At 49.3% G+C, this 60,948-nt stretch overlaps 2 protein-coding genes across 4 annotated transcripts; one reads left to right on the plus strand and one right to left on the minus strand.

Moving 5' to 3' along the window:
• Window positions 1–8,968: 8,968 nt before the first annotated feature.
• Window positions 8,969–32,696, plus strand: OGDHL (oxoglutarate dehydrogenase L). 3 transcript variants are annotated; one of them, XM_060033677.1, is made up of 22 exons: window positions 8,969–9,172; window positions 10,955–11,125; window positions 14,969–15,071; window positions 15,501–15,616; window positions 15,761–15,915; window positions 16,632–16,778; window positions 18,490–18,580; window positions 21,032–21,211; window positions 21,357–21,485; window positions 22,372–22,551; window positions 22,826–22,978; window positions 23,533–23,635; window positions 24,173–24,301; window positions 25,364–25,514; window positions 26,575–26,702; window positions 27,642–27,820; window positions 29,183–29,254; window positions 29,367–29,492; window positions 29,597–29,669; window positions 31,016–31,179; window positions 31,362–31,516; window positions 31,978–32,696. In XM_060033677.1, exons 1-22 carry the CDS (start codon window positions 8,969–8,971, stop codon window positions 32,099–32,101), a joined length of 3,033 nt encoding a protein of 1,010 aa, XP_059889660.1. In that variant the 3' UTR covers window positions 32,102–32,696. The 3 variants fall into 3 exon arrangements, with proteins under 3 accessions (XP_059889660.1, XP_059889661.1, XP_059889662.1); XM_060033678.1 differs by lacking the exon at window positions 22,372–22,551; XM_060033679.1 differs by lacking the exons at window positions 8,969–9,172; window positions 10,955–11,125; window positions 14,969–15,071 and having other exon boundaries at window positions 15,524–15,616; window positions 29,379–29,492.
• A 13,338-nt stretch (window positions 32,697–46,034) lies between these two features.
• C16H10orf53 (chromosome 16 C10orf53 homolog) lies at window positions 46,035–55,703 on the minus strand. The gene is given in 4 exon segments (XM_060033472.1): window positions 46,035–46,099; window positions 46,754–46,873; window positions 55,199–55,357; window positions 55,679–55,703. Coding segments are annotated over 4 exon segments (369 nt in total).
• Window positions 55,704–60,948: the final 5,245 nt, after the last annotated feature.

The following is a 60,948-nucleotide window of genomic DNA, read 5'->3' on the forward strand; positions in this document are numbered from 1 at the left end:
CTGTGACCCTGTGCAAATATCAGCACCTCCATCAGTGTTCAGCCTTTAGTTCCACTGAATGAGTGTTGGGACTGGAGCTGGGAGTCTCAGAGTTCTACACTGATATTTCTTTATTGATACAGAGTGTTACTCTGCCTCCATCTACATCTATAAGTGACCGCTGCAAGTGGCAGTTTCCTCATCTCTCAGTTGTTGGAAAGAATATATGGGATGGGGCTTCCCTGGTGGCACAGTGGTTAAGAATCCACCTGCCAATGCAGGGGACATGGGTTTGAGTCCTGGTCCAGGAAGATCCCACATGCCGCGGAGCAACTAAGCCCGTGAGCCACAGCTACTGAGCCCACATGCCTAGAGCCCATGCTCTGCAACAAGAGAAGCCACTGTAATGAGAAGCCCACGCACCACAACGAAGAGTAGCCCTCGCTCGCCGCAACTAGAGAAAGTCTGTGCTCAGAAACAAAGACCCAACACAGCCAAAAATAAATTAATTTAAAAAAAAAAGAATATATGGGATGACACCTGTTAAGTGCTTAGCACATAACCTGGCACTGTGGTGGGAGCAATAATCATGGTGGGAACAAAGCAAGCAGTGTGAAGTCTGGTCAGAGGCCACAGACAGAGAATGGCTTGTGTTGGAAAAAAAATCGTGCTAGAGGAAACATCCAAGAAAATATATCATTATATACTTGCAGTCATTAAAACCAGGTTTATAAATATTTTAAAACATGGGAAATGCTTAAGTTGTCCTGTTAAGTAAGTAACATATTATCTCAACTGTGTTTGTAAAAGATGTATTTTTAAAAGTGAAGATAAAATCTACCCCAAAGCTAAGAGTATTTGCCTCTGAGTGATGATCTGTCCTTTCGGTATCTCTCTTCAAAATAATAATACAATGAGATGGGAGAGGAAAGAACAAAAGAAATGTACTTGTCAACTGTAAGCAGACTTTAGCGAGGAGCTGTATGAGAGGGTAAAATGGGGCCATCCCTACCCCACCTGGGGATAGAAGGAACCCTGACCCAGGAGAAGCTGGAATTGAGGGAAAACCCTGGAGTCCTGAGTGGTTCTCAAATTAAGGAATGGAGCCTCCAAAAAGAGCACTGTATTCATTTCTAAGGCCACCGTAACAAAGTACCACAGACAGGGGGGCTTAAACAACAGAAATTAATTTTCTTACAGTTCTGGAGGCCAGAAGTCTAAGATCAAGGTGTCATCAGGGTTGGTTTTCTCTGAGGCCTCTCTCCTTGGCTTGCAGATGGCTACATTCTCCCTCAGTTTTCACATGGTCTTACCTCTGTGTGTAAAGATGTCTGTGTCCAAATTTCTTTTCTTATAAGTACCTATAATACCCACCCTAACTACCTCATTTTAACGTAATAAACTCATTTTAACTTAATTAAGATCTTTAAAGATCTTATCTCCAAATATGATTATTATGATTCTGAGGACTGGGCGTTAGAACTTCAGCATATGAATTTGGTGGTGGGAGACACAATTCAGCCCATGACAAGTGTTAATTACCATATGGCTAAAACATCTATAAACAAAGTTAAAAGACAAGTGACAGACTGGGGGAAATAAATATTTTCAGTATTTATGACATACCAAAGTATTCTTATCCAGAATATATACAGAGTTTAGATGAATCAATAAGATGAAAACAACCCAATAGAAAAATGCGCAAAGAAAATGATTAGGCAATTCACAGAAGGGGAATACAAAATAAACGTTAAAAGGTTCTCAACTGCACTTACCAGTTTTATACAAACTAAACAGTTGTTTTTCATCTATCATAGTGGCACAAATTAAAAAGACTGATAATAACAAGTCTTGGCAAGGATGTAAGAAAGTGGGAACTCTCAAATGTTAATGGGGACACATATTGGAATGGTCTTACTGAAGACAGTAGCTATTAAAAATTAAAACATCCATTTCCCTTAACCCAGTGTTACACTTCTTCTAGGAATCAGTATTGCCAAAATAGTTGCACACGTGCTAAAGGATATACGTGGAAGGACTTTTTTTTTTGCTGCAAATGTCTGTTCAATGCAAAAGAAGTTAAATATAATAATTACACACCCCTACAATGAATGCAATATACCCATTAAGAAATAGGTGATCCTACATGTACTGAAATTAAAATAAAGATCTTCAAGACAATTGAAAAAAGGAAGCAAATTGCAGAACTACAGTCTAGTGGATGCATTTTATGTTTTTATAAATGTGTATTTGTACAAGTAGACTTAAATAAATACATAGACAGTTTTGTAAAGATGTTCACCCAGCTGTGGCCAGTAATTTCTGGAGGGGGAGAAAGGTGAAGCTGAGGCAGGTGGAAGGGAGATTTTCACATTTTGCTTTGTATCCTTCTGTATTATTTAAATTCTAAAGTCTATACAACCAGAATAAATACAAACTTGCATGCATGTTCTGTCAGAGAGAAGAAAAGGAAGGTTTCTGCTTCTGAAGATCTTTCCAGAGCCCATAGCCATGCCTGGAGGCTTCTCAGTATTCTGAGAATGGCAGACATCCTCGTGGGAGTCTTAATTGCCCCAAATGTTTGCTTTAATCAATGTAATTAGCAGAGCATCAATTAGGCTAAAAGGCTCCTACAGCAGCTGCTTCCGTTCACTGCCCCGCCCAGCCCCTTCAGCGACTCAGCTTCCCTCCATGGTGTGAGTCTCTCTCCATGGCTCTGTGTTTCCTCTCGTGACTCTGAAGACCACTGTGGGCAAATGGGAGGTTCTGAAGCCTATTGATTTGCTAGGGTTTTGTTTCTGCCTGCTGTTCCATGTCATACTCTTCATCTTTCTTAAGTGGCTCATTGGTGGCTCCAACGTGTATACTTTTTCTGTTGTTCTTCCCAACCTGCATCTCCTGTTTTGCAGCTCACTGAGAGGTTCCACTGTCCCCACAGTCACTAAAGCCAGAAATCTGTGAGTTATCGTTGCGCCCACCACTCATGCCTGGTCAACCATTAAGCCCTATGGAACTGACTCCTAAATGTCTCTTAAATCTGTCCCTCACTCTCTACTTCTACTACCAGCCAGCGCATTATTGCCTCTCACCTGGATATATTTTTGCTCTCACCTTTTACTACTCCATCTTCCCTCCAGTTGCCACAGAAATCTTACTAAAAAGCAAATCTGACCATGCCCCTCACAGCTTAAAATCTTGCTGGTTTCCAATACCCTACTGAATAGAGTCCAAACCCCTTGACATGGTAGACAAAGCCCAGTGTCACCTGGCCTAGGCCACCAGTTCCCTGTGTGCATCCAGGCAGTTACCATTCCTCTGGCCCTTCATCCAACTCTGCTTTTACATATGGTGCTTTCCTGCTGGAGGTCTTCTGTGCACGTGTGCTGATTTGTTCTTTCCCAGCATCCACTCCTATTTCTTGTGCTACCTGCCTCCCGTAAACCATCTGCCTTTCTTCTCAATCCATGTGTGTTTCATATGGGTGGCTCCAGGTCCCCTCTTCCCCCCTTCAGGCCAAGCCAGCTCATTTAGCATCTCTCTTCTTGGAATTTGAATCTTGAACATCATAAGAGCCTTGAAGAGTCAGTCCATTTCTGGCTCAGCCCTGCTCCCTGAGACTAATTCTCCAGTTTTCCTGTGATTCTGAGTTGTCCTTTAGACAACATTCCCATCAATTCCTTTTTCTTAAGCCAGCCAGATAATTTTCTGGTGCTTTTAATCAAAGAACTCCCAATGAACCCAACCCTTCTGCATCAGAGAAACTCTTACTTATCCTTCAGGGTCCAAGTTAAGTGCCCACTTACTCCTTCATTTATTCATTCAACAAATATTTACTGAAAACATGCTATGAGTTGGGCACTATGCTAAGTGCTGGGGATACAATAGAAAACAGATATGGTCCTTGGCCATATGGACTTTAAAATATCTCTAAATAAACAATTCTTTTGGAGGGGGGGGCTTTAGGTGCAGGATAAAGTTAATTATATTAGTCCATTCTGGCATCCTACCAGTACTGGTATGGACAATCATTTAATTACCCCATATCTGCATCCCTCAATCCCCTCCCCTAGGCAACCATATTAATGTGTTTGATATATATTTGAATGTGTTCAATATGTATTTGAATGAGTTCTTGTGAAATGTATGTTGTAGTTGTATGGGCCAGTGCTTTTAATTAACGCCAAGAGTATTACATTACATATTTCTTTTAGTTTTCTGACTTTCTTCATGAAGCATGGTAGCACGCACGAGATATTTGAAATGAGATAATGAGCCTTAGAAGCAAATGTTAGGATTTTGCCTTTTACTTTGAGTGAAGTCATTTCAGGGTTTTGAGCAGAGGGGCAACATGATTTGAATTGGTGTTCTACAAGGAAAACTCTAGTGTGTTGAGATTAAAATTCAGGGGTGCAAGTGTGGAAGCAAGAAGGCCGGTTAGCGGCTGTTGCAGTAATCCATGGGAAAGTAGATGGCGGTTTGAACCTCGGATGTATATGTTCCTCTTCCAGGAACTCTTGTATATAAACAAGAGAAAAATGCAAGACAAGTGCAGCAGGAAGCCCCCCAAACTAACAAACAACATGAGATACAAATCATTGATAAGCAGAGAAACGTGGATTAAAACAATGATATGACATTGCATCTGTTATTCTGGCAAAAATTACATGACCAGACACTGCCAAGGGTTGGCTGGGATATGAAGATTTAAAAATTCTCTTGCACGGTTTATGGGAATGGAGAATCAAGAAGCAATGCAACACTGCTGAGTCAAGTTAAGTATACACAAACCCATGACCCAGCAATTCAGCAGCCTGTTATATATTCCAGAAAAATTTCCACATAGGTTCTTAAGGGAATGTATAGGAAGGTGTTCATTGCAGCAACAAGGAGGTAAAGGCAGCCTAGGTCTCCATAATTTGGACAATGAATGAGTAAAATGTGTATCAGGTTTTGTGATAAGCACTTAATATGCATTATCTCATCTTTTCTTCAAGATAGCCCTAAGACTGGGATTTTTAATAGTATCTGTAAATACTGTTTACCGTCTGTAAAACGGAAACTATCCTTCCAGACACACAAACGGCCGCTTTTTTTTTTTTTCTGGTTCACTCTCCTTAGTGTTTGGACGAGGACCCCGGGGTTCAGGGGCTCAGCAGCGTGCCAGGTTTCCCAGACAGACGGGGTCATCTCTCCTTGCGGTCTGCAGGATCTTCACTCTTCCAGGCCCGGGAACCCTCATCCCTGGGCCTTCAGCACCGCGGACAGCGCCAACGGGGCAGGGCTGGGCGGGGCGTCCTCAGAGACGTCACGGCGCGCGGAGTCTCCCCGGCGCTCGCTCGCTGGCTGCTGGCGCCGCCACGTCACGTGACCCAGATAATTGGTACAGCTAGTCGCGCACCAACTGCTCGCCTCCCCTGACCTGCAGCCTCTGGACCTCACTGCCGCGCCGACCCCCACTGGCCCGGTGAGCGCGGCGGCCCCTCCCTTCCGGGTCCCTGCGCCTCCTCCTCTCCAGCTGTGTCGCGGGAGGCCCTTCTGCTCCAGTCTCCTGGGTCCCGGGGCGCCGCAGCCCGCAGCCCTAAGCCTGGCCCGGGAGGTGGGAGGGGGAGTGAGCGTGACCTTGGCTTCGCCTTTGTTTGGCCGAGGCGTCCCCAAGGACCCTCAGCCCTTCGCGCGCATCCGACCCTGCGAGTGCAGTTCTTGTGAAGTGTTTTGCGTAAGGGAGCGAAGCTTTTAACGGTGGGGTTTCAGGCATCAGCGTGGGTTCTCCAGCCCAAAGACTACAGATTGTCCACGCCTTTCGTGGCCTGGGGAGGGGCCTGCTGCTCTTCGCCTTCTCAAGGAGCCCTGGCTGCGGAGGGCAGCGCTGGGGATGGGGATGGTCTAGCGTTATGTGCTTGGTGGGACAGGCAGGCAGCTTCGAAGTCTCAGGACCTCGTAGTGGGGGCAGGGGGCAGGGCCTTTACAGACGGTTTTAACCGGGTTTCCGCTCACAGATGGGGAGACTGAGGCCCTGAGGGAGGCAAGACTGACCTGAGGTGGCAGCCAGCCTGGGAAGTGCTTCTCCTTCCCTCAGGGAAATGTGCGGGGATGGGGTGACCCTGAGGTCCCAGCAGGGTGCCATGATGCCCCTCCACCATGGGCCCTAACCCATCCCTGCGCCCCCTGCCCATATATCCTGTAGCATATTGGAACAGGCCCCTTTCACCTTTGTGCTTTCCCCACCTCTGGCCTTTAGCTCAGACCCTCCATCTCTGCCAAGGAAATAAGCACACCCCCTCCCTACCCTGCTTCCTACCTCGGAGTCTGCTTCCGTGGCCGCCTCTTGGGTTCAGTAAACTAGAGGTGGGGTTTATTCCTGAGAAAAGCCCTCCCAGTTCCCAGAACGTGGGGCCATCGTAGGCCTGCAGGAGTGTGAGTCCAGGCTCTGCTGCTGCCCAGCTTCAAGGTCTCGGGATCTCTACAGTGGGTGTATTGCAGAGCAGCCCAGATAGGGCCTTGCATGTGGGAGGCTTAGTGGCCAGGGATGTCTGTCGTCGTTATGCTTCTGAGGGTGGCGGTGGGGATGGTACTGACTTTATCCGTAGAGGGGAGGCCACCAAGAGCTGCCCAGAGCAACCTGCCTGTTAGTCCAGGGTGGGCTGGGCTGGTCAGGGGGTGTGCACAGTGCCTGACCCTAACTCTTCCCTTTCACCTGTGTGGGCAGGACCTGGCAGGGCAGGCTTGGGCTTTGGCTCCAGATACTGAGGTTGACTCTGTCCCCAGCCCTCTAGGGCTCCTGAGTCCTCAGGCCCTGCTGGGATTGGGGCAGGGGTGGCTGGCTGGCTGTCCTTCTGTCAGGCCGGGTGAAGGCCACAGCAGTGTCCAGCGGCTGCCCAGATTATTCAGTGTTTGTGAAACACAGTGTTCCTGCACTGGGCCAGGCTGGACACAGCCAGGCTTGTCACTACCCCCCGAGCCATCCCATTCCCCTGCGGGGGTGGGTGCCAGCAGAGAGAGCAGCTCTGGCTGCAGCCGTTGGAAGGAGCGTTGGCATTAAGAGAAATCTGTGATTACATCATGACTCTGCAGTGAGGAGGGCACAGGCTCCGGAACCACAGAGCCCTGCCACTCACCAGCTTAGCCTCTCTGTGCCTCAGTTTCCCTATTTGTAAAATGGGGCTAATCCAAGTGCCCACCTCTTGAGATTGTTGAGAGGGTTAGGTGAGCACAGTGCCTGCCCCCGGATCAGTGCTGACTAATTGTGCTCCTGTTTTTATTCCCTCAGTGGATGATCTTGGTGTCTGCTTTCTTTGCCTTAGGATGGGGATATTAGAGTTTCCCCATTGGGTTGTTTAGATTCTTCTCACATTCCAGGCCAGTAGCTCCTGGGCCCTATGGCCATCTGGGCCGGGGCAGCAATCCTGTATTTGGCCAGGTCTCAGGGACCATCAGAGGGAGAGCAGGGGTTGGGACCCCGGCCCTCTGACCCCAGAGCTCAGGCCTTGAGTCCCCACCCAGCACCTGGAGAGGTGCCACTCCAGGAAGAGCCAGCCCCTAGCAGCCCTCAGTAGGGCCTGGTGTCACTGGCTGGCGGGACATGCAGCTGAGCATGTGGATAGGAAGCTTGGGGCACTTGAGGCTCAGGTTCCAGCTGAACCCACCTCCTTCCTCCCTGCAGTGCAGTATATTTTTGCTTTTTAATTTTCCTCTGTTCAGACTTGCTGCTGGTTGCCCTGAGGAGCCCACTGTCCCTCGCTCAAGGAGACCGCCTCCCTGCCCTTTGCCTCATGTAAGTTTGGAGGGAAAGACGGAGCACGCGGGCTAGGGGGGCTGTGCCATGCCCTGCCTTGGGGCCTGACCCCTTGTAGAATAGAAGGTCCAGCCAGCTGGTTCTGGTGACTTGTTTGAGCTGGGGCGGGGTGTGTGCCCTGTGAGCTGGGCACATCTGGCCCCAGGAGCATTGACTCAGGCCCAGGCCCAGGCCCAGGCATAAAGGCACACTTTCTGGGACTGAGTTATGTGGGGGGAAGCAGGCCCTCCTGCCTGCATGGCCCCTGGTGGGGTGGCCCTGGTGCTGCACCCTACTCACAGGCTGGGATTCTCTGGGCAGAAGGGTGTTAGCAAGTATTCAGGGGGAGCCGTGTGTGTCCAGGCAATGCTGGGGAAGAGGAGGGGGCTCTGCTTACAGTTGTGTTGGGGGGTGATGTAGAGGAACAGAGGTTCTAAGAGGAGCCTCTTATCCGAGAACCTCTGTCTTCTGGGGGGAAGAGGAAGCCCCTCCCCCCCCCACCTCTCCATATGTACACACGGATTCCTGAAAGCCCGTTGTTCGAGCATTTTCCCTGGGAAAGAGCAGATGAGATTGCGGGGGTGAGATGAGCTCCAGGTTCTTTTTCCTCTCCATCCTGAGTGGGCTTCCAGCCTGAATGTACCCCCTGAGCTGTTAGCTGTCCTGAGTGTAAGCTCTGGGCAGGGTATGGGAGCCAAAGAGGGCAGCTGCAACTGGGAGCTTGGCTGGGCAAGGCGCCTGCCTCTGGTCTGCCCTCCACTGTCCCCCAGTGCCCTTCCCTTCTCTGAGCCTCAGTCGTCCCCGATGTGAAGTGGGGCCATTGAGGCCCGTGTCATTGGCCTTCTGGCCTGGGAGGACATGCTGGGCCTATACTGCAGTCAGGGGAAGTCACTGGTCCCTTTTGGTCACAATGACTAGAGACCCAGCAGTGCCATGGGCCTCGAGATCGTGCAGCTCAGCCAGACGCCTTGCTTCCGGCCTTTTTCTGACCGGTCATGGAGCACCCAGTCCCTGGAGGACTCCGCTGCCTGAGTTCCGGGGTGTTCAGGAGGCCTGGCTGACTGTCCCTCTCACCTCTGTCTCGTCACTGCCTAGCCCAGGGCCACCTGCCCAGTAGGCCCAGCAAATGCCATATGAGTGGATGAGTGGCTGCCAGAGCCTCCTTCCTTCCATCCCAGTCCCGTGGTTTATGTCTCTCCCTTGTTGCCTGGGTCCAGAATGAGTCAGCTGAGGCTGCTGCCATCCCGGCTTGGGGCACAGGCCTCGAGGCTCCTGGCCGCACATGGCGTCCAAAGGTTCAGCTGGTACAGCAGGTCGTCTGGGCCACCGGCCACCTTCCCAAGCAGCAAAGTTGGAGGCGGCTCCAGTTACATGGAGGAGATGTACTTCGCCTGGTTGGAAAACCCCCAGAGTGTCCACAAGGTTGGCACCCCAACCCTGCCCTCTGTGCAGGAGAGAAGGTCCTGGGGCTGGGCTGTGGAGAGGGGAGTGGGGAGAAGCAACTTGCCTGCTGTGTGACCCCGGGCAGGTTTCTTTGTCTCTCAGGTCCTCCATCATCTTTGTGAAAGAGCTTGGTCCTCATATTGGGTGAGGAAAGTCCATCGCTGTCCTGTTGCTGGACCAGCCAGTGGGTGGTGGTCTGGCTTGAGAAGCTCTGATAATGCTGTGCTCAGTCACACCTGGTCTGAGGCCTGTCCCTGCCTCCTTTGTCATGCAGTGCCGTCTCCAGATGGCCTCTTGTTATCTAGTTAGGAGCATAAGTGTTTACATATATAGTAAGCTGATAAAATAAGTACCCACTGATGGTAAAAAAAAAAAAAAAAATCAAAATCAGATGCCAGGACAAAAGTGAAAAGCGTAGCTGCTCTCTCTCCTTCACTCACATGCCTCAGAGGAAGGTAATATGTTCACATGATCCAAAAACAAAAAGTATTAAGTTCTACAGTGAAAAACCTTCCTCCCATTCCATCCCATATCTGCTCAGCTCCTACCTGTCTGTTCCCCAGTCTATTCTTAATTTCTTCTGTATCCATTCAGATAAACTTATTGCAAACATAACTCTGGATTCTCCCCCTTTACACAAAAAGTAACATGTAACATCCACTCTTTTGCCCCAGGCTTTTTTCACTCAGCATACATCTCCAAGATTTTCCATGTCAGTACCTCAAGAGCCTCATTTTTCTTTTTCCCAGCTGTATAGTATTCCACTGTTTGGATGGATGTTCTACATTCATCCCCAGGGACAGGCATCTGCCTCATTTCCAGTCTCTGGCTGTCATGACGGGTGCTGTACTACATCATCTTGTACGTTCATCATCCTGCACGTGTGCAGCTAACTGTGGCATAAATTCCCCAAAGTGGAATTGTTGGGTTAGAGGGCATCTGTGTACATAATTTTGATGGGTGTTGCCAAATTGCTTTCCACACGGCTTGTACCACCTTATTCTCCTACCAGTACTGTATGAGAGGGCGTAGAAGAAAGCACTTTTGTATGTGTTCTGCTAGAACGTGGAGGTGCTGGTGCATGTGCCCATCTGCTTTTTGTTTCTGCACGAATAGTAGCAAAGCATACATCCTCTTCTGCTGTGTTCACTTTACAACATATCTTGGCAACATTCCACATCCACAATAATAAATGCGTCTTTTTAAAAAAGACTACATAATTTTCCGGAATCTAAATTTACCATCATTTATTTAACCAGTTTCCTATTGATCACTGCTTAGATTGTTTTTACGTTGTCATTTTTATAAAGTCTCCTGCAGGGAACATCCTTGTACATGTAGGCACACCTGTCCAAGTACATCTGTAGAATAAATTGCTGGCAGTGGAATTGCTGGTTCAAAAGATACATGCATTGGAAATGTTGAGGGCCTGCCTGCCCTTGCCCTCCACAGAGCTGCCTCCAACCCACAGTGTGTGAGGGCATGTTTTGCCTATGGATAGAAGCCCGTTTCATACATAAAGCCCCTTGATCACAGCTTATAACCTCCCCCACACACTACCAAGCTGGGTCCTGGAGAGATCCAGAATTTGGGTGGGGGCCCTGGGCTGATTGAGAAGGGTATTGTCGGCAGGGTCCTGGGAGGGCCCTGAGAGCTATGGTGGTGAAGGAAGACTGATGTCCCCTAGGGCCCCAGCCTGGGCCACCCCGCGCTACTCCCAGGCCCTAACCTGGCTGTTTTCTTTCTTCTGCCCCTGCCCAGTCCTGGGACAGCTTCTTCCGGAAAGCCAGTGAGGAAGCCTCTTATGGTCCGGCTCAGCCCCGGCCCCTTTCTGTTGTCCCTGAGAGCAGGCCGGCAGTGTTGAGCCGGACCAAGACCAGTAAGCTGGTGGAGGACCACCTGGCTGTGCAGTCTCTGATCCGGGCCTACCAGGTGAGCGGCTGGGAGGGTACAGGCTCCTGGGGTGTGGCCAGGTGCTGACGGCAAGAAGACTGGCTCAGCTCCAGCGTCACTTTAGGGAGCTTGGTGGCTCTGACCCCTCCTCCTGCTCTTTGTCACGTTACCATTCACATCACTTACCACCCCCTGTATTTCTTGTGCAAAGTGGATTGTTTGTGGTCTTTCTCATCTGTCGCCCACACCACTCTGCCCCAGAACCTGGAGAAGTACTTAGTGAGTGATCAGTTTCAGTGAGTGTTGAATGAAAGGTGAGTAGATTGCCGCTTGTTAATGTCTGTTTTCTCTTGGCTGAGCATTCCAAGAGGACAGGGGCTCATGTCCAGCAGGTGCTTAGTTAGTATTTGTGGAATGAATGACTAGTTCATTAAGCAGCTCTCCCCCATCAGCTGCTCTGTCCTGGAGACTTAGGCTCCCCTCTGCTGGGTTCCCAGGCTGGGCCCTTGCTATGTCAAAGAGTCCTGATGATGTTTCCTATTCTTGGTCTTGACCCAACAGGACTAACCGGAGGGCTGTACTGGGTGTTCACTCCATAAAAATGTAATCATTTGGGATCTGTCTGGGAATCAGTGGCAGGAGGTATTTCATAAGAGAAACTTGTCTTGAAGACATGCAGAAGGCAGGGTAGGGGCATCCTGCGGTCCTTGGTAGAGACTCCGTGGGAGGGTGCAGCCAGCCGCTGCAGGAACTCGGGGGAGAGGGAGGCCTTAGCAAATGGAAATGGCGCCTTGCCTCTGAACGATGCACTCTGTGTGGGATGGCAGCTGCCTGCCCAGGTGTGCTGGGGCGGAAGAGGAAAGGTGCACAGGACTGGGCTCCCTCACTGGCCTCAGGACCCATGGATCGTGGGCCACCTGCGAGGAAACAGCAGTGATTGTAATTATGTTTTTCTTGGTTGGCTGAAAGAGGCAGAAAGTGATCTGACTGTTGACTTTGAAAAAGGACAAGGAACAGAAAACTCTGTATGAAATGTGGGGTAGCATTCAGAGTACGGCCTGAGGGCCTTATCTTCTAAGTACAGTCCCAGCTCTGCAGCAGCTCTTTGTTCTTTCACTGGCCAAGACCAAAGCATCCTTCCAGCAGGATGGTCTCTGGATTCAGGAATGTTACTCCATACTTGCATGATAAAAATCTGCCTGGTAGTGAGCACCTACTGGGTGGGCTGTAGCCCCTCACAGGTCACTTGGGGGCTGAGCTCTGGTTTGACTCATCTGCACATAGTACTGAAAAAAAACCCAGGCTGCTTCTTAATGCATGTTTTCAAGCATATAATAGGTAGAAGAATTATGTAGTGAACCCCCATCAATACAGGGCCAGTCTTGATTCATCTTACCCATCTCCGGCTCCACCCATAGGCCACTGATTATTTTGAAGCAAATCCCAGACTTCATATCATTTCATTCATTGAACGTTTCAGCATGTATTTCCAGAGGTAAAGCCTCCTTTAAAAATATTCAAATATGGGCTTCCCTGGTGGCACAGTGGTTGAGAGTCCGCCTGCCGATGCAGGGGACACGGGTTCGTGCCCTGGTCCGGGAAGATCCCACGTGCCGCGGAGCAGCTGGGCCCGTGAGTGGTGGCCACTGAGCCTGCGTGTCCGGAGCCTGTGCTCTGCAATGGGAGAGGCCACAGCAGTGAGAGGCCCGCGTACTGCAAAAAAAAAAAAAAAAAAAAAGAATTCAAATATACCGTGATAGTATTATCACACCTAAAAATAGTAATAATCCTTAATGTCACCAAATACCCAGTTGGTATTCATGTTTGCCTGTTTGTCCTAGGATTTCTTTTTACTGCTTGTTTGAATCAGGATCCAAATAAAGCCACAGGTTGTGATATGTTGACATGGCTTTTCAAGTCTCTTGTACTCTACTCTGCGGGTTCCTCTCCATTTCTTTTTGTGTTTCTTGCTCTGTGTGTGTGTGTGTGTGTGTGTGTGTGTATAAGAAACCAGGTTGCTTGTCCTATAGCGTTTTCTCGAGTGTGGATTTTGCTGATTGCATCCTCATGGTGTCACTTCATCTGTCCCTTTGTCCCATGTAATTTCTGTAAATTGGTAGTTTCTGTAAGTTAGATCTAGATGCTTGATCCAACATAGATTTGATTTTTTCTGTTGTTGCAAAATCAGCTTCCTGGTGGTGATGGGCACTTCATCAGTTAGCATCTAAAGATAATTATTTTCTGGACACATTAAGTCATTGGGAGTGGTAAAAGTGGTGATATTCTAATTCTTTCTTTCTTTGTTTATTACCTGAAATACTTCTCTCATGAGAACCTTCCCTTTGTCAGCTCTGTTTATCCTGAGGTACAAATGGTATAGGGAGGGCAGGATCAGTGCTTGACTTTTCCTTTTGCTGATGGATTTTCAAAATTATGACATGGTTTCCTAGCATCCTCCAAAGATGGCCAATAAAGGTTTTTCTTCTTTTTCATAGTATGATATGAATGCATGAATTTAAACATATTTAATGAGTTTCAGTCTGCTATAGATATTATCCTTTTTGTTGCTCAAAATGTGTCCTTATTCCCAGCCCCAGTAGTGTTTGAGCACCCCTTTGCTATCTGGTAGGACAAGATGCTTTGAGCTCATCTCGCACATTTCTGTCCAGCCAGTTCTCCAGGGAGTGAGCGAGTATTTACTGCTATTGGTTTGGTCATGACTTCTGGGTTCTTTTGATGGTTAGAGCCAGGAAATATGTATTTTTTTAAAAGATACCATACTTTATGGGTTTATACTGATGCTTCTATATACATCAAATGTAGGACTTAGTGTTTGTCCTTGACCTCATCAGTCTTATGTCACCATCTCCTTTTAAAGATACCAAAAATAGAGGTTCTCAAAGACAGCAATACAATGACTTACTTGATTTTCCCACAATCCACACATGACAGTCCGAGAATACAATTCTAGTACTACCACTGCTGATTGGTACTGTAAACGAATTTATGATCTTTTTATTCCTGCAGTTCTGTTTGTCTTTGGGGAATATTCTATTAGTCAGTTGGCATAGTTCCCCTCTATGTAGTTATGCCACCAAATGGATGCATTAATTCATTTGTTTTGTCTTACTTTCAATTTTTAAAACTTAATTTTGTTTTATAGTGATATAAAATATTTATAAGATTCCAAAGTCAAATCGTCAATGCAAGATATATTCTTAAAAGTCTAGCTTCTAACCCTGCTGCTCTGCCCTATTTTGTCCTTTCCCTGTAGGTAATAATTTTCCTTATTTTATAGTTTTCTTATTTTACTGTATATTCTTCTAATGCATATATTTATTTGTAGACATGCAAATATATACAAATATATGCAAATGCATGTGTTTACTTTTCTCTTCCCTTTCTTAGATACTGGGTAGTTTACCACACACACTTTTCTGTAATTTGCTTTTTTGCTTAATAATATTTTGTGGAGACAACCTCATAGTAGCAGTTAGGAATTTTCCTCATTCCTTTTAGCAGCTCTGTAGTATCCCCTGTGTGGATTTCCCATATCCATTTGCCAGTCTCCTGTTGATGGACATTTGGGAAGTTTTTAGAATTTTGCAATTACTAATAGTACCGTAGTAACTACTTTTGTGTACGTGTTCTTTCCTGTTTTTGAAAGCTGCATGTTGTACTTTGAAACAGAATTGAGCTCCTGCCACCTTAGTGGCTATGGTGGGGTCTCCTAGGCAACTGTTCAGTGGCTGGGTGCTGGAGATATGTGGAAACTTGAAATTCTGAAGGGGGACTTGAGGGGCCAGGGCCCAGAATCTCAGTCTTGGTGAGGGTCTGTCCAGCTGCGTTCCAGCTCCGCCCCGACCTTTTCCCCTTCTCCAGATCCGTGGCCACCATGTGGCCCAACTGGACCCCCTGGGCATTCTGGATGCGGACCTGGACTCCTTTGTGCCCTCAGACTTAATCACCACCATTGATAAATTGGGTGAGTCGGTACCCTTTCCTGTTGCCCTGGCGACACCAGAGCCAGCTGGTGCCTGTGCCCAGTGAGGGGCTCTGAGCCTACAGTGCCTCTGGGTCCTGGGTTTCAGCAAGCAGCCTGGGAGGCTTTCTTCTGACCCTTGCCCAGCTATGCATGATGTCCCTGCAAGAGAGGCCTCCCCGTCTTCCCTAGCTGGTGTGCCACGCTCAGCAAGCTTGAGACATCTGTCCAGGCCCACCCTTATGGCGGCAAGCTAGGCTCTGACTCATGCCCTGTGCCCTGCAGACAGAGGGCCTTTGAGCTTTAGGCTAGACATGGCGGGAGGGTCCTGGGGGCACCGTTGGGAGGTCTGGGGATACAGCTGGGCCCCACCTGGGCCTGACCTCCCTCTCTCCTCTCTGCTGCCCGGGCTCTGCCATATGTGCCTCCTAGCCTTCTATGACCTACGGGAGGCTGACCTGGATAAGGAGTTCCAGCTGCCCACAACTACCTTTATTGGAGGCTCTGAAAACACCCTTTCTCTGCGGGAGATCATTCGGCGCCTGGAGGTGAGCACAGGCAGGTGTGTCGGGCACAGCTGATGAAGCTCTGGCGTGTGATAGAGGGAGGGAGGGCACTGCCTTTTCTGTTCCAGATCCCAAGGCGGTCGGTCTTCTTCTTGGCTCCTCGTGGAGCGCTTCCCTTTCCCCCAGAACACATACTGCCAGCACATCGGTCTGGAGTTCATGTTCATCAATGACGTGGAGCAGTGTCAGTGGATCCGGCAGAAGTTCGAGACCCCTGGCGTGATGCAGTTCTCCAGCGAGGAGAAGCGGACCCTGCTGGCCAGGCTGGTGCGCTCTATGAGGTCAGGCTCCCAGCACCACCCCGGGCAGCCTGAGTGGCTGGGGGGCCTGCTCCAGGGCTGTATGAAATGTCCCAGGCCCTGGCTAAGAAACTAGGAGGGTGCCCGGTAAGGGAAGGCAGGGCTGGATGGTGCTCCAGGAGAACATGACACCGAATGAGGGTGGAAGTGGCAGAAAGACGTCCCTGTGTGGAGTGAGTGTAGCAGCGCCTTCCTGCAGGTGGGGCACTGCCTGGTTCTGCCCGTGAACTTCTCTGAAGCTGGGTCTTCCCAGGGCTACGGGGGCCTGGAGGAGCCCCTGGACCAGCTGCTAGGAGTAAAGTGGCTCCCTGAGCAGTGACGTGTGGGCTGGAATTTGAGTTGAGCCGTGAGGCATCTTTGGGGCATGAGGAGAGCGCCCCAGGGCACGTGTGTGCTGGAGGGCAGTGGTCTGGGAGCAGGGGAATGGCTAGTTGGAGCAGTGTGACTGGAAGGGGAAGAGAGGGTGGTAACTGGGAATTGATGGAGCCAGAGGTCTGTTGAAGTTGGGAGGACCCTCAGCCTCCCCGCCGACCTATGCTGCTTGCTGGTAGGAGCATCATGGTGTCTGTGCCAGGTCCTGGACTGCGCAGCGGGAGGTGGCTTTGCAGCTTCCTGTGTCCTGGCATCCTGCTCCGAGCCCTCATCAACAGCCCCCAGGAGCCCAGCCTCTCCACCCTTCCCCATCTCTCCCCAAGCAGGTTCGAAGATTTCCTGGCCCGGAAGTGGTCCTCAGAGAAGCGGTTTGGCCTGGAGGGCTGTGAGGTCATGATTCCTGCCCTCAAGACCATCATCGACAAATCCAGCGAGATGGGGATCGAGAATGTCATCCTGGGGATGCCACACAGGTGGGCGCTTCTCCTCCAGGCCCAGCAAGCTGAGGTGGATAGGAGGCTTTGAAAATCAGAGCAGGGGTGTAGGTGGGACCTGAGGATAGAGGCAAAGTGGTCTAGAAAGTTATCAGAGTCCCTGGGCCCTGGGCTGCTCATCACAGAAAGCATGTGGCCAAAGCCACATGGAACCAGGCTCTCTTAAACTGTTTCTCTCTCACCATGTTGCTGTTGTCCCCAGGAGTATTGAGGTTACAGAAGAGGGGTATATCACGCTACTTGAGGTTCCTGTGGACAAGGGGATGTGGAGGGGCACATCCCAGGGAAGTGAGGGCGGAGCCTGGGCAGGTGGCCTCAGGTTCGCATCCCCTGGTGGGAGGTCTCTGGAGGTGAGCTGAGGGTCTCTTTCCCCGGCTGCAAGCTGGCCACACATTTCCTGTGGCTTTGATAAAGACTTGGAAGGCTGGTCTGGCCACTGGGCAGTTACCTCTGAGCTGGAGCCTGTGGGCTAATGAGGAATATGGCCAAGGTGGCCAGGGGTCCTGCTAAACGGGCTGGAAGAGGACTGCTGAGCAGTCTGGGGGGCAAAGCCCCTGCATTTCCTGTGCCTGTTTCCAGCTGCTCACAGGTGGGCCAGCCCCGGACTACATCTGCACCAGGGGCATCAGGATGCATTGTGAGGAGGGTCCCCACCCTGTGGGCTGGCCTCCCGGGAGCCCAAGCTTTGCCACACAGGCTCTGCGCTCTGGGGGCCCCAGAAATGCTTGGTGTCTGGTCAGAGGGTCGTGCAGAGCTGGCCCTGTGGTCCGAGGAGGCAGGGGCGTACGTGGCTTCAGTAGGACTGTGGGAGAGGATGGTGCTGGGCCGTCAGGCAGCTCTGGGGCTGGGTGGTGGTGCTGGCCAGGCTCCTGGCCTGAGGAGGGCTCCAGAGTCAAGGGCTGCCCTCGGCCAGGCCTCCGTGTTTGGGGAGGGGCCTTTGAGGCCGGAGGCTTTGCCCAGGGGGGCCGAGGGTTGTTCATACGGCTCCTGTGATCCCACAGCCCTGCCACCACCGCAGAGCAGGAGAGGGGCCCGCTGGAGGAGCGCTGCCCTTCTGTCACTGGGCCGTGCGGGGCTGGAGGTCAGGGTGTGAGCAGGCCTGGGGCCGGCATCCGCTGGTAGTCTATGGGGAGTGGGCTTGGAGTCATGTCCTGTGCCCCCATCAGGCTGGTGCCCACCCCTGAATAGGTTGCCCCCGATGGGAAGCTCAGGCTGGACTGGAGAATCCCTGGGCCTGGCTGCTTTCCTCCCCCCACCCCTCAGTCCTCACTCAGCTCCTCTGGACAGGGCCTCTGGTGACTCCTGATCTTAGGGGCAGTCCAGTCCCCTCTTCCCTATCCTTATCACTTCCATGTCACTGGGCTGGGCTGGGGAGCCATGTGTGAGCAGCTGTGATTCGCTAGCAGCTTGGGGTCAAGGTGCTGGGTTGGGCTCAACTTTTGGTTGGGGAGAGGGGTGAGTAGACACCCTGCCATGAGGCTGGGTGGCTCCCTGCTCGCGAGCGCCTCCTGAATCTGAGTTGTAGCGGGGGATGCCTGCCTGCTCAGGGGGGCCGGCCAGCTGGACCCGCTCACACACCTTGTAGATTGAGGCGGGATGAGAGGGTGGGGCCTTCCAGCCCCCATGCTAATTCTGATAGGTCCCAGGTGGGCAGGGAGCATGGTAAGAGCCCTGCCCCCTCTGGCTCCAGGGGCAGGCTGAACGTCCTGGCCAACGTCATCCGCAAAGACCTGGAGCAGATCTTCTGCCAGTTTGACCCCAAGCTGGAGGCGGCGGATGAGGTGGGTGCCAGGCCCAGGCCCCAGAGCCCCTGGAGAGCTGGGTATTTGGGACGTGGACTGGGGAGGGCCTGGGCCAGGAGCTTGCAGGCTCAGACAGACCTTGAGGTGCACGGACATGCAGAAGAGTGGGAGAGAGGCTGGGGGTGTCTGTGTGAGGCCCCTAAGGTGTTTTGGAGCCAAGTGCTATGATCTCCAACAGCTGGGAGAGCCCTCGGGTAATCTGGGCTAACCTCCCTGTTTCCAGCTGGGGGGACTGAGGCCCAGAGAGGTGTGCAGGGAAGTGCCTGAAGTTATTCAGTTCAGCTCATGTGGCCATACCTCTGTGCCCAGGGTCCTGCCTACCTTCCCCGAAGGGCTGCCTCACTCACTTGTTTGACCAGCACAGCATTGGGAGGTCAGGACGGTTTCCTGTGCCCACTGATGAGCAGAGAGAATATTTTTCTGCCCTCACCCCCTTCCTGGCACGTATACGTGTCATGTATGCCTCATACCCCACGCCTCTGCCCATGCTGGGCCCTCAGCCAGATGGCTTTCCTCTCTTCTGCTCTCTGCCTCTTTCCCAGCCCTACCCATCTCCTAGTGACTTTCCTGGTCCTCCAGGCAGCAATCCTGTCTCTCCCTCCTCTGTGCCTCCTTTCCCAGCAGGTCCGTCTCTACTCTGGCCTTCTCCATCACGTGCACGCACGTGCGTGCGTGCGTGTGTGTGTGTGTGTGTGTGTATGTGTCTGTTTTCCCTTCCAGGCTGGTAGCAGGGTGATGGCAGGGACCTCATTCCCGAAGCCCCAGCACTCAGCACAGGTGCATGGTTTGTTAAAATGAACCACATTAAATGACTGCTCCAAAATCATCCAGCACGTTAGGCCAGAGCAGGACTAGAATCCACATCTGCTGGCTCCCAATCCAGAATCTTCCCACCATCATGTTCATTTTGCTCAAGCACTTTCATCTCTCTGAGCCTCAGTTTGCTCTTCTGTAAAATGGGGATAAAAGTTCCTGCCCCCAGAATGGTTGTGAGGAATCAGAGACGACATGTGAGTAAACTGTAAAACCTGGCCAAAGGACACTTTAAACAAATTTACTTTTTTAATAGAAAAAGTAATGTGAGCGTCGTTTGAAGAAAAGATTACACAATGAGTGTGTTTCCCTTCTGAGACCCCTTTCCTGCTCCCCATAGGCTCTGCTGTGGTCAGTTTTTGTGTTAAAGTGTGTACTTCCAGAAATGTTCCACGCAGTGCGAACACACGTATGTGTCCAGTACAGCTTTATTTGTAAAAAGCCAGGGGAGCAGCTCGTGATGCCGCTGGCCACCTTGCTGTTTTCACTTAACGAGCCGTCACTGTTTCAGAGCTGCACACAGAGCTCCCCGAGCTTCGAGTGCCCCTCTGCTTTCTGCTATCTCCTGTTGATGAGCATTAGGTGGTGGAATGAGTGTCTGCGCACACGTGTGCACTTTTAGACGGTATCCGAGAAATGCGGTGGCTGGAGCTGAGGAGGTAGGACTGAATTGCCCTCCAAAGAGCTTGCAGACAGCAACGAGCCCACATGCTGTGTGCGAAGGTCCCAGGCCCCCGGCTTCCCTTACTCTGTCCAACCTTTCCATCTTTGCCAATGTTCTAGGTCTAAAAGTCACTGCATTTGAACATATTTCTCTGTTTCAAATTTGAGCGTCTTTTCACATGTTTAAGTCCTGGGTGCCTTTTTCTGTAAATTCCTTTTCCTGGCTTTTGCTCATTTTTCTATGGGTTTTTTGGGCTTTATCTCACCAGTTTGTAAAAGTGCCTTATGTATTGAAGGAGTTAGCCCTTTGCCTGCGTTTGTCTGATAAGTATTTTCCCAGCTTGATTTTTTTCCCCTGATACTGTGCATGGATCTTCTTCCTACATGGCAAGTAATTAGATTTTAGCTGTCTCATCCTTTCTGGCTTCTGAGGTTTGTACATTGTTTAGACTTTCCCTACTCCAAGATCGTAAAGTATGTCATGTTTTCCCCTGATACTATGGCTCTGTCTGTACATTTTTGGTTACTTTGGTGTAAGGAGTTAGGTACGGGTCCTGCTCCAATGTGTGCCCAGAGGCCTAGCCCGTGGTCTCAATGCCAATTAAGAGCCGCCCTTCATTTCTGTGCCTTCACTGCTGCTGGCTGGCCCCTTCCTACGGGTGCCTTACCCCCTCCCCACTCTGCCATTGTTAATGCGGAGAGGATGGTTGTTGATAATGTGCAGGGGCTCCAAGAAGGGAGCCAAGGCCCAGGGAACCTGCCTACCTTTCTTAGGCCAGCCTGGAGGGCAAGAAGGGCGTTGTGCTGGGTTTGGGGGAAGGATGCAGGTGTGAGTCAGGGACAAAACAGCCTTCCCAGGGAGCAGAATCCCGGGAATGTCCCAGCGCCACTGTAAGCTTGCATGTCTGGGATAGAGTCGGGGGGAGGTTCATCACAGGCCACGTCAACCTTCAGGGCTCCGGAGATGTCAAATATCACCTCGGCATGTACCATGAGAGGATCAACCGAGTCACAAACAGGAACATCACTCTGTCGCTCGTGGCCAACCCCTCCCACCTGGAAGCTGTGGACCCCGTGGTGCAGGGGAAGACGAAGGCAGAGCAATTCTACCGCGGGGATGCTCAGGGCAAGAAGGTGAGCTTGCCTGGGCCCTGAGGTCCTGGGCCCTGACGTCCTGGGTTCTGAGGGGTAGGCTCTGAATCTCTGAAGTCCAGGAGCAGGGCTGGGCTGCACGGGCTGGGGCATGGGGGCCCCTCCTGGCTTATATCCTGCCCTGCAGGTCATGTCCATCCTGGTGCATGGGGATGCCGCCTTCGCTGGCCAGGGTGTGGTCTATGAGACCTTCCACCTGAGTGACCTGCCCTCTTACACCACCAACGGTACCGTGCACGTCGTCGTCAACAACCAGGTGAGGGCCTGGGCTGTGTGCTGGGCCCTGTCAGTGTCCTCCATCCCTGAATGCAGGCAGCACTTTGAGGGGACGAGTGAGGCATTTCTGGGTTTAACCCCCCCGCTCTGCTACTTACCAGAGTGTGATTTCAGGCAAGATGCCTGATCTCTCAGCCTCGGTTTCCTGGTCTGTGGAACTGGGAGGTGTATACATCTGTCTGTCTTTGTCTCTGTGTCTCTCTGTCCTTCCCTCTGCAGCCCCCTCCCCCCATATTATGTATGTGAGAAAGCAGTAAGGGCAGAGGAAGATGGGTATAAGCAGCGCCTAGCAAGCACCGAGGCTGAGCATGTAACTAGATGCTGCCTTGAGCTCCATGTGGCCCAGGCAGTCTTCGAACACATCTCTCACAGCCTTTGCTTTTAACAAAGGCAGCTGTGGTTAATAACAGCTCTTCTTCTGAGCCTGTAAAGCCCTGGGTTAACTACCTTATTCGCATATTAAGTCATTTAACCTTCACAGTATAACCCTGTGAGGTAGGAATTTAATGAGCGCTTTTAATCGATGAGGAAACAGGCTTTGGGAATTAAGTACCTGGCCCAAGGTTGTACAGTTAGTAACTGGCGAGACTGGGTTTTACCCCAACTTGCGCTCCCCACTCCCACTGTATAAAAATGATTGCAGGAGAAAGAGCAGACACGATTCCCCTGGTGTTACCGCCATCCCCGTGGGACCCGCGGCTACGTCTGATTTCGAGGTCATCCACTGTTAGCCCATCATGTCCCCTGCACCTCCTGAGCACAACCGATGGACCTCGAGGCAAAGGCGACTCTCCCCTGGCCCCCTGGCCCTCTGGTCTCCCAGGCGGCTGCTGCTGTCCAGCTCTCAGTGCCTCCTGCTTCTGCAGATTGGCTTCACCACGGACCCCCGGATGGCCCGCTCCTCACCATACCCCACCGACGTCGCCCGTGTAGTCAACGCGCCCATCTTCCATGTGAATGCAGACGACCCAGAGGCCGTGATGTATGTGTGCAGTGTGGCGGCCGAGTGGAGGAACACCTTCAATAAAGACGTCGTGGTGGACCTGGTGGGTCTGGGGAACTGAGGTGGAGGTGCTCAGACTGTCCCTGCCGTGGCAAGTGCACCGGGTCTGCAACATCTTTGCTAGTCGGGGCTGAGCGGCAGGTTTAGAACCGCTGAGCACCATCTCTGCGGAAGCCTGGGGGTGGGGCATTTGCTGATGGGTTGTAGTGGGGGCTGGTGAGGCCTCAGGGATGTGGCCTGCCAGGTGTGCCCCAGCTGTGCAGTGACTGCGCCAGCCACACCGCCTGGGCGCGGGGACCCACCCTCTGTCCCTGCAGGTCTGTTACCGCCGGCGTGGCCACAACGAGATGGACGAGCCCATGTTCACGCAGCCGCTCATGTACAAGCAGATCCACAGGCAGGTGCCCGTGCTGAAGAAGTACGCAGACAAGCTCATCGCCGAGGGCACCGTGACCCTGCAGGAATTCGAGGTGGGCCCGGTCAGCGCCTGGGATCAGCCTGAGGCGGCTGCTGATGTCATCAGCCCAGTGCTGGGCACTGGCGGTTTATAGAAGTAGCCAATATGGTCCTTGTCCCCACTAGCCCCCAGTTATCGAGGGGGACGGAGGACCAAAGACATTTACAGTCTGGTGGGGTACAGGGAACGCTGCGACGCATGGAAGCCCATCCTCAGGCCAGAGTCCAAGAAGGCTTCCTGTAGGAGGTAGCCCTGAGCCGGGTTTGACCCCGTAGTTATCTGTGGATGTGCTTGCCCTCCCGCCTTCAGGGAGCTCTCAGAGCAAGGACTGTGAGTCTTTCCTGCGTTCCCCCAAGTCCCTTGCTGAGTGCAATCATCTGAACTCTTTCCAGGATCCCCCTGCACTCTGGGACTTTTATCTCTGGCCTTAAGGTCCCTGTGGGCCAGTGGGCAGACAGTTCCTCTAGAACGTGGTGAGAGGGACCAGGGTTTATGAGTCTGGGTTGACTCAGCCTCCGGCTGCCCGGGGCATCGCTGCCTCAATCCAGGCCTTCACCCTGATTTCAGGAAGAAATCGCCAAATATGACCGGATCTGTGAGGAGGCGTTTGGCAGGTCCAAGGATAAAAAGATCCTGCATATAAAGCACTGGCTGGACTCCCCCTGGCCTGGTGAGTGAGCAGCGTGTGGCTAAGAGTGATTTGCCTGGGCCCTGGGCTCTGGCGCTGGGACCAGGACTGGAGTGATCCTGAATGAGGACAGTTGCTGCCCAGCCCAGAGGCTGTGGGCTTTGTCCCTGAGACCCCTGAGGCTGTGTGGGACTGATTCCTGCAGGTGGGGTAGGCGGGAGTAGAGGGAGATAGTGTCACCCTCGGGACACATGTGATGAGCTGCTTCCTGGAAAGGGCTGGGTCAGGGAGGGTGGACCGCAAAGTGGAGTGGGCCCTGGGAGAGGGGTGCTCAGCGGGCCTCTCTGGGGTGGAGCTAGATGGCTGTGACCCTAGGTCCAGGGAGGGGCCTCACAGGCGCCGGAGGGGAGGATGTTAGGTGGGTGCTGTCAGCTGTCCCAGGTCCCCAGGATGGGCTCAGGGTTTGAGTGCCATTGGGGTTAAGGGAGTGGTGGGCCCCTGAGTCCTGGGGAGACAGCCTGGGCAGGGGAGCTGAGGCCCCACTGCCACACACAAGTCACAGAGCCTCTGCCCTCTCAGGCTTCTTCACTGTGGACGGGGAGCCCAAGAGCATGACATGCCCAGCCACGGGTATTCCAGAGGATATGCTGACCCACATTGGTGAAGTGGCCAGCTCTGTGCCCCTGGAGGACTTTAAGATCCACACGGGTGAGGTTGCTGTGCAGGCTCCAGCATGGGCCACTGTCCCAGACATCGTGCCCCAAGGGAGATGGCATCAGGAGTCAGGGAGGCCCGGCCCTCATCTTGACTTGGTCTTGGGTAGATCAGCGGAGCTCTCAGTGCCTCCTTTGTGCCCCATGAGGTGCCTGTGTTAACAGCTCCTCTCAGGGTGAGCAGATGTGGATGCCACGCTCCCAGCTGGGTGCTGGTGACCAGGCTTCTGTGGGACACCTTGTATTTTCCCAATGCCTTTGCCGGGGGCATCCCTGCATCAGGCAGAAGGAGAGCAGGGAAAGAAGGGCTTCCCATGGAGGGGGCGGTTGGGCCTAGAATGTTGGGCGGCAAGAGTGCTGGGCTGGGTGGATGACAGAGGGCGACCCTAGGCTAGTAGGTGGTCACTGGCTGCGCCTCTTGGCCACGATGGTGTCCATCGTGGCCTCTGCTCAGGCAGCCTGGAGGGCCCCCGCGATGGTAGTGGGGTCCCTGTGCACCCTCTGAGCAGCCTGTGGGCGTTCCAAGAGGATTCCTCCACGTGCACGTGGAGGCCCAGGTGTCTTGGGGCACCGGCTCTGTGCAGTCACACAGGGTCTGTGTGGGTGTAGGGCTGATGGGAGCCCAGCCTGGGCCGGGTGCCTGGGCTCAGATCCAAGCACCTTCATAGCTAAGTGATTGTGAGTAAATGAATTCCTTCTTCTGAGCGTGTCTTCTCATCTAGGGGTGGGGGAGTTTGGTACCTCTCCCGTGGGCTTATGGGAAACGTCCCTGAATCAACGAATGCGGCGTATGCATGTGGCGGATGATCGCCTAACGGTGCCTGCTCCTTCCCGCAGGGAGGGAGGCTGGTGGGGATGTGGGCTCAGGCTGGCCCTGTGTGTTGGCTAGAGTGGTGATGCTGGAGGAGGGGCCTCCTGCATCCTGCCGGGGCCCTGCTCGGTGGGAGGGGTGTACACTGAGTATACACACACCCGGCCCAGGTCCCAGGGACTATGGCTGTCCCAGATGGGGTGGCCAAGCCCCTGTGGCCCTCAGGCTGGCCCTCCCCTCCTGCAGGCCTCTCTCGTATCCTGCGGGGCCGTGCGGACATGACCAGGAAGAGGACAGTGGACTGGGCGCTGGCGGAGTACATGGCCTTTGGCTCCCTGCTCAAGGAAGGCATCCATGTGCGGCTCAGTGGGCAGGACGTGGAGAGGGGCACATTCAGGTGAGGGTGGGGGGCTCTGGGCCCTAGGCCCTATGGGCATTAGCCTTGTGCCTGGGGGGAGCTGAGAGCTCAGCTGCGCTGGGGATCTCTCACAGTTGGCCCAGGGCCTCTGGAGTGGAGTGGCCCTTCCTTCTCTTCCTAGACCTTGTCTGGGAAGCCAAGGAGGTGTTCTCAGGTAACTCTATCAGCACGCTAGCCCCCACCCTTGGGCCAAGCTGTCTGAGGGCTCCTAGGCTGCCTGCCTCTCTGTCCCCACGGGGCCAGCGTGCAGAGCTGACTGCTTGGCCAGAGCTGTTGGGTGATGTCAACCCTTGTGGTTATCTATGGTCCTCAAGATGCTTTGTTTCTCTTCTGTGAACTACTGTCAAGCCAGCTCCCTGCCATCATCTTGCTTGTTCGCAGTTCGGTTTTGAGTCCAGATGAGGGACTTTACACTTGCCGGTTGTCCTCATTACATTTCCTCTGTGTGGGACCCCAGATGTTTGGGATCTCAACTCTGTTTCTGCCATGTTAGCGAGTCCTGGAGGTGTGGCTTCCAGTATTCGACGGCCATCTTTCCCACGTCCCATTCCCTCATCACTGCTGGTCTTGCTCCAACCAGGGTACAGAGGGCCACTGCACTGCACCCTGAGTTGCATGTCAGTTCTCACAAGGCTTGGGGTTTGGCCAGGGGGGCCCCCCTTATGCACAGGAATTCCTGCCTCCTGTAAACCTGGACAGAGCAGGTGAGGTGGTAAAGGGGCTAGCAGGATGGGCAGGGAGATGGTACCCCTGGGGTGTGGCCTCCTAGGGTCTCAGGCTCCACCCAGCAACTGGGAGGTCGGCAAGGCAGGTCTCAATCGGATCCCTCCTTAGGGGAGAAGCTGAGCCTCTCACGCCTGTGCTCCAAGACCCCCGGGGCGTGTGTGAGGGCACCAGTGGGAGGGGCGGCTGCCCAGAGGAAGGACCAGATCGCTCTGGCTTTCCACGGCCTTCTTGATGTCGCCATCCTGTGGGACTTTGCCTGGTGTCCTGCTCAGTCCGCCCGCCTCCCCTCCCTTCCTGGTCTGTGTCTCTGCAGTCACCGGCACCACGTTCTCCATGACCAGGAAGTTGACCGGAGGACGTGTGTCCCCATGAACCACCTCTGGCCTCACCAGGCCCCCTACACTGTGTGCAACAGCTCCCTCTCGGAGTACGGAGTTCTGGGTGGGTCAGAACTCTGCCTGCAGGTCGGGCGGGCCCTGAGATGCTTGGGGACCAGAGAGGGTCTTGCACCTCAGGGTGTCTGTTTTTGTTGTTTTGACCGTGGTCTGGGGCTGGGTGGGGCCGAAGAGGCTCAGAGGCCCCTGGGTGGACCTGAGTCCTCGGACAGCCCTGAGGGACAGTGGCTGGGCTGCCCCCAGCTGAGGCCACATCAGAGATGAGGTCCTGTCCCATCTGGCCCCTCAGAGAGCCCAGATGGGGGGTGGGGGTGCACTCTGGCCTGGGTGGGAGCTCTGGATACCAGAGCTTGTCCCTGGGCAACAGTGGGCCCAGACAGAAAACCCCATCGAGTCCACTGACTGCTGCTGCCACTGACCGGCCCTGAGCCTGGCCTGGCCACCTCCACGTTCCTGTCTGTCTTGCCCTCTGTGCCACCACACCCGCAGCCCCGTCTCGAGGCCCCCTCCCTAGACTCTGGGCTCCCCAGACTGGCCCCCTGCACTCTCCCTTGGCTTGGCCTTTAGCTGGCCTGCTTCCTCCCAGAAATGGGAACCCACCGAGACTGGCCACCGCTTCTGGGGAGCTGCCTCTGGGGCTGTTCCTGCCCGTTCCCCTCAGCAGCCCTGCCATATTTGGGGGGCCCCTTGGCAAATGGGCGCTGCTGCCTCCCCAGGGTGTCTTTGGAGTTGACTCCTGGCCTACGTAAGGCTGAAGCTGGCTGTACGTGAGGTCAGGGCTGAGAGTGGCATCTCTGGGTGTGTTGCCGGCGGCCAGGAAGGGAGATCCTGGTCTTTGGGCGCCAAGGAGTCCCCGGGCGCTTCTGTCCTGCTGGGAGGGACAGGCGGAGCAGGCAGCGCGTGGGAGGAAGGGCTGGGTCTGGCCGGAGCCACCACCACTTGGGGACCGTGTGTGACAGGCTCTGCCTCGGCGTCTCCCGTTTAGGCTTCGAGCTGGGCTACGCCATGGCCAGCCCCAACGCCCTGGTCCTCTGGGAGGCGCAGTTTGGTGACTTCCACAACACGGCCCAGTGCATCATCGACCAGTTCATCAGCACGGGCCAGGCCAAGTGGGTTCGGCACAATGGCGTCGTGCTGCTGCTGCCCCACGGCATGGAGGGCATGGTGAGGGCCGTGGGGGCGGGCCCTGGCCGGCCTGGGAGAGGACGGCTAGACCCTTGGCCACTTGCAGAGTTGAGGGGGGGGGTATGTGCCTCCCAGTCCCCCGGAACCACATGGGTCTGCAGGGCGGGGCCTGCGTAGCTCTGTGTCACCACTGCTGAAGTTGGTGATGCTACTGTTCCAGCAGTAAACGGAACGGACATGCCTGAGTGCCTGCTTTGTGCCGGGACCTGTTCCCACTTTCCAGATGAGGAAACTGGGGCACAGAGAGGTGGAGTAGCTTGCCTAAGGTCACACAGCTAGTAGCTGGAATTTGAACCTATGTTGTCGGGGGAACCTCATGTCGGGGAGAAGAAGAATGTGCAGGCCCTCGGGGAGGGGAGGAGCGGAGCACAGCATCAGGAGATGCCAGCCTGGTGAGTGTGTAGCCTGACCAGGTGGAGCGTGGCCAGGGCTGTGCTGGCTGCAGTGGATGGCCCCGAGGACCCACTCAGCTTGCACTGGTCACGTCGTCAGGGATTGATCAGTACTGCTCAGAGTCAGGTCTCCCTGTGCCGTGCACTTTACACGCCACGTATAATCCTGTGGCATCCTCACAGCTGGACCAGGCAGTCAGTTCTGTTCCTGTTTCACGTGCGAGGAGAGAAGGCCTGTGACTGCCCACGGTCTCCCAGCTGTAAAGGTGGCTGGCATCTCACTGGGTGGAGCGTGAGTCAGGCTGGTTGCGGAGGGTTGGGCCGGCCTGGCTGGTGCCTGTGGCCATGGGTCCTTGGGGCGTCCCCACTAAGAGAGGAGCAGGTCACCCCATCCCACGGAGAGCCAGCTTGGAGGACAGTGCGGGGGTCCTTGCTGCTCTTATGGAGCAGAGCAGCCCCGTGGGCCAGGGTAGGAGTAGGAGTGAGACCTGGGTTTGAATCTGTCCCTTTCTGGCTGAGTGACCTTGAGGTTGTTTCTTAATCTCTTTGTCCCTCGCCTTCCTCATCTCCATCGCAGGGCTGCTTTCACAAGATGAGAGAAAAATCTGTGTGGGGTCCGTAGAGCTATGTCTGGCGCACCACAGGCACATAGTAAACAGTCACTGCTGTAGGTCAGAACGTTCTAGAGAAAGAGCATCTTGGCCGTTTTGCTTTTCCCTTCTGCCCCACATGTTCACACATGGCTGTGGCCGGACCTCATCTGAGGCTACCTCCCTCCTCTTGTCCCACATTCCTGGTGCTTTCCTGCGGTTGACACTCCGGAGTGAGGGCATCTCCTCCACGAAGCCCTTCAGACTCTCCCCCAGGCCCAGGGTCCCCGTCCAGTGTGACAGATCCCCAGTCCCCCCCAAACGCTGGCCAGCCTGGGCCATCTGGCATTTGCTTCCAGGGCCCGGAGCACTCGTCAGCCAGGCCCGAGAGGTTCCTGCAGATGAGCAATGATGACTCGGACGCCTACCCCGTGAGTGTTGCCCGCCCTCCCCCAGGACAGGACTGCACGCTGCTGTGCCCAGCAAGGCCAGGGTGTGGATGCCACAGGCAGGCCACCTCCCAGCCGCACCCTGCCCCTCCAGGCGTTCACCCAGGACTTCGAGGTGAGACAGCTCTACGACTGCAACTGGATAGTGGTCAACTGCTCCACGCCGGCCAGCTACTTCCACGTGCTGCGCCGCCAGATCCTGCTGCCCTTCCGCAAGCCGGTGAGCCACCCACCTGGTCGTCACCGGGACCGTACAGGGGCCGAGTGCAGGGCACCCTGGCCAAGCAGGGGCGGCTGGCAGCCAGGCACGTGTTTCCCTTCCAGCTGATCATCTTCACACCCAAATCTCTGCTGAGGCACCCAGAAGCCAAGTCCAGCTTTGACCAAATGGTTTCTGGTATGTGCCTGGGCGTGGGGGGGCGGCGGCTGATGGGGGCCCTGGTGGCCCACGTGTGGCCTCTGCTCCCGGGACTCTTCCGTGCTTGCCTCTGTCTGTGGCTCTGTTGGCCCTGAAGCAGCTTCTGGCATGATCCCCGCCAGCAGCTGCGTTGGGAGGTTGGTGCAGCGGCCGGGTGGCTGAACCCACTTGGGTCACTTACGCGGAGCACCAGGGCCAGAGGAGTGCACTGGGACCCCGCAGCCTCCCAGCAGGGCCGGCCTGGCTGCACCAGAAGAGCTTAGAGGCAGGAGGCCTGGTAGAGGTCTGCTAGTTCGAGGGACACTGAGTATCAGTTCACTCATCCGTTGTTTTCTCTCATGAGCCAGACAGACATTTCTGGCCCTGGGGAGCCAGCGCCCCCTCCAAGAGCTCTCAGCCTCATTTAGCTGGGAGTCGGAGGTCAGATAAAGCACCCGAAGGGCCAGGTTTTGGAAGTGAGACGTGACCCAGTGGAGGATCAGGGAGGAGCAGGTGTGGGGCCTTGAGGCTTGGCAGAGCAGAGCTGTCTGGGAAAACGGTCCTGGGTTGTAGGCGGAGGGGCAGGGGCTGGCCAGGAGGACCTCAGTGGCGTGGACAGGTGCTTGTTCTTCACGTGTGTGTGTGGGCATCCCCTCAGATGTGGCGGGCGGCTGAGCCAGCAGTGCAGAGCTCTGGCGTTGGGCTGGACCGCCTGGGCTGAGTGCCTAGTACTGGTGGGCCCTGGCAGCCAGTGACCCTCTCTGCCGCAGTGTCCTCATCTGGGTTGCGGGGACCCTACAGTACCTTCCTCAGAGGTTTTTGTAGTATTTTTAGTCTGGTGCCTGGCACATGGCATGAGCTCAGGAAGGAAAAATGGATGAGACTTGGGGATGGAGGCTGGGCTCTGGGGCTGAGAGGGAGGACTGTGCAGGGTTCGCCTTCCAGCTTGGTGACGGGGTGGATTGAGTGTGCCTGGGAGGTAGGCATGGCTGGAAGGGGAGCAGGTTTGGGACAGTGACGCTGTCAGATGCGGGTGTGACATCATCACCTCTGTCCCCTTCAGGGGCTCTCCCCATCATCCCCAGCGTCCCCCCCCCCGCCCCATCACCTTATTGTTGATGCTACCAAGGCTCTGCCCTTGGCTCCAGCCACTGTCTCCACCCTTGTCCCTGTCCCCTGCTCCATTGTTTGGCTCAAGAGGTTCCTATTGCAGCCACAGGTCTAAATCTGGGGCTTGTCTTAGTGGCCAGGGAGAGCCTGGAGGTGCCAGGGATGTGGACCTGATTCCCAAGCTGCTCTGGCCCCTCTGGGAGCAGACGCCCCTGCCATGCCCTGTCGGTCCCCAGGGACCAGCTTCCAGCGGGTGATTCCTGAGGATGGGGCTGCGGCGCAGGCTCCCGGGCAGGTGCGGCGGCTCATCTTCTGCACGGGAAAGGTGTACTATGACCTGGTGAAGGAGCGGAGCAGCCAGGGCCTGGACGAACAAGTGGCTATCACACGCCTGGAGCAGGTGCGCCCGAGCCCCTCAACTGCTCAGAGTGACGAGCAAGGTCATATCGCCAGCCCCCTGGCCCTGGGCAGCGTGCCAGGGCTGGGGCCAGTGAGGGAAGCAGTGGCTGCTCTCCTGGGGGCCTGGCATGCGCATTTCCCCCTTCCCCTAGCTATTCCCTTCTTTCTCCCTGTCTGTCCCAGATCTCTCCATTCCCCTTCGACCTGATCAGGCGAGAGGCAGAGAAGTACCCGGGTGCAGAGCTGGTGTGGTGCCAGGAGGAGCACAAGAACATGGGCTACTACGACTACATCAGCCCGCGCTTCATGACCATCCTGGGCCGAGCGCGGCCCATATGGTACAAGGCTGGGTGCAAGGGGTTGCCCGCCGTTTACCCCTCACGTCTTCCAGGCCTGAGGCTCTGGGGGCTTGAGGCCCCATCCTGGCTCTGCCCACCCCATTTGCTGTGTGACCCAGCACTGGCCACTGCCCTTCTCTGGGCTGCATTGGAAACTGAGGAGTTGGGCCCCATAGTCCCTGCTGGCTCTGTGACTGTCAGTGACAGATCAGCTTCCCCATCAGGGATCCTCTTTAATACGGCCTTAGGGAGGGGAAACTTTTGTGTTTGTTCTGCAGCCAGAACTGAACTAGAGAACCTCCTGCGTGTCTCAAATCTCCTACCTTTGATCTTAGGCCAGTGACTTGGCCCCTTGGAACCTCAGGCTCTTCGTTTCTGCAGCTGGATTAGACCCGGTGCAGTCCTGGGGTAGCAGCAGGGCCGGGCTCAGCCCTCCGCTTAGCTTGACTCTCCTCCCCCAGGTATGTTGGCCGAGACCCAGCAGCTGCACCAGCCACAGGAAACAGGAACACTCACCTGGTGTCTCTGAAGAAGTTTCTGGATACTGCCTTCAATCTCCAGGCCTTTGAGGGCAAGACATTTTAGAGCCTGCCTGGGTCTTGCTGTGGGGTTGTTGAGGACGCTGGGGACATTAGGGACTGGCTGGCTCTTCTGCCCAGGAGAGGGACTGTCAGGGTCCCCAAGATAAAACATACCCATGCAGTGATTGAGGCCAAAGAGTAGGTACCGCTGGCTTCGGTATTATGCCACCTTGGGCCTTTGTGTTTATTTCAGAATCTCTTAGGGCTGAGAAAGCCAGGGGGGTCTGATAGATGGGCTGTAGTTGTAGAGTGTTTCCCCAGCTGCCCGGGTCTCTCTGGAGTGTTCGTGTGGCTTCTCCGTCTGTGTCGTTCATGTCTCTGCAGACAGCCAGCCACCCAGGAGCCCGTGTCTCTGGTCTCTCTGTCTCCCAGCCTGGTAGACTTGACTGCTGCTCACCCTGTCCTTGTTCGTCTGTGGATTCAAGAACTGTTCTCTTTTGTGCTCTTGAAATAGAGATCTTAGCAATAACAACCAGGTGAAGCAAAACCATGCCAGGTGATTTATATGTGCTCTGTTTTATGGGGTGTGTCATAATAAAATATGTCAGCTTCTGTGTGAAATACAGCCAAGGCTCACATGTACCAAAGTAGAAAACCAAATAACAGAGAAATTAGAAAATGCTTAAGGGAGACTTCCTGTTGTCACTTCATGTTGTAAAGTTGGGGGAAGAGGCAGATGGTTTAGAGACGGTGAGGGATGGGGGGAAAGAAAAACGAAACATGTAGGGGATAACTATCTGCCTCCTGTGGCCAGATTTTCCTTTGAGCACCAGGCGATGTTTGCAGATCTGTCGGCATTGCCAGTCTTTAGCCTTTCGTTGGTTTGCTTCCCTGCAAAGATGCTGGGGAAGCAGCAGCACAGGAGGGATGGTTTGCTTTCTGCAAATCATTTATTCCCCGCTCCCCTTCTCAGAGCACTTCCTCTGTGCTAGACGCTGGGACCCAGGGTGAAAGAAACGTGTGTCTTGGAGCCCAGCACGGGAGATGGGTAAACAGTTTTCAGTTGGCCCTCCGTATCCGTGGGGGTTCCACATCCACAGATGCAAAAATACTTGGGGAAGAAAATTCCAGAAAGTTCCAAAAAGCAAACTATGTTATGTGGTATTTACATTGTATTTACAACTATTTCCTGGCATTTATACTGTGTTCGGTATTGTAAGTAATCTAGAGATGAGTTAAAAGTACGTGGGAGGATGTGTGTAGGTTACATGCAAATGCTATACCATTTTATACGAGGGACTCGAGCATCCGTGGAGTTCGGTGTCTTCGGGGAGGTCCTGGAACCAATCCCCCATGGATACTGAGGGGCTGCTGTCATTCACTGAATTGTGGGTTATGTTGGAGGTAAGTGCAGAGGGCTGTGGAAGTCAGGGAAGTCTCCCTGGAGATGATGGTGTTTGAAGAAAAGAGTCCTACAGGACAGCTGGGAGACATGAGCCTCTTATAGAGCAGACCCGGAAATACTGATTGATCATGGGGTTAGAGTGGGGCACCCTAAAGAAAAACATCAACGTGGAGTTGGAGGATAGGGTGTTAAAATTCCATCTGCTCAAGTACAGCTTATTGGGGTACACGCTGAATCACACTGCAGGAGCGTTCTCGGTGACATAAAGTAAAAGTAATTAGAGCTGCCACTTATAGGATGTGTGTCCTGGGCCCTCTGCTGGGTGTTTTGCATATATTACTAAATATTCTTTAACCTTCACCATGGCTTTGCATGCTGGGAATATACCCATTTTATAGATGAGGAAATCAAAGTTCACATGAATTTGCAAATAATTTCATGTGAACCTTGAAGTTGAGGGCCACTCGCCAAGTCGACTTGGCTTCTGTCTGTGAGGCTACACTGCTTCCCTTGGGAAATAACCTCTTCCCATAGCGTGTATTCCCGGCCCTGTGGAAATCTAGCAGTCTGGGGTCTCTCCCTGCAGCTGGGCTGTGGCAGTGAGTGGGGATGCCCTACTACACACTGCCCCTTCCTCACTCTCTGTGTAGGGAGGCTGCAGACAGGCTGGTGGGGACCAATTGCTGGGGTTGCCAAACTGAAGAAAACCAAACACATGAAACGAGGGCTCCAAACTCTACAAAGATAATAACTAACACTGGGAAGTAAAATGGAGCTCACGGAACAAAGGCTTTATATGAACTGTAATAACTTCAGAGGGCAAGGGAGATCTTGCTTCTATGAAACAGCAATAGACTATTAAAAAAAATCAGATGTTTAGAAAATACCAAATATTGCCAAAACAAAGACATCAATAGATGGGCTGAATGAGTTCTTTCATTGTAAGCCACAGAAATGACCCCTGGAATTTGTATGTAGGAAGCCTGGGAGACAGCTCATGGGGTGGAGGGAAGTGACCCGAATAGATCTGGGGATCTGGGCAATAGAAACTAATGGAGAGCCTGGTCCGTGCTGTTCTGAAGTTGAATTCTTAGATTTCTAATCGTGTTCAATCATTTTTGTCACTATCCTTAAGAGTTAAATTCTAGGAAAGAATGTCTGATTGGCATTTCTCGGGCCACCCATATCTTTCTTGGAGTATTTTGACTGACAGCCTATCCAAGACTCTGTGCAACGAATGGAAGAGGAACTTGAAAATAAACTTGGGGTGTGGTTTCCAGGAGGTGAGAATATGGATGTTGGGCAGAACGAACTATAGATGCCCACTCTGCTTCCTCGGCCACGAGGTAGGTGTGAGAACAATAACAGCTGATATTTATCAAGTACTTACTAGGTGCCAGTCGCTGTTCTTGGTCTCTTCCACCTCATTACACCTCTAAATTCTCACTGCACCCCATGAGACATGTATTACTTTCGTGCTACCCGTTAAGATGTTGAGGCTCAGAGAGGTTGAGTAATTTTCCTAAGGTCACATGGTTGGGATTCACATCCAGTTGGTTGGGGTCTAGTGTCCTTATCGTGAGCCTTTGAGCCGCAGTTACCTCTGGACTCAGGTGCTTCTTCATAAGGTCGATTGAGAGTTAAGTGAGGCAGTATGGACAGAGCACCAGACACAGTGGTCAGTCCATGACGGTTGTTCAGTGTCTAACCACGTTGGTCAGTGTGGGTCCAGCTGGGGTTCATTGGGTTTTCTCCATATGTGGGGAGTGAGGGAAGGCGATGTGAGCTGTTTTTCCTTTGAATAACTAAGGAAACTTTCATAATAAGGTGGAATTCTCAAAAATTGGAGGCCAGAGTTGAATTGTGTTACAAATGATCTGTCTCCCATTCTGTTTGTCACCTCTCTTTCCAGCTGAAGTGCAAAGTGAAAATACTCTGCAGTCATTTCCTTCTCAGAATTGCTGGACCCAAAAGAAAGGTCAAAGAAAACAGATGCTGCTTTACTGCAGAGGATCGTAAAAACCAAACTTGCATCTTTTTCCTCATGGGAAAAGTAATATATGTCCTTTGCGTAATAAAGAAGCATTCCAGATAATAATAAAACATAATAACCCCTGATGTATTGACGGCTTCACAGTGCGCCAGGATCTGGGCTCTGCTCTGTATGTTCTTTCATTTTTATCCTCATAATAGTCACATGAGGAAGATGTTATTACCACCCCCATTTTATAGAGGAGAAAACTGAGAATTGTGAGGTTGAGTAATTTCTCGGCCACACAGATCCCAAGGGGGGGATTAGCATTTACACCCCAGCTCTGAACCTCCACCCTGAACTGTGCACATTGTGTTGGCGACAAAGAAAACAGCCATCTTTTTTTTTTTTTTTTCCTTGTGTCCCCATTCCATAAGTTGACACACATACTTCACTTTGGCCAACCTTCAAAGCATTTTCTCAAACATACGTGTGCCCGGGGTTGTCGTGTTCAGTAAAGGGATTGGGGGTGGGGGCGTTTTTTGCTGGGATCTTACAGCCTGTAGAAATAAATATATGCTTGGACCACCAAGGGCGCCATCCGGGCTGCGTCTCTGCACGCCAGGGTGGGCATCACTCATGCTGCGAGCAAATCAAGCTGCCTGGAAAACAACAATCACCATGACAAACTGAACAAGTTGGGAGATGGAGTGATTTTCCCAAACATATCACTGTTGCGATCGTTTTTCTCAGGAAAGACTCCACAACGTATACTCCTCTTTCTTTGCCAGAAGCCCTAACATGTTCTGACAGCTTCACATCTGATGAAGTGAGTCCCAGTGTTCCCGACCACCTGTGCTGCCTCTCTCCCTTCCCCACCAGCACACAGCTCGGCCACGCTTCATCTGAGTCACGAAGGCAGACTGGGCTTGAGTCCTGACTGCCCAGCAGCCCTGTGGCCAGGGGCAAGTTGCTTCACTCTCTGGAACCGTTTTTAAGGCTCCAGATAGCAGGCTTGGTAGCCGGCAGTCTGTTGAGAACTCATTAACATACATGAAGGGCGAGGCATAGTTTCCTAGCTCAGAACAGCTGACCCAGGGGCGCCCTGCAGCCTGCAGCCCATCTTTTGCCTGGAATTGAGACAAGGAAGAGGAGTTTGCTGCCCGAGGAGAAAACAGGAAAGTGTTTGCTTCTGCCAGGAGGGTGAGGTGTGGGGTGATGGCGAGGGCCGTGCAGACGAACATGAGGAAGACTGAAATCCCTTCCTGGGAGTATGTGATAGGAGCCCGCTCCCCTCTCCCGAGGGAAGCTTCCATAGATCCAACTTTGTGCGTGGCTGCCTCTAGGCAGGTGGGTTTATTTGGGGGCGCCCTGAGAGGAAGATGAGGTGAGTGCCAACAGTCAGCTCCTGCAGGGGTGAGGGTGGTGATTCAGGTCCCAGACTGGAGCGGGGGTCCCCGGAGCTGCAGCGAGCTGCCTCAGGTCCCAACGGCCCTCCAGCTGCTCTGAGACGTGGCTGGTTTAATCTTGGTGAGCACCCCTGTTGTGTTTGGTGGCTGATCTAGTGAAAAACGTTTTGGTTCCAGGTGACAGGAAACCTAACTCACACTGGCCTAAGAAAAGCCAATCACGCTTGCCTGGGTGGTGTCGTGCTCTGATTAGCCGGCCACGAGTTTTCAGCTGCAGCAGAGCAGAGTTTGGCTTCCCAGTGGAACCAAGAGTAGGGGAGAGGTGGAGCCCTAACGACAGGGCTGTTCCGGGAAGAAGGTGGAAGGGAAGGAGCAGAAGTGAACAGCCACTGCCCACCACAGTGGCCAAAGGAGAGAGCCAAGTCTTCTGTGCTCCACGGACCCAGAGGTTTTCCAGCTACCAAGAATCCAGGGAGACAGTTTTCTCTAGCAAGTCAACTGATCCCCAGAGGGAGATGCTAAGAAATTGTCAGCAACAGTTTGTACTAAGCATGTTTCTCCAAGGCATTTAAGCAATTTCCAACATGCTTTGTTAAGCGAGAATGCCACACTGCCCCTTCAGTAAGGGTTGATTGCTGGTATCTGAGCCTTCCATTGTCGACCAATGTGTCGTTGAGAGCTCACTGGGTGACGCTTGCTGTGTGCCAGGCTCTGGGGCAAGAGGCACAGAGACATGAAAGATGACATGACTGCTGCTTTGAGGAGCTCTATGACCCTCTCAGGAGACAGACGCACGTGGATACAAGGTGCCAGGCATTTGTTCAGAGCCAGTGGAGGATGAGGGCTGCAGGAGACTAGAGAAGGGAGCCCACCAGGCTGTCAGGAGAGACAGGGACGAGGAAAGGTGAGGCGCCTTTTGAGTCAGGCAGCATTTACCAGGTGAAGTAGGGCATGAAAGGAGTGCAAACGCTTATAGACCGGGAGGGCCTGGTCTGGTCACTTAGGGCTGTGGAGCGGACAGTGGGCAAGTGGAGAGGTGAGTGAGGCCTATATCATAAAGGACTCTGATGCCCGGCTGAAGAGTTTAGGTTTTATCCTGAAGCCATGTAGGGATGTTTCAGTCCGGGTTCAAGCTGTGAGCCACAGAGCTGACTCTGGCTGAGACAGATTCAAAAGAAAATGTGAGAGGGGAAGCCAGGGAGCTCAAAGAATTGCCAGGAAGTCTGGGAACGCAGGCTGCACTAAAAACAGGGACAAGGGGACTTCCCTGGTGGCGCAGTGGTTAAGAATCCACCTGCCAATGCAGGGGACACGGATTCGAGCCCTTGTCCGGGAAGATACCACATGCCGCGGAGCAACTAAGCCTGTGTGCCACAACTACTGAGCCTGCGCTCTAGAGCCAGTGAGCCACAACTACTGAGCCTGCGTGCTGCAACTACTGAAGCCCGCACACCTAGAGCCTGTGCTCTGCAACAAGAGAAGCCACCGCAATGAGAAGCCCGCGCACCACAACGAAGAGTAGCCCCTGCTTACCGCAACTAGAGAAAGCCCGTGCACAGCAACGAAGACCCAACACAGCCAAAAATGAATTTAAAAATAAATTTATAAAGAAGAAAGAAAAAACAGGGACAAGGGGAGCCAGAGGAGCACCTCAAGTCACACAACAAAACAGGCCTGGGAGGACCCCATGGCTGTGGCTGCTGGAATGGCAGCCCGCACCACATGCCTCATTGGATGCTGGATGCTGTGGTTGGCATGACTGCCTGGATGACTCCAGAAACTGGGCTAGCTGCCGCAGCTGGAGCCACAGAACACCTTATCCGTTCTCTCTTCATCCTTGTGCCAAGAGCTCTAGAGTCAAGGTCTGGGGAAGGTGCAGCCAACTGCCCAAGCATGAGTTCCTTGCCCATGTCAGCACTCGGCTTCCACCAGGGCCTATATGCGGAGAGACCCCCAAGCACACCATGATGATGGACAGCCAAAAAAAATCCCACAAAACATGCACAGGGAAGAAACAGGGTCTGATTTATACTTTAGAAAGGTTATTTCAGCAGCAATGTAGAGCGGTTTTCAGGAGGAGATAATGGAGACAGAATAATAAGATAAGAATCTAGTGAAATAGTCTAGGCAAGAGATGTTGAAATCCCAAACTAGGGCAGAAGCACTGGCATTGTTGAGGAAAGGACAGATTAGCGGCGTTTCAGGAGCAGAAACAAGCGAAGATGTTAAAAGGGTAATTGGCTGTCTCCAAGTTTCCAAATTAAGTAGGTTATTGATCATAACCTTAATTATGGAGAGGAATACAGTTGGAGAGATTGAGTTGGGGAGCGGATGTGTTAGGTTTACTGCAGGTTGTCTATGGACATCCTGTTGGAGATGTTCAGGAGATGTGGGACAACTATTTGTTTTTGTTTTAGCTACTCAGCTTCTATTTATTCTGGAAACAGATCCTCTATTTTCCTTTTGGGAAACTAACCTCTCTCCCACACAGTCCTCTTGGTTCCAATAGGATTGAGTCCCCCTCCTCTCAGTTCCAGAAGTGAGCATGACCAACCCAAGTCACAGTGATTGATTCAGAAATGGACACAGGACTCAACCTGAGCCAATGAGAGTCAAGCCCTGGGGCTTTTCCTGGCGCATTTGGGAAGGTAAAGTTTTCTTCCTGCTAGGGCTGCTATGCTAGTGAAAGGTCAGCCTGAAGCAGCTTGGGTCCGCTTGCATGAGAATGAAGCCAATTCCAAGAGATGGAGACAGAGTCTGCTGTCACTTGTATCCAACAAAGCTTGAAGCTGTTCATGTAGTTTTCAGTTAGACGAACCAATGTACTTCCTATTTTCTTAAGCCAACTGTATTTGGCTTAAGACATTTGAAGGTAAAATTTCCTCACTAGACCACTGGGATTTGGCATGTGGCACTTAGCAAAGAAATCAGGACTGGGAAAGGTGTTGGGCAATTATAGCTGAAGCTGTGGATGTGACCTAGAGAGTGAAGGGAGAAGAGGACCATGGACAGAATCATGGGGTGAGCCAATATGTGGGCGCTGGTACAGAAATACATTTAGAAACACTTGTAAATACCTTCGCAGTTATAAACAAACAAGTAATACTAGGACCCTTGTTATAAAGTGCTAATGCTTGTAGCAAATTGAGAAAAGTTTTAAGACAGTTAAAAACACCATGCTAGTTTTGTTTTTCTGTTTTTTATTTCTACAAAAAGCTACTGAGACATGATTAGATGTTTTGGAAGCATTTTTCAAAACCAGGGAAAATAGATGTTTCTCTCAGGACAGTTCCCAGGAAGGCATACTCTATTCAAATGCCACTGGGCTGCCTGGCATTAGTGCCAGCCCCCTCCTCACTTCAGGAAGTACAGTAATCAACAAGTAGTTTGGGATATTTTCCCGTTGTGACTTGTGGTCTTTAGTTCATTTGACCCATTTCCCCAGTGATGCTGAATTCCTAATGAATATTTAAATGACTGGAACATTTTAAAGACAAGAATCAGTCAAGCCTTGGAGCAAGATCACCGGCTGCTCTGAGCCTCCTTTGGTGTTATTTAGGCTCTTACTTAATTTTGGTGAACTTTGAAATTCGTTGCACAAGCCTGGTTTATTTTATATGACACTTTAACTAGATTATTGTTGTCATCCATTGTTGTTGAAGTAGACTCAAAGGAGGTCAGTTTGGGGAAAATTACAAAAATAGCTCTAGTCTCATTCCAACAATGGGAGGGGGTGGAGCTGGAATGCTTAGGTTTAGGATGAGGGTTTAGCCCATAGAGGAGGGTTCAGCTTCCAGACTCAGCCACCTCTCAGCTGTGTGAGAGAGCCTGGTTGAGTCCCTCACCTCCTCTGAGACTCAGTCTTCCCCCCAGTAAGAGAAAATACTGTGAAGGGCTGTATAAGAGTCTTTTGAGGATGAGATGAGATCAGGTACATCAGGAGGTCAGAACAGTGTATGGCAGTTAGCAAGGGCTCAATAATTGATAGATGTCAGTAAAGGAGCTCAGTTTTTGCCTTTTCTTATTTTTTATCGTATACTAATAAAACAGCAAGTACTCATTTTTTAAAAATCAAATAACATAGAAGTATATAAAGTAAAAAGGAAAGTTCCCCTCCTATCTATGTGCCTTGATCGCAGGTGACCCTGGGCAAGATCCCTGACATATTTTTACTTGTGCAAATGTGTACACACACTATACACAGACCGCACAATTGTTCACATGTATATGATGTGGACATCTTTACAAAACCAGCACCTATAAGTAGATATAGATAGTATCTCATTCTTTTTAAAGTTGTTCAAATAGTTCGGAGAGAGGAGGTAACTGACTTTTGTTGGTAACGTTTTTATATATGTATAATTCACATGTCATACAATTCACTCATTTTAAAGTGTACAATTCAATTGTTTTTGGTATATTCACGGACTTGTATAGCCATCACCACAATCAATTACAGGACATTTTCATCATGTCAAAAAGAAACCCCATAGTCTATCAGCCCTTCAATTCTCCACCCACTTAGCCCCCCGAGTCCGATGCAACCATTAACCTGCTTTCTATCTCTATTTGCTTATTTGGACATTTCATACAAATTGAATCATATAATATGTGGTATTTTATAATTGGCTTACTTCACTTAGCATAAATGTTTTGAAGTTTCTTCCAAGTTGTAGCATGTACCAGTACTTCATTCCTTTTTATGACCAAACAATATTCCATTGTATGGATACATCACATTTTGTTTATCCACTTATCAGTTGATGGACATTTGGGTTGTTTCCAACTTTTGGCTATTATGAGTAAATGTTATGAATATTCATGTGCAACTTTTTTGTCAACATATGTTTTCATTGCTCTTGGGAGAGGAATTGCTGGGTAACTCTGTGTTTTAATTTTTTAGGAACTGTTTTCCAAAGTAGCTGCACCACTTTACTTTCCCACCAACAGGGTATGAGGGTTCTGATTTCTCTATATCCTTACCAAAACGTGTTGACTTTTTGATAATAGCCACCCTAATGCGTGTGAATGATACTTCACTGTAGTTTTGATTTCCATTTCCCTGATGACTAATGGTGTTGAGCATCTTTTCATATGCTTGTGTCAGCCATTTGTATATCTTTGAAGAGGTGTCTATTTAGATCCTTTCTCCATTTTAAAATTGGGTTACTTGGTTTCTTTTATTGTTGAATTGTAAGAATTCTGTATGTATTCTAGATACGTGTTTTTGGTGTCATATCTAAGAAACCATTGCCTTATCCAGGGTCATGTGTTTTCTTCTAAGAGTTTTATAGTTTTTGGCTCTTACATATGTGTCTTTCATCTATTTTGCGTTATTTTTGTATACAGTGTGAAGTCAGGATCAAACTTCATTCTTTTGCTTGTGCTGTCCTGTTGTCCTAGCATCATCTCCTGAGGTAACTAATTTTTGGATCTTCCTCCGTATACTGAATTCTCTCTTTAGTTCAGAGAGTCTTTCAGGTGATTCTTGTTTCTTGTGTTGTCAACAGCCCTCTGCTCTGCTGTGATCTGGTTTCTCTGTCAGTCTAAACCTGACTGCTTTATTTTTAAAATGTTATTTATGTGATTTTTATTTAATGTTATTATATAATAAAATATATACAAATTTAAATTTAAATACAAATTTAAAAGGTAAAAAGGGTGTCTAGTGAAGCAGTTTCCCTCTCACTGCTGTCCCTCTGCTACCCCAAGCGTGTTTCTTGGAATTTTATGCAGATTCAATGTATATACATATATTCTTTCTCTTTTTTTTCACAAATTGTAATAGTATGTACTTTTCTGAGTCATATTTTTCATGCTTCTTTGTACTTAAATAATATATCTTGGTGACTGTTTCATAACAGTGCTCCAAAAATATCTCTCGGTCTTTTTACAGGATGCACAGGTTTCCACTGCTTGAATGAACTGTGGTTTATTTAACCGATCCCTTGTTAGTGGATATGAGGCAGCTTCCAATCTTTTCTTATTACGAGACATGCTGTAAAGAATTTTTGTACATGTAGAAATTTGTATTTGCAGATGTATATCTTCAGGATAAGAGGAATCTATTGAATCAAAAGATATATGGTTTGGGCTTCCCTGGTGGTGCAGTGGTTGAGAGTCCGCTTGCCGATGCAGAGGACACGGGTTCGTGCTCCGGTCCGGGAGGATCCCACATGCCGCGGAGCGGCTGGGCCCGTGAGCCATGGCCGCTGAGCCTGCGCGTCCGGAGCCTGTGCTCCGCAATGGGAGAGGCCACAACAGTGAGAGGCCCGTGTACTGCAAAAAAAAAAAAAAGATATATGGTTTAAATTTTTGACAAATATTGCCAGATACCTCTGCAGACATTTTATCAATTTACACTGCTGCCAGCAACGCATGAGTGTCTATTTCCTGCATCCTTGCCAACATGCAATGCTATCTCATTTTTTTGATTTAATATCTCATGTTTGATTTGCATTGATCTTATTATGAGTGAGGTTAAACATCTTTTCCTTGTTAAGGACCATTTATATTTCCTTTTTTTTTTGCGGTACGCGGGCCTCTCACTGTTGCGGCCTCTCCCGTTGCGGAGCACAGGCTCCGGACGCTCAGGCTCAGCGGCCATGGCTCACGGGCCCAGCCGCTCCATGTGGGATCTTCCCGGACCGGGGCACGAACCCGTGTCCCCTGCATCGGCAGGAGGACTCTCAACCACTGCGCCACCAGGGAAGCCCCAGGGAGATATCTTTTTAAGAAGACGTAAGACAGAGGGAAGCAGAGGAGAAGGATGAGGGCATGTTTCTGTAGACCAAAAAATGATTACATTTCCAAAGACAAAGCTCTTCTTAATCAATGACAGAGAAGAACTAGGTTATATAGACAGATGACCTCTATGCCGAATTCTTGATTTTATTTTAAATGTTTATTTGAAAAATACCCGCCTCCCGGACACACACACACACACACACACACACTCTCACACTCATATGCAAAGTAAAAATCAATTCCACCAATGAGAACATTTACGAAAAGGAAGAAATGAGAGTCCTGCAGGCCTCCTCCCTCCACTCACCCCACCCACCTCTCCAAGCCTACAGCCCAGAGGTAACCCTGGGGCTTTTTCCAGTAGTGCTGATTCATACATCATTTCATTCTGATCTAACTTGGAACACAGCACCCTGGGCACAGGATCTCCCAGAAGCCTTCTGCACTTGGTTTTTTCTTAGAACCGTGTGCAACCTCCCCTTACCAGCCCTTCTGCTCTGGCCGTGGGGGAAAGGAGAGCAGGTTGGGTGTATGGGGGCGCTGTTCTGAGACAAAATACAGGCCAAGGTGGAGAGTGTGTCAGAGGAGGGCAAGGTGGCTGCAGGGTGGACCCTTTGTACCGGTTAACATTGGGGTCCTGGAGCCTGAGGAGCTGAAGTTACCGCACCAAATGTAGATGGGAAAGCCTGCAATTGTATATCCCAGCAGAAAAGCTTTTGGCAATGAAAGTAGGAAGCACCATTCAAGCAGGAAGAAATTTCCCTGGTTCAAGATAGAACGCTTAGACAGTCAGCAAATGTTTTGGTCACATGGGAAGAGGTTCAACATAAAAGGTTAAGTTTAAAAGAAAGATACGTAATTGGATACATACGGCATGATCCCAAATTGGTGAAATCCATTTCTATGTATGTCTAGCTCTTAACGAACATTCAGATATGAATGGAAGAAACCCCAACTGAAATAAACCAAAATGTTATCAAATTTATACTTTATCTTTACCTGTATTTTTTCATTTTACTGTAATGAAAATGTACTTCTTTTGTAGTGAAATGTTTGTACGAAAGCAAATAATAACTTAAACTGATCTTTGAGAAAAAGGGACTAAATCCAGGGTTACTAAAAACGTGTGAAAACCGGCACCAGACACCGGGAAGAAGATTTGTTTTTAGCCTCAGGTTCTCAGCAAAGATGATTAAATATTTCCAGCATCCTAAGTGATTCGTAATCTCTGAATGAAATCTGATAAAGTGGAACTTGGGCTGAAAATGAAAATTCTATCCCCTATTTCATCACGAGCGGGAAAGAACTTGGCTAAGTGGTTTCATGGAGCACCAGATGCCTTTGCAGTTTTGGGGCACAGGGGGGTTTGAGGTTCCCTGGAGCAAAGGGAAGGATGGCTCCCCAGGTGCAGTGAGGCTGCAGGTAGCAGGGTGGCCCCGCATCCCTGCAGGCTGTGCACCCAGAGCCAGCCGCTGCCTGTCACAGGCCCTGCAAGCCGTTCTCTTTCAACACAGCGCCTGGAGTCTTCTGTGAAGGAATCCAGCTTTCTTCTGTGATGCCTTCTTACCATGACCTCACAGTTAACATCATTAGATCAATACCTGCATTTCTCCCCTCTCCTTTACTCTACAGCTAAGAATGCATGCTACAGTTCGGTGCAAAGATCCTGAAAAGAAAATGAACGTCACTTTGACATGGCTGAGGTTGACACTGACCACAGCTAAAACACTTTTTAAACACCGCTGGCTGTGTTTTCCTCCAAGTGAGACAGGGAGCCACTTTCCCCTTCTGTCCCGGCCTCTTTCGGGCCCTCGTCAGACCAGCCTGTTGGATTGGCTAATGCAAAAGAATGCAGATCATTTTCTTGTGATCTGGAAAATAAATAAAGATTTATTTGAAAGAAAATAAATGAAGATTTGTCGTTAGGTAATTATATATTACAATGTTAAATATTATTCTGTTGGGAGCAAGAAGTAAACCTGTAAGAATAGACAGGTTTCCAAATACTGACATTAACTCCTGGTTCAGATTTTCAAAGCCCACTATTCTCCCTCCCACCACCCCCCTCCTGCCTTATCCTTAATTCTACCTCCTCCTAGCTCTTCACTGCTATACAGTGGAATCTCTGATGCTTCTGGCAACTTTGCGTTATTAGCAAGGGATGGCGCTTTGTTATTAGATTGCATTTTATTTCCTTCAAGCTCAATGTGTACCTGATATTGGAGGGCTCTCCCTATGGGTTGAGATTGAGAGATGCTGCAGATGGTGTGGTTTTATTACTTTTGCGGGCCCCGTTTCCTTGCAGCCAGGTGAGAAACCTGGCTGTGCAGGCTGAAGGACAGGGTGCGTTGACTTGCCTGAGCCCAGCATCCACGGCCCGGAATGGCCGCTTTTGCTTGTACTGCAGAATGGCGGGAGGCACCTGCTCTTCTGCTGACTTCAGATGCCTGTTCCAATGAAGAGATCAGTAGGCATTTAGTACAGCTCTCCTGGCCTCTTTGCACCATGGGTCTAGTTTACCATCGCCTCCTGGGGAAATAGGTATAATTTTCTTTTAGCCAGCTTTATATACCATGTCACGTTATATAAGACAAACATACGGCTTCCACTAGGAGAGCATTTCCAAAGGTCCCAGCCTTTGTAGAGTATTAGTGGATTGGGAAAGCTTTTACATTGAGCATACAGTGAGGCATGCATGATGCCAGCCTGCTGAGCCAGAAGCTCTCTGAGGCAAAGAAATCCATAGAACGTAGCTGATGATGCCACACACTGCTGGCATATCAACTCTGATCGTCTTAGCTAGCCTAGATAGAATAATCAAACAGAACAAAAACCATTTTCAAGGTAAATAATAATAAAACACACATTATTAAAATGAAAAACTACTAAACAACCTATTCTCCCTAAATTTGCACAGTCCCATTTGACGTCTAGAGCAAAAACTTCATTTTCTTTCCATCCCTCTTCTGTTTCCAGCGTTCTGGGAGGAAGCCCAGAGCATCAAGCACTTTACTGTGTATGGTTTAGGATGCGCTCATTCATGTGCCACAGAGCATGGGGCTTTGAGTAAGAATTTAAAACTCAGAAAGAAACCCAATTTGAATACGGGCAGGACACATCGACCACTTCAACTAGAAATGGAAATGCCCCAGAGAAGGCAAAATGCTGGTGGGAAGGGCTTACCAAACTCCAAGTCTTTGATGTTGCAGTGGAAGACAACTTCTCCATTCACCACGAGTTCCACCACATTCCAGTCTTCTATCTTCTCTAGGATGGCCTGGTGTCCATCTTTAGCCAACACAGCTGGAAAAGATGGGGAAGGACGTGGGTGCCACGGGGACAGATGAACCTGATATGCAGGTGTCTTCATGGATGGCAGCGACTGGTCTGCTCTCCAGTTGTTCATGGCTGTAACTCAACATCCCTGGTGGGTGCCCACCTGGTACTGGCCCCGATGTGTCCTCCCCTTTGCTGGGAAGCACAGCCAGAGACCTGAAAAATTTTGGTTTTGGTTGTGATTTGCCCCAGAGCCATATGATCAGTGAAAATATGAGCTTTCTCTAGGAATAGTTTTGAGCCTTTCTTATAGAGGTGATGCTCAGTGTTGGAGGGGATATACAGAATTAGGTAAAGTCTTACCCTGATGATGGAAATATAAACTGGTCACCTTTCTAGAGGGCAGTTTGGAAGTACATACGAAAAGCCTCAAATGCCTCACAAAAATTAGAATTAAAAAATGATTCTAATCTCTGGCCCAGGAAATTGCACTTATAAGAAAGCTCCCTAAGGAAAAAATCAGAAATACAGACTTTTGCAACAAGGCAGACTTTTGCAACAACATATTCCTTTCTGTACTATTATAATAGCAAAATACTGTGAATAACTTACATGCCCAATAATAAGAAGATGGTCAAGTAAATGGTGGCAAATGCATATGATGAGATTTTATTTGGACATTTCAAAAATGTTTATAAATTTTTAATAGCAAGAAAAATATTTGTAATATAAGCAAAAAGTCAGGGTACATGTATAATATATATTAAAATGTGTATTCAGGGACTTCCCCAGTGGTCCAGTGGTTAAGAATCCACCTGCCAATGCAGGGGACACGGGTTTGATCCCTGGTCTGGGAAGATCCCATGTGCTGCGGAGCAACGAAGATCGTGCGATACAACTACCAAAGCCAGTGCGCTCTAGAGCCCACGCGCCACAACTACTGAGCTTGTTCTCCTAGAGCCCGTGCTCTGCCACAAGAGAAGTCACTGTAATGAGAAGCATGTGCACCTCAATGAAGAGTAGCCCTTGCTCAGTGCAGCTACAGAAAGCCCGCGCACAGCAATGAAGAGCCAGCGCAGCCTAAATCAATCAATCAATCAATCAATCAATAAAAATATGTATTCAGTGCAATTCATGTGTATATATTAGGAAAAAAGAAAATATCCAGTGATTATCTCTCTGTGGTGAGATTATGAGAAACTTAAAAAAAATTCTTTTAGCATATTCTAGATTTTCTATAAAAATCAGGGAAAAATTTTTTTTAAAGCTAATGGACTAAATTTTTATTCTCCCCTTTGGAATCTGCATTTTGGTTATTACTTACATTCAACAGCTCCTTTCCTAGAGATCAGCTATGGGAAAATTGTTAGATTTATTCTCTATTGTGGAAATGCAAGGCTATATGGGTTTAGGAGAAATGATGTGCATGGGACAGCCTGGAGCTCTGTTTTCTCCAACACGTTTCTCCCCACGTTTCCTGATATGTTCACCCTATAACCTCAGTGTTAGGGTTGGTTCACTAAATCACCACCTTTGGCAGTCTTCATTCGTTGGTGAGAATTGTGGTTAGAATGGAAAGAGAAATCAGATGGTGGGCATGTTTTTTAAAGTCTTAGCATTTCAATCAGTCCTATGTGGAGAAAAGCAGACAGCTATGTCAGTTAATTGCATTTAATTACAGAGACAATTGCTGTTTCAAAATGTTGCCATGTCCACTTCTTCTCTTTCAATCAGTTCAAGAACATCCAGCCCCAACTGTGAACATTTTAATTGCGTGATTTTAATTTCACTTCTGGAAAGGAACTTCAAAAAGCAACTCAGCGAGGATCTCCATTAACAAGATAGTGCTCCTTGGGTACCCAGTGGTGGCCCTAATTGTCCCTGTGACTGCTGCTAACACCTCTCTCTACAGAACACCGGCATCTTTTTCTTTGGCATATTTATGTTATTGTATCCTATTTAAGTGTCTTGTTCTTAAACATCTTTAGAGGAAGGCACTCAGTTTGGACCAGTGACTTGTTTAAATGAAGCAGTCCACCCAGTTTGGAATGGCCAGTGAATCGTCCGGGGAGGCATGAAGGCAGTTTGTGGGCAGAGAATTCTGGGGATCAGATACTCCCCCAGCAGCGCCCCCTCTGGAGAGGGGAGTTATAGCCAGAGAGGGAAAAGCTGCAAGCTGGTAGGTAGGAGGCGATTTGGCCTCCATGACCTTGGCGTTGCATTGTCTGAAGACGCTCCTGGGACATGTACTTCAATTTGATTGGGAGAAATCAGGAACAAAACAGCTTCTCCGTGCCCACCTTACACCCCACCTCTGGGGGCAAGGTGCTACCTCTATTCTGATAACACATAATACCAGCTCTCTAAATCCTGGGGGTTCTGGAGAGAAGGGGTGCAGGTTCCACCTGGGGCCGGTCCCTGTGACCGGGAGTGTAAGGGAGGAGGGGCTCTGTAGAAGGAGACCCGGGAAGGTGTGTACCCCACAGCCTGCTATGGCCCTTTCCCTGCAGAGCACATCTCACCAAGCCTCATGTAACATCTGCGTTTGGAGTTTGTTTTATGAGAACAGCAGCACTATTTCGTGGCAAGGTTTACCTAAGAAATAGGGTTTAATCCACCGAATAACCCACCCTATGGAGGTGGCGGCAGTGCCAAAAATGGGAATATACCTCAACATCTGAGCAAATGACGTCCCACAGGAAGAAATCCTCCTCATCATACCATGTCAGTCCTCATTTTGCCTTACAAAGCCCCGTGTCTCCTTCACTGACCACAGTCCACCCTCCCCCCCGCCCCACCCTGGGCCTGGTGTTAATACAGCTTGTTGAATAAACAAGCTCCTAATGGCGCTGGGCACCTCCAACGATTCTTTTGGACCCCGAGTGACGTAAATCTGAGTCTTACCAAAGCGATAGGCCACCTCTGAGTCTACTTCATCTACTCATCCTCAGGATGCCTGTCCCCTTCTCACCACTCCAGGATGTGTTGAGCCCAGCTGCAGGGCGGCCAGTGCAGGCTTAAGGGATCAAACTCGGAGAAGCACCAGAATTCCTGCAGCTCATCCAAATGCCACCTCTCTATATGGAGGACACATTTTTTTCCTATGAGCTGCTATGGGTTGTCTATTCAAAGAAAGGTCAGATAAATATACTCCATGCAACAAAGTCTTTGCAAAGGCAGTGGCTAAACTCCAGCATAAATCAACCAGAAGCTGTAAGGCCACCCGCAGAAAACCTGACTCTTTGAAGTGGCATCTCATTCTTCAAGGGGGATCTGGGTGAACTGGAGGGTTATGGAAAAGCCTCCCTCTTCTCAGTACTGGTGGAATCGTGTGCCACCTGCAAATGATTTACATGTTCCTGGTTAGGAAGTCAAGGCAAACAGACAGGCATCTCCCCCTCCTCTGCTCGGCACAGATGCAAAGCCAATGACTATTAACGTGTGTAGCTAATGCATAGCTAGGGACAGGGGGATGGTACACAGAGCAACTTAGCTAAATAAGGATGGATTCTATTCTTATGAGTCTTTTCCTTTTTAGCAGGTCATTTGGCAGACTTAAGTACAGCAGGCAAGGCACAACCATGGCGAGGGAAATTAACACTTCTTGTTCAGCATTAGTTAGTTTAATTTCATCAGTATTGAGGCCATAGGCAGGACACTTTTGCTAAGCTATTATAATTCATGGGTAATAAAGAAAGAAATAAACTTTTCAGATTGCTTAAGGCATGGTAAATTCAGGAGAGATCAGGCATATTTCCAAAGCCAGCAGGGTTTCGGGAAATGATAAAAGGGCTATGATTTTTAAAGAAATGCACAGAACTCAGAGGCAGATTTTACAAATGAGAGCCTGCAAATGCACCACTCTGTGCTTGGTGTGATGTTAGTTGGGTCTAAAATGATGGGGGGAGTGTTGAACAGAGAAAGGGGAGCAGATGCTCCCTGCTTTGCTTCTGTTAACACCCCAGCATTTGTCACCAGCCCTCAGTAAATGTTGGCTGCCAGTATTATATGAACTACCATTCAGGGATATACAAAGCTAACTTTAAAAATCAACCACCTGCTGATACCTTGCAATACTCAAGTCTCCTTCAATCATAAAAATTCTCCCCTTGATCCTCTTAAAATACGCCTTCCCCTCCCCTACTGTGGGAAGAGCTGCCTGGGCTCTTTATTTCCTCATCTCTACCACTCCTTTACCTCCTGCAGTTGGAGCCTCTGCCCACCTTCTCCTGAACTTGCATCGTCAGAGGCGAAGACCCATTAGCACATTCAGTGGCTCACCCAGTTCTCCCCCACCCTTCCAGCAGATTCATGCTCTGATCTATCTCCTTTCTTGCTTCTTAAAACACTTGTGCTGGTAAAAACATATTTTAAACTCTAAAACTTTATCAGATTATAAATGTAATGCAGACTGATGAGTTCTTAAAAACCTTAAAAATTACAGAAAAGGACACAGATTTTAAAATCGCCTATAATTCTTCCCCTCCCCCTCCTTTTGTCTTTTTCAGTGGAAGTGAGATCATAGTGTGCATAAAATTCCGGAATATGCTTTATTCCTTTAACACAATGGCTGTGGCAATCCAGCCCCATCAGTACACACAGATCTGCCGTGTTGCGTTTCATGTGACAGATGTACTGCGACATAGCCAGTCATTCCTTTTTCCGGTCGTTTCCAATTTTTCAAGATGACCAAGGAATGCAGAAAATCTTCATGGGCATGTTTCCATGTACATGTGCGAGTTTTTATATATTTATGAAACTGAGAAATGGAGTAGCTGGATTCTACAGTATACAGTTAAATTTTAAGACACTGCCAGGTTGCCCCCCAAAGTTACTGTGCCAACTTCCCCTCCCATCACAGGTCTTTGGGAACACTCTATGTCCTTCATCAACCATGGATTTATCTTTTTCTAGAGATAACTCCTGCTAACAGTTTGGTGCCTATTAGCTATTTTCTTCTTGAACTCCTCATCTCACTTGCCTTCTGTACCTCCAGATTCTCTCCTACCGTTGCAGCCCTCAGAGGGACCACTGCCCATATCCTGTGGTCTGCCTGGTTCTGACTTTCCTTGCTTCTTCCAGTCTCACCTTCTGTGGTTCCAGCATTCGCTCCACGCAGGTTCATTTTAACTAGTATTTATCAGTCCTTCAGATATGCCAGGCACAGTTCCAGACCCTGGGACAGAGCAGAGAACAGAACAGACAAGAATCCCTAAGCCCCTGAAGCATTCATCCCGGTAGGAGAGAAGGATAACAAGAGAAATAGGTGAAATATATGTTATGTTGGATACCAATGAGCGCTAGGAAGAAATAAAAGAGGAGGGAAGGGAGATAAGGAAGAGGGAGACTGAGGGAAGTGTCGACATTGTCAATGGAGATGCTCAAGGAAGACCTGTCTGTGAAGGTGACTTTTGAGAAAGACCTGAAGGCTGAGAGAGTAAAGAGAAAAGACCAGGGACTTCCCTGGTGGCGCAGTGGTTAAGAATCTGCCTGCTAATGCAGGGGACACGGGTTCAAGCCCTGGTCCGAGAGAGTAAGTAGCAACAGGGGGAGATGAGGTCAGGGAAGTCATCAGGAGCCTGGCAGGCCACTGTAGGAGCAACCAGAATGTTCTCAGAGGCAAGGGCCATGCTCTGACTCAGGTTTAATGGCATCACCTGGCTTTGAGAACATACTGCAGGGGACAAGGTGGTCGCAGTGGGCTCAGTGAGAAAGCCAGGGCGGTGATCCAAGCAAGAGATGACTGACGGTGGCTTGGACAAAGAGACCGAGGGTGGTGGCAGGGAGGTTAAGGCATGGTTGAATTCTGTCGGGATGCTTTGAAGATAGAGCCAACAGAATGTGCTGCTAGACTAGATGGGGAGTGTGAGGGAAAGAGAGTAGAGAAAGATGCCTGCAAGGTTTTTGGCTTGAGTAAGTGAAAGAATGGCACTGCTATGAACTGAGATGGAAAAAATGCAGGAGGGACTGGTGAGTATTAGGAGTCTGGTTTAGATATTTTGGACATATTGGTCCGAGATGCCTATTAAGCATCCCAATGACAATGAGAGGTCCTGACTGCAGATATATGATCTGCAAATCTTTTCTCCCATTCTATAGATTGTCTTTTCACTTTTTTAGTAGTGTCCTTCGATGCACAAAAGTTTTTAACTGTAATGAATTTCAGTTGTTCTGATTTTTGTTTTGTTGCCAATGCTTTTGGTGTTCAAGACATACTTGCCAAATCTAAGGTCATTCAGAATTGCCCCTATGTTTCCCTCTAAGAGTTTTTTAGTTTCTAAATTTAGACCTCTGATCAATTTTGAGTTAATTTTTATATATGGTATAAGGGTCTAACTTCATTCAAAAGATATTCATGTAGATATCCACTTTCCCCAGGACAAATTGTTAAAGAGAATGTTCTTAATGCATTGAGCAGTCCTGACTCTCACGACAAAAGTCAATTGACTATAAAGGTGATGGTTTACTTCTAGACTCTCGATTCTATTCCGTTGGTCTATATACTTATCCTTATGACAGTACCACACTATTTTGATTACTATAACTTTGAGTAAGTTATGAAATCAGCAAGTGTGATACCTCCAACTTTGTTCTTTCTTGAGATTGTTTGGGCTAGTCTCAGTCCCTTGAAATTACCTATGAATTTTAGGATGAGTTTTTCCATTTCTGCAAAAACACTACCATTGAGATTTTGATAGGAATTGCATTGAATCTGTATACTGCTTTGGGAAGTATTGTCATCTAACAATATTAAGTCTTTCAATCCATGCACATGGTATATTTTTCCATTTACTTAGGTTTTCTTTGATTTCTTTTAGCAATTTTTGTAGTTTTCAGTGTATAAGATTTGCACCTCCTTGGTTAGATCTGTTCATATGTGTTTTGTTCTTTTAGATGCTATTGTAAATGGAATTGTTAACTTCCTTTTGAGATGGTTCATTGTTAGTTACAGAATTACAATTGATTTTTGTGTGTTGATATTTTTAAATTAATTAATTACATTTTGGCTGCACTGGGTCTTCGTTGCTGCGCGTGGGCTTCAGTTGTGGCGAGCGGGGGCTACTCTTTGTTGTGGAGCACGGGCTGTAGGCACGCAGGCTCAGTAGTTGTCGTGCACGGGCTTAGTTGCTCCGCAGCATGTGGGATCTTCCCGGACCAGGGCTTGAACCCGTGTCCCCTGCATTGGCAGACGGATTCTTAACCACTGCGCCACCAGGGAAGTCCTGTGTGTTGATTTTGTATAGTTAAACTGTGCTGATTTTTTTTATTAGTTCAAACAGTGTTTTTGTAAACTCTAGGGTTTTCTAGCCAGACACTGGATCTGGAGCACAGCCCCCTGAACCTCGCCTCCCATCTCCATCCTCTTAGGGAGTACTGTTACTTTTACTTTAATCCACTACCCCTTTAAGGCTGTCCTGGTCCAAGCTACTATCATCTCTCCCCTGGACCACCACAACCATCCCTTGTCTCCCTGCTTCCATTCTTGGCCCCCTCTAATCTGTTCTACTCACAGCAGCCACAGTTTATTTCCCCTGTCTAATACTACATAGCCCTGCAGGATCTGGCCCCTGTCCACCTCTCTAGCCTCATCTTCCCATCAGTTCAACAAATACATAGGTCATTTGTTCATGCTTCCAGCCTTTGCAGATATTAGTCCCCCTACCTGGAGTGCTCTTTCTTCCTTTACCTGGTTAGCTTCTCCTCATTCTTTAAAGCTCAACTCAGATGTAATTCAGGCAAGTAAACCTTTCCAGATCTCTGTCCTCTCCCCTCCAATTATGGCCAGTGGCAGGTCCCACTATGATTACGCTCCTGTGTCAGAGCCTTGGCACAGCTGTCAGTTAGCAGTCAACAATGACACAGTCACTTCAAGGACACGTATCATGTTCACCAGTGTGTCCCCAGTACCTGGAAGAGTGTCCAACACATATTACTTGCTCAGTGAAGGTTTGTTGCATGAATGGATGATCAAGGGACAGACTCTCTGCCATTTTTCAGCCACGTACCTTGGAAAAGTCACTTAATATTCCTGCTTCTCAGTTTCCCAATGTGTAAAGCAGGGTATGTAATATTTTCTATCCAGGTAATTTGCATTTACTACCCAGCACCCAGTGGGCTCACAGTGTATGTTTCTTCCTGCTCTAATATTGAGGCAGCAGAAGCCAGAAGAAGATGCTAAAACATCCTGCAGCTGTGGGGCTTAGGGCCGACTTTCCAGAGGAAGTGGCACTCGGTCTAGGTCTGAGGAATGAAGGAAGTCTAGGCAGAGGGCACAGCCGGCACAGATGCTCAGAGGCTGCGGTGTACCTGGGCGCACTCAACTGGGTGGCCCTTTGGCGCTCAGCTGCCTACCTAACAGGCCCTCCAAGCGGTAGGTGCGGTGCTCCACTGACAGGCCGACTGAGCTGTATGGCCCCTAGGGCATGATGACCAACGCGTTCCTGGGCGTGGCCGGGCCTCCTGCTGGGGTTACGGGGCAGTACACGCTGCTAGGTAACTGCTTTTCAGGCCCTTGGGAATGGGCGTGGTCGTGCGTGGGTGGGCAGGGCCACGAAGGGTGGGCATGGAGCTCGAAGATCCCCTGCACCCCAAGTCCTCTGCCAAGTGCCTGGCGTAGGGACTGGGGGTGAGGAGTCTCCCTTCTTGAATGCCTGCACCAACTACTGTGTGCCCTCTGCTGGGGTGCAAAAAGGCCACTTGCTCTCGTCACTGGCGCAGCCCGGTAAACACGGAATTTCAACTTGGTACGGCAAGTGTTAATGATAAATAACAACAATAGCCAACGTTTACAGCTAGTTACAGAAAGTATGTGTCAGGCGACAAGCTAAGCACCTTCCGTGTTATCTCGTTTAATCATTTTACCGTTTCTATGAAATAGGCTGTAATTTGTATTTACAAAACTGAGCGTCAGAGGTGTCAAGTAACCTTCCCAGGCAAGTCAGGCGTGTAGCATGGACTGGAAACCTTTGTAAGGTTTACATAGATGTCTTTTTATTGATCCTGCCTGGGGTTTGTTGGGACACTTAAAACTTTGAATTTAAATCCTTCACCTGTTTTCGGAAAATTTTGAGCCATTATCTCTTCACATATTGCTTCTGTCCCATTTTCTCACTTTTCAGGGACTCCAGTTAAATGTACGTAAGACTTTCTCAATGTATTCTCACTGTATTCCTGCTGTATTCTTCGCACAGTCTCTTCTCTCCTGTGTTTTTCTCTCTTTCTTTCTTCCGTGCTTCTTTTGGGATTGTGTGTATGTGTGTATTCATGGATTGATTGATTGATTCATTCATTCATTTTTACCTGTAATCCATTTTACTAATTTTTCTGCAGTTGTGTCTTAAATACTATCAAAACCATTAATCTGGTTATTTCAGTTATTTATTTTTCAATTCAAGAATTTTAGTTTGGTCCCTTTTCAAATTTGCTGTGCCACTTTTTAGAGTTCAGTTTCTTGCCAAGTTTTTCAGTTTGGTTTTAGCTTCTTAATCATAGTAAAAATACTTGTTTTATAGTCTGTGTTTGGGAATTCCATTCTCTAGAGACCCCATGTGTCTGTTTCTGTTGTTATTTCTGCTAGTTTCTGTCATTTTGTCTTGTCTCCTAGAGTGCTTGGTTTCCTTTAATTGTGTACTGGACATTGTACTAGAAAAATTATTTGTCGAAATAAGTTGAGGCCAAGAAAGATGTTATTTTCCTCTATAGATGACTTTATTTTTCACTTCTTGCCAGGTCCTGGTGGCACCAGCGACCCAGGATCATCTTAATACAATTTCAGGACTTGAGATTTTCTGAGCCATCCAGATGGCCTGAAACTGGGCTGCAGTCCATGTGGAGGTTGGTTTATTTATATTTTTTCCTCATTTCTGTGGTGCAGTCTTTTTGGATCCTAACCCAATGAGGATTGTAGATTACCAGGCTTCCCCCCCTTGGTGGTGTTAGACTCCAATTTTTGTTAAGCCTAACTCTGCAAACTCCAAATTGCATCTCATCTTCTAGGTTGCCTATTCAATATCACTAGATAGTTCCAGAGAAAAAGTATCTCCAGTGCTATGCTTACTCTCATCCTCTTCCTGATCTTAATCCAGTTAGCTCTTTTCTTGATTTTTCAAGAAGATTTAAAAAAACATATGTGACAGATTTTTAAAGATGTCTTATGTGGGAAGCATAGTCTGAATTAAACTACTCTACCGTTATCAGAAACAGAAGTTCACCCATTGAATATTTCGCCGGAGTTGCATTGAATCTAGAAATCGATTTGCGGAAAACTGAATCTTTCTGACGCCTTCCTATTTATTATATTGAAATACCTCTCCTTTATTTAGATCTTCTTCAATGTCTTTAAGTATAGTTTATTATTATCTGTGCATGGCTCTGCATGTCTTTTGTTAAACTTATTGCAAGTTTCTATTGTAAGTTGTGTATTTCACATTGTGATTTTATTGCTGTATAAAATGAAGATGACTTTTATATATTGATTTTATATAAGCTACCTTGACCGTTTCTTATGATTTCTATTAATTGTAGATTCTTTTGAGTTTTCTATGTAGACAATCATACTGTCTACAAACAATGATAATTTTATTTACTTGAGTAAGCCTTTCTTTTTTCCTTCTTATTGGACAGGCTAGAACCTCTAGTGGAATGAAGAATAGAAGTGATAATACTGCCTATCGTCTCCTTAACCCTGATTTTATTTTAGCTTTATTTTTTAAATATTTATTTATTTATTTTTGGCTGCGTCGGGTCTTAGCTGCGGCACGCGGGCTTCTCTCTAGTTGTGGCGCGCGGGCTCTAGAGCGCATGGGCTTAGTTGCCCCGCACATGTGGGATCTCAGTTCCCCGACCAGGGATTGAACCCGGGTCCCCTGCATTGGAAGGCAGATTCTTAACCACTGGACCGCCAGGGAAGTCCCCTTACCCTGATTTTAAAGGATAGAAAACATTTCCAACATTTACCTATTTAGGATGATGTATATTGTATGTTTTTGTAGATTTTTGTCAAGCTAAGTTCTTTTCTAATTCCATTTTACTATGAGTTTTTTAAAATTATGAATGACTGTTGAATTTTTTGAATGTATTTTAGTGATTTTAATGATTAGAATGATCCTATTATTTTTATTCTTTAGGCTGTTGATGAGTAAATGACATTTAGATATCTTCTAATATTAAAATACTTTGCATTCTTAGATAAACCTGAATTGATCATGGGTGTATTATTTCTTTTATATTCTGTTAGAATTTGTTTGCTAGTATTTCATTTAGGATTTTTGGATATATATGCATGAGTTAAATGGGCCTGTAGTTTTTTTTTTTTTTTTTTTTCCGGTACGTGGGCCTCTCACTGCTGTGGCCTCTCCCTTTGCGGAGCACAGGCTCCGGACGCGCAGCCTCAGCAGCCATGGCTCACGGGCCCAGCCGCTCCGTGGCATGTGGGATCTTCCCGGACCGGGGCATGAACCCGTGTCCCCTGCATCAGCAGGCGGACTCTCAACCACTGGCGCCACCAGGGAAGCCCGGGCCTGTAGTTTTTCTTTGTATGTCCTAGTCTGGTTTGGATATTAAAGTTACACTGGCTTCAGAGAATAAATAAGGGAGTATAGAAGAAGAGGGAATATCCCTTTATTTATTTTGTATACAACTGAAATGAGTACTTCTTAGAATGTTTGGTAGAACATGTCTATAAAATTTAATGTTCTTGACATCCCCCGTTTTTCCCCCGAGTGGGAAGACTTTAAATTATCACTTTGGTTTAAGATTTATAAGACTATCCAGAAATTTTATTTCTTCTTACATCAGTTTTAGTCAATTATATTTTTCTAAGAATTTTTCTGTTTTTAATCTGTTTTTAAATTTATTGCCATAAAGTGGTTGATGTGTTTTTGTTATCCTTTTATCATCTACTTTATTGTAGTTATGTCAGCTTTTTATTCATATTATTATTTATTTCTGACCTTCTCTTTTTATTTTATTGGTTTTACCAGAGACTTGTCTATTTTGTTAGTCTTTTCAAAGAATCAACTTTTCCTTTATTTAGCTTCTCTATTGTTTTTTGCTTTCTCTTTCACTGAGAGCTGTTTTTATCTTTATTACTTTCTTTGAGTTTACTGTTCCTTCTGCTTTCTTTGAGTCTATTGTTTGGTCCTTTTTTCTTACTTTTAAATTACACTTAGCTCATCAATCTTGAGTCTTTCCTCTTTTCTGATGTAAGTATAAATTTCCCTCAAAGCATCGCTTTTGCTGTATCCCAGAGGTTTTGATATGAAGTATCTTTATTATCATCCTGCTCTAAGTATTTTAAAATTTCCATTATTATCTCTTTTTTGACTATGAGTTTTAGAATGGTGTGTTTTCTGGATTTTGTAATATTCTTAACTATTTTCTCTTTGAATAGTGCTTTCCCCCCCACTGTATCTAATCTCTCCTTTGTGAACTTCTATATGTATCTCTCCTGTACTTTTATTTTTTATATAATGTTAAACACATCTATTTCATGGCTTCTCTTTGAGTCATCTCTTTTCTCCAGCCTTTGTGATATTATTCACCTGTTTCTTTTATCCGCTGCTTTCCCTCCTGTGAGCCATCTCTTGTGCTGTTTGTATTTTTTGACTGTGAGCTCATTTTTAATGGAGTGTTTTCCCCCTGGGGGTTTGGTGTGTTCAGGGTTGTGGAGAGCGGTTTTATACTTGATTCTGCTGAGGCCCTTCGGATCTTACTAACCCAGGCAATTTAAATAAACTATTGGCTTGGAATTCCTGCTTTACAGATAAGGTGTATACATTCAGATTCTACATCCACATGTGGCATAAGCTTATAATTAGATTTCTCATGGATCTCTTTTTTCCACCATCTGCAGCCCTGAGTGAATGGCCTGGTTCCTTAATGCTCCCCTGGGCTGATGGGAAGAGTGTTTCTAGTCCTTTTTAGAAAAGTGTTGGGACACCCTTCTGAGGTTCCTTTTTTGTGAGGGGTGTTTAGCTGTATCTCCCACCTCGGCTGGGCTGAGGTTACATCCTGTCAACTTGCAGGGGTGGAAAAGCCCACTGTCAACCACTGGAGTCTGTGTCTGGTCCGACATACCTTTAGCTCCCACTCACTGCTCTGTTTTGAACAGCCTTTTTTTTCTGGAATGTGGGGATTTCTTTTCTTTCTTTTGAACTTGACTCTATGTTTAAAATTTCCTTCCTCTTTGTGTGTATGTTTTTATAGGCAGAAGGGGCCCTTCTGTACCAGCTCAGCCTGCCATTTTGCAGGCTCCTTAAATATAAGAAATGGAGACCAAGGACAGAATCCTGGGGTCCAACGATATAAAAGGAACAGAAATAGAAAGTGAAATCCCACAAGGAGGTGGAAGAAGCAGAAAGAAAAGAACAAGGAGAGAGCTGGTCCTTAGGGAATGAGGGAGAACAGGGCTTTGAGAAAGATGAGGCCAGCTTTTCCCCCAGATGCCATACTATTCATCCTGCAGACTCAAGAGGCCTCTTTGGAAAGAAAACTCAGAGAAACATAAAAGCAGGGAGACTGCCTGAATTTATAAAGGGAAACCAAGGTACTGGTTTTCTCTCTACCCGCAAGAAGAACTGCTTAGGAGTAATTTGGAAACTCATGGCTGCTCTTGTGAACCTAGGAAGGACTCCTCCTTACATTTTTACCTGAATGTACCAATGGCTACCTCTCAGGACCTTCAGAGACAACAAGGAGGGGGTGGCATTATTTTGCATGTTGGGGGTTGGCTTGCCTGTTGGTACTCTTCTCTGTCACCTATATCTTGTTATTTTGGGGCCACGTGTGATATATGTGATCAATAAGAGCAAACTCACATTACTTTCCTCCTGTTCCTTCCTATCCCCCCCCATTGCTCCCGGAATATTCTTAGCCATTGTCTTTTCGGATAATGCTTTTCTGCATCCCAGTCACACAAATTCATACACTTTAAGGTTCGATTTGGGCTTCTATTTGAAGGAAGCTCAGTTCTGGTTCTGTGGATCCTTGGGGCTGTGGACGGGATGTTGCAGCTGGGAATATACCTGTGCAGGGTGCAGGAACCTCTGTGCACATGTACCTGTGAGCCTGCAGGAAGGCTGTTAAGTTTTTACATCACTGAA

Source organism: Delphinus delphis, chromosome 16 (assembly GCF_949987515.2).
Source record: "Delphinus delphis chromosome 16, mDelDel1.2, whole genome shotgun sequence".
NCBI lineage: Eukaryota > Metazoa > Chordata > Mammalia > Artiodactyla > Delphinidae > Delphinus > Delphinus delphis.

Coding starts and splice junctions, on each gene's coding strand:
- OGDHL (XM_060033677.1), top strand. CDS start 8,969: ATGAGTCAGCTGAGGCTGCTGCCATCCCGGCTTGGGGCACAGGCCTCG. Junction 22,979..23,532: donor TGACCCTGCAGGAATTCGAG/GTGGGCCCGGTC, acceptor CCCTGATTTCAG/GAAGAAATCGCCAAATATGA. Junction 29,255..29,366: donor ATGACTCGGACGCCTACCCC/GTGAGTGTTGCC, acceptor CTGCCCCTCCAG/GCGTTCACCCAGGACTTCGA.